The 72,089-nt window shown below is 39.0% G+C and overlaps 1 long non-coding RNA gene across 1 annotated transcript; it reads left to right on the forward strand.

Annotated features, from left to right (window-relative positions):
• The first annotated feature begins 26,171 nt into the window (after nucleotides 1–26,171).
• On the forward strand, nucleotides 26,172–41,839 carry LOC309614974. Its single transcript, XR_014236483.1, has 2 exons — nucleotides 26,172–32,585; nucleotides 32,905–41,839. It is a non-coding gene; the product is annotated as an uncharacterized lncRNA (long non-coding RNA).
• Nucleotides 41,840–72,089: the final 30,250 nt, after the last annotated feature.

Here is a 72,089-nt window from a genome sequence, read left to right on the forward strand (position 1 = left end):
CTTTAATTTTTAAAAAATGAGAGAAGTATGAATGAAAATTATAACATTAACAGACCAATTTGGGGATCCAGAGAAAAGAGAACTCTACCTTGGGGACCACTCACTAATAAATGGCTTGAACCAGAGTGTACGGGATAAATCCTGGCTGCCCCGTAAGTTAGTTCCCAAACACAGAGAAAAATTTACCCTCCCTATGCTTGTTTTTCCAACGTAAAATGGCTTTCTCCAGCAACTACAGACAGCGTCCTCATGTCGCTTCTGTAGAGTATGGAACGCTGCACGTAGCTCTCTTTAGCCCCTTTTGCATCTCTTTGTGGCAGCTGTGTGTCTGTCTCCCACAAGGAATTGCTCCGAAGGCTCAGTGCTGTGCTTTCAACCCAGTCTGATGGACTCTGGGAAGTTCCAAGGATGACAGTAATGTTTATTTTGTTTGCTTTGTCTTGTGGTTCTTTTCATTCAAAAAAGTTTTCTTGAGTTCTTCCTATGCACCGATGACTGGCTTATAAGAAGCACTTGATAAATATTAGCTGCTATATTATTGATAATGATATCTTGAAAGGATTGTAGCATCCCACTAATGACAGTCTTGACCATGTTCTGCGTGTATCCTATTGTGCTTGGCATTCTACCACCATCTAAGGATTATTTCTTGCAACTGTTCTAAAATAGACAGCATTCTGTTCAATAAAATACTCATGTTAAGATTATTTATATATGCATTATTATTTATATATACATTGTCCTACATTTATAAGTTTTTGATTAACAAGTGTCCTAAATTTTGGCCTGGTATATTCTCCTGGTATCTTTTTTTTTTTTTTCTCTCTGTAATGTGACTTCCTGATTATGCAAGTAGAGGGATTTCTGCACACAACTGCTAAAGGGATGCAAAATTTTTAATGCAGCAAAACCTCACCTAAACAAATAGTTGGTGAAATGTCCACCAGTGTTTAGGTGTGATCTGACAGAGTCCATGGAATCTTGGCCTCCTCCTGACAATAATTAAACCAGAAGAGAATACTGGTTATCACATGATTGAATAGATATGAGAATTTAGGAAGAGGAGTATTAACTATAGTACTGGCCAATGTTATTCTTGCTGCCCAGCATCTATTAACCTGCTCTCTGGTAACCTTAACTTAATTTACTTTACTACTTGGAAGTTAGAGGGTATTAAATGTGGGCTTCCTCTAATCCATGAATGTTGAATGTGAAGGAAAACACAAGAGATGTCCTTGTGACAAGTGAAAAAAAAAAAAAAAAAGCAAAGCCTAGATCCATAAATCTTCTTTCTAAGGCTTATGGGTAAATATTTTATGTTAGAATATAGCATAAGCCTCAAAAAGAATCTTAGTAATAGCATACACAATATTTTCTTGAAATGTACCTACTACTTTATCACAGGGTACTGGATCACTATAATGGGGATAGGCTGGGGAACGGCTGACCTGGGAATTTATTGTCATGTACTTGCATCAGAAGAAAGTAGTAATTTTATATTTTTATATTCCTTTATCAAATTCTTCCCCTGGTAACTAATTTTGTTCTAGTGAAGGAATCAAAAGGATGCTATTAATAAAAATGTTGTGAAACATTTGTGTCTATTGTCCTATTGATCTAATTACTGTTTTTATGACCTATAAAATTTTAAAAAGTCATAACAGAGAGAGAGAGGGAGAGAAGGAGGAAGAGAGACAGATAGACACACACACACAGACACAGAGAGAGAGATGGAGAGAGAGAGAGAGAGAGAGAGAGAGAGAGAGAGAGAGAGGAGAAAAGACTTTCCCGATCTCCTGTGTTGTTGAATAGCAGTGTGACACACTCAGATTAGTTTTGGATAAATCCATGAAGACAAAGATGTCTTTAAAACAATCAAGAGTGTGACCTTTGATGATGGGTTAAGTGGACTCAAATTCACAAAAGGCCCATCAAATAAATATATGAGAGGAGTATTTCAAGTACAGCCATGACAGCTTACTCAAGTTCTGATCAGGGTTTGTAGGGCTAAAGCCCTACCTGATAATGAATTGCCATCTGGGCTTTGACTTGCAGGTGTCCCAATGTGTTTGGCTCACCTGAAGAGCTTATTTAGGTATCCTTGGGTCTTCAGCTATTACAGCTTACAAAAGCACCACCCCATCATCATGACAGGCAACCATCAACTTCATAGCCCTCTCCTCGCATGGAAGTCATTAGACAAAAACCTGCAAAAGCTGCTCATACCAGCCAATGGTGGTAAGATTGGGGGAGGTGAATCAGGGGTCACTTAATGGACACTCTTACTTTCCTTCAAACTCCAAAAAAAGTCTTGTACCCAAAACTTGTCAGCGAACGAACAGCAAACAACCAACAAACAAAAAGCATGATGGTACTGAGGCCTCTGAGTGTCCCACCTGCCCTGATCCCAGTGGAGATCAGAGACCCAGCAGCTCATGTGGCTGTGCTCCACATCTGGTTCTAACCAAGCAGCGGGGAGGGGATTGGTAAGGTGTTCAGGCAACGAATGAAACCAGCAGCCGGCTGAACGGTTTGATTGCAGCTAGTAAGTGTCAGTGTCCTTCATGTAATAATATTCTGGTCTGTTAAATTTACTAAATCTCTTCCTGATATAGTGCCAGGCACTTGCAGTGGTGGGAGAGTCAATCCTCATGGCTTCAAAGGGAAGAGCTGATCTTTGAAAAGGGCTCTCAAATGGCCCCGAACACCAACACTCGTGACTCCCCCCTAAGAGCATATCCCATGTATGTACCACTTCAGTTCTTTTCTCCTCCTCTTCAAAGCATTCAAATCCTCTTCCTTCTAAGTACCACTCAAGGGTGCTGCTGCTGCATTTTGGAAAGAAAATAAGTGTGTTTCTGCACACAAAGTCTTTAGATATTTCTGTTTATTCATAATAGATTTATTGCACATCTATCATTTACCATGTACTCTGCAGGACTCTGGAGACTTAATATTTTAAGAGAAGGGAGAAGATTCTGTTCCCAAGGAATGCATCATCAAAGAGACAGCTCACGAAATTAGAAAGAAGAAAAGAATGGGATGATCTATTATCAAATTATACATTATAAAATTATCGTGTTATCAAATAATTTAAGACAGTAACTTTTCGAAGTTAACAACTTTCAATTTATTTAAGCATCCCTTCCATGGCAGCATTTTCTCAGTATTTTGTTTTGAGATATGATCTATTTATTTATCAATCTATATCTATATATAATAGATAAAAGAGCATTGTATATGTGCCAAGCAGCACAAAAGATATTGCTGACAGAGATAAAACACTAATTCCTGTTTTCAAGAAGATAATAGCTGTGATGGATATAGGAATGCTTTTTGGTGGGACCCCATAACAAGAGAACACAGTGTACGTTAAAGGTGGAAGGGAGGAGGAGAAAGGTAACTCAGTGCTAGGTACACAAATGCACTCACCATAGCAGTCAGGAAGTTAAGAAAGTATGTGAAGCAGAAGCAGTGCCTGTAATAGTGACTGTTTTACCCATAGGCAACTGCAGACAACATGCTAGTAACTCAAAACATTTATTTATTTATTTAAAAAAATTTTTATTGGAGTCTAGTTGATTTACAGTGTTGTGTTCATTTCAGGTGTACAGCAAAGTGAATCAGTTATACACATACATATAACCACTCTTTTCTAGATTCTTTTCCCATATAGGCCATTACAGATTATTGAGTAGGGCTCCATTTGCTATACAGCAGGTTCTTATTTGTTATCTATTTTATATACAGTAGTGTGTATATGTCAGTCCCAATCTCCCAATTTAAAAACATTTAAATTCAACTGAAAAGAAAGAAACAGAAATACTGCAGGTCAAATTAGGTCTACAAACCACCAATTTGTGACTTGATTTAGAGTTTGTCAGAAGAAAGCAGACACCTTACACCTTTCTGCCTCCTTTTAGAGACGGTGTGTGGCAGAAAGAATCAGCACCAAGGCAAGCTCCATATTTTTGTCAACTTTGTATTTTCTAAATGGCTACTCAGTGCTTTGTTAATAGCAGAGGATAAAAAACATTAATTGAATTGGAAAAAAACGAATCAGAGTCAGGCCTGAGGGGTGAGAAGGCGCTGGATGGGGCTCAGAACAGCTGAGTCTGGTAGAAAGTGATGTATTCATCTCTAAGAGTTTCACTTTAGCTTAAAATCTGGCCAAGTGGCTTCCTTGGTTTCCTTCCTGTTAGTCCTGATAGAGCCTTAATGTTGCTGGGTTTAAAGGGAGCATCAAAGACAGGTGTCAAGGTTCAGTTTATTCAACACACTCTTCCATCCCTGCTGTCTGTCTAGAATCCTCCATCTGTGAAGTTAAAGTGAGCAGGGACACATCTGATTTATAGTTGCCTATATCCCGAGATAAGGCAAAGGCTCCTCAGATGTGAGACGTGAGGAAGCGGTGCTTCTGTAGAGCATGGATTCTGGGACTCGTCTGCGGCACTTGCCTCCCCTCCACACCTTCTTTTTTTAATTTAATTTAATTAATTAATTTATTTTTTAACATCTTTATTGGAGTATAATTGCTTTACAATGGTGTGTTAGTTTCTACTTTATAACAAAGTGAATCAGTTATACATATACATATGTCCCCATATGTCTTCCCTCTTGCGTCTCCCTCCCTCCCACCCTCCCTATCCCACCCCTCTAGGTGGTCACAAAGCACCGAGCTGATCTCCCTGTGCTATGTGGCTGCTTCCCACTAGCTATCTATTTTACGTTTGGTAGTGTATATATGTCCATGCCACTCTCTCACTTTGTCTCAGCTTACCCTTCCCCCTCCCCATGTCCTCAAGTCCATTCTCTAGTAGGTCTGTGTCTTTATTCCCGTCTTGCCACTAGGTTCTTCATGACCTTTTTTTTTTTTTTCCTTAGATTCCATATATATGTGTTAGCATACTGTATTTGTTTTTCTCTTTCTGACTTACTTCACTCTGTATGACAGACTCTAACTCCATCCACCTCACTACAAATAACTCCATTTCTTTTTCATCAACATCTGAATGCTTCAAGACTTGGCTAAGCTTTGCTACTCTTAAAGCATCACAAAACCTACATTCTGCTACTCTCTCACCAGTAGTGATTTCCTCAGAAGTCATAAGCTTGTCCCTCAGTGCCAACTGAAATAAAAGAACACTACCATCCTCCTAGAGCAGTATATGCCATGCCATCCACCAAAGACTGCACATCAGAGAGCTCTCTGCTTGGAGATAGCACTTGTCTGGTTCTGGAAATGCCTCATTCTCCTCCACCGAACCCCGATCTTGCTTTCTCAGCCGTTCTAGTTCACGCCTACTTACAATGAAGTATTTTGTCTACAAAAAAAACAAATACCTTGCCATTTGAGTTTTCTTAGTGATTCCCTCTCCGAGCTCATCTTTTCCTTAATTTGCACATCTCTGCCAGCTTTTGGGTGTGTCTATGCCTGAAAGAGCAGAGATGATGGGCAGGCATGACCTCAGACTCCTTAACCAGTTTGGAGCTGCCATCAGAAGTTTCTAATTGTGTGTGAAAAAAACACACTCAGAGGAAATGAGTATCTTTTTTTCCTTCCTGGGTTAAACATTTGACACCCAAATCACTCTGAAGATTATATCCTGATGAACTAGGCTGACCACCAGTGAACCTCCAGGATTCATTTTGTTCACTGATTGAAAACTTAGAAAAATACTTCCCTACCGACTTCACTATATTTCATAGCAGATGAAATGCTGAGATTACGCCTCCCGTGTCCTTCAATTGGTGCACAGTGATTTTTAAAGGATGCGGCACAGAGAAGACAGAATGGTCACACTTCCTAGCATGCTGTTTGCAATGATCATGGAAAATCGCTGGCCTGATATAAGAGCTGGATTCCTTAGTTTACTTCATGTAGGCTCATAGACTGGTACTGAATACAGAAGCTTTACTATTTGGTGGGGGAATGAGCCATGGAAAACTGAACAAAAGAAAAAATAAGACTCTCTATAAGTCTGTTAAAAAAAATCATCTGTTCCATGGAGGTGAAATGAGGGAAACGCAAAGGTAGATGTGGTCACTGTTTGTGTACTTGAGCTGCCTCTCCAGGTCAGAGATTAATAATAACAAGTTGGGTTGGTTATGGACCAGAAAAGATGTGGGAGAGGTAAAGATGAGACCTACAGGAAGAACATCCCATGTTTGTCAGGAAAATGAGTCTGGACATCATTTTTAAGGCAACAGAGCCAAGGGAGCATATTATGCAAGAAGGTATACTCGAAGATTCTATTTCTCTCTCTCTCTCTCTTTTATTTTTTTTGGGGGGGCCACGCTGCACGGCTTGTAGGGTCTTAGTTCCCCAGCCAGGGATTGAACCCACGCCCTCAGCAGTGAAAGTGCAGAGTCCTAACCACTGGACCCCCAGGGGATTCCCAACTCTATTTCTCTCTTAATCTTTATTATGAAAGATATAACACAGTAGAGAAATGGTCTGAGCATTGAGGAGTAAAACAGGTTAAATATATCCCTTGTCCTGGATACAAACCCCCAAATATATTTGTCATTGATGTAATTGTATCATGGCATTAAGAAGGGACCATACATTCTTGCCTCTAGACTTAGGAATTTCTGCTGCCCTTGCCTCCCCCCAGCTGCCTCAGGTTACATTGGTTACCGGGGAGCATATTTATAGGAAGGTGACATGTGTGTTTCTGGCAGGAACTGGCCTCAGAATATCCTCAGGCTTATTCCTATTAGGATCTAAATAGGGAAAGGGAACGAGAGTCTTCTTAGCAGTCAGGAAGATTAAGACCAGTTACTGGTGATCGGCCACAAAACTTTCTATACTTAGAATTATTTAACCTTTTTAAATCTCCCATGAGAATATCATTTTTGTTGTGGTCTCCTTTGCAATTTGTGACATACCTGGAGAAGGGCTGGAAACCATTTTCTTGTACCTGGGCTGTCTTTGCATCTCTTCGAGAGATAATTGTACCTCGTGATAATTGTACCTGCCATTTATGGGGTAATATATTGCATATAGATTTCCTATCATTCTCACAAAAACCTTGCAAAGTATCACTATCATAGAAATGAGGAAACCTGCAGGTTAAATCCAATGATAACACATAAGTGGGTACAATGGCCATCAGTTATCAAATCTATGCCGTTAATAATATATTGTGCTAGGAACTTTACATGCATTCTTAGTTTCTTCTTCATAGTTAACCTACAATGTAAGGTTAATTAAATTAATTGTTCTCTTTTTACAGATGTCAAACTGAAATCCATAAAGGTGAAGTAATTAAGGGTTTATACCAAATTAGGTACAGGACACAAACACATGTTGATAGGCTGCAAAGTCCCTTTTCTTTCTTTTTCTTTTTTTCAAAGTCCATTTTCTGATCATCAGTGCAATGCAACATGCTGAATAACTCCTCTAACTGCTAAGTTAATCTGATATTTCAGGCTCCCAACACCTGACTGAGTCCTCATTAATACTATTAATACTCTAGAGAAAAAGAGTATATTTGATTAAATTCAAAATAATATGCAAATTAATATCCCTAATATTATTGGTAAAGTAATTTAATTGTAATAAAATGAGACTAGTCCATAATACTTCTGTAGGTAGGTTTGTTTGTTTTTAATACATACATTTGTATTATTTGAGGTCCCAGTAGGACACATGGAAAAGTGTGGACCAAAGAGTGATTCATGGAGGGACCTTTATACAAGTGTGAGCAAGGTTAAGGGAGAAGAACAGGGGCTGATAGAGCAGCCTATCATCCCTGGGCTTGAAAGTTCAAAGGCATTCAGTGGTCACTAAAACCTGGAGAGAACAGGAGTTGTAAAAAGAGGTGCCCTAGAGGGAGCTGGGACCTTCATCAGGGCGCTATGGCCACTCAGAACCTTGGCCTGGCAGGGAAAGAACCAGAAACATGAACCTGGGGACCTGTACCTCCTGCCATACTCAGGTTTCCTGTGGGCTTCCCACGGTTCTTACCCACCCAGAGGTCATATGGCAAGACAGGTCAGAGGATGCCCCTGGGGGCATAGACAAGGGTGGAGAACAGTAGAAAATGGATCTGGAGAGACCAACAAATAAAATCCAACACAGTGTCTACTTTCTTGGTTGGTCCTTATAGGACTGTAAGGTTAGATATTTTCCTGATTGGACAACTCTGGAATCAGAACAGATCTGCCTCACTCAGCCTCACTGGCTGTAAACAACAGAAACTGACTTCAGCTGTCTGTTTTAGAAGAGATTTTCCCAGAAGCACACTCTCAGTAAAGAATATGGAAGCAGGTCATTTTCCAAGGGAGGGTTTCCAGGGAGAGTTGCCAGATAAACTACAGGACATCTGGTTAAGTTTGAATTTGCAATAAGCAACAAATAAGTTACTAGTGTAACTGTGTCTCATCACATCAGGTATACTTATATTAAAAGCAAACCAAGATAAACAAATGAACGAACAAAAAACTGTTGTTTAATTGAAATTCATATTTAAGTGGGTGACTTATATTTTTGGGTTTCTAAATCTGACCAGAAGAAAATAGTAAGGGGGTGATCAAGGCATGTAAGGGAATGGGAAGAGCCAAGCCAGTCTGCAATTTCAGAATTCCCAGACTGAGCTAGATCCTGCAGGGAGCTCTGGAGTGTGCAGGAGGTCTCAGAGTTGGTCTTTCCTCAGGGCAAAGGCTCCTGTACTTTTGCATCAAACCAGTTAGCCATTAGGGTAGGCTCTGTCTGTAGGGGTTAAGGTAGTGGGAGGTGTAAAACTCAACTCTTAGGTACTTTCAGCGCTTTCTACCAGTTGGCAATATGGCTCCAGTGTCCAAGGCAGTCCTTAGAAAGTTCCAGGTGTGATCACTTAATATCAGTCATGCAGAGGCTGAGGGATGAATGCAAGGATCCGGTAAAATGGATAGGAAGTGAAATGATCATGGCAGTAACAGGCACTACAACAGATCATGGCACTACAACATCTTAAGCAACAGGGCTTTAATAGATTTAAATGGCTCCAGGAAACTCACGAGATACACTGGAAACTGGAGAGCCCGGCAAGCTGCTCCTTGGAGTCTAGGTTCTTGGAACGCCAGTGTAGGTCACCTCTTTGGGTCCGTCTGAGCTAGTTGCATCCAACAATGTAGCAACTGATTCAAAGAGCTAGGGAAGAGCTTCTAATCAGCCATCCTAAGTCACATGTCCACCCTCCCTCTGGATGGCTGCTCTCAAATGCAGGATCTCAAGCTAATATAAAGTGATGTTTAGGTGCAGGCAGGCAAACAATGACAAACATTGGATACTCAGCCATGTACTCCTATGGTAAATATACATCAGGTCCCTGTATTGTCTTCTTTCACACTGTAAGTGACAAATATCAGAGAAAGGAATAAGTCATTCATCTAATTATTTCTTTCATTAAATGTCCAGTGTGTACCCACCACCTGTCTAATGTTTTCCAGAATTGTCTAATTCTATCTTTGTGAACGTTGTCAATTCAGCATTTAGATTTGTCTTTTTAAAATGAAAATCATAGCGAGCTTCTGTTCTCAGAAGTGTTCTCATCACATTTGGAACACACCACCAAGTTCCCGACGTGATCTACCAGCGTCGCCAGGCACAGCAGCCTGTCACCTCTCCTACCTTTATTCTTATGGCTTCCTTGCTTCTCTGGCTGCAGATAATCTTGATTTTTTAGTCTTCTTTGAACACAGGAGTCCCACTCCCACCTCACGCCTTGATATTTTCTGTGCCTGAAGCATTCTCCCCCAGAATATCTGTACGATCGATTGTTGCTTTATTACTTCATTTGTGTGTCTGTTCATCTCTCATCTCCATAGAACATCCTTCCCTGAACTCACATTATTCACATTCTACAAGAGCAAATCCCATCTCCATCATCCTTATCCTCTTAGCCTGCTTTATTTTTTCCTCACAATTAATATCATTGAGAATATAATATATATTTATTTGCTGCCATATATATGTATATATATATTAAAAGATGGTTCATATATATATAAACATCTCCAAGAGGGCAAGTCCTTTGTTATGTTCATTGCTGAGTCTCAGCCTCTAAAACAGAATCTGGCACTTAGGATATGTTTAATGTATTAGTCAAGATAAAGAAGGAATGAAGAACGGAAGGAAAGAAGGAAGGAAGGAAGGAAGGAAGGAAGGAAGGAAGGAAAGAAGGAAGGAAGGAAGAGAGGAAGGAAGGAAGGAAAGAAGGAAGGGGGGGATCTTAGAGGAACAGATGCAGAAAGTGCTAAGTGTCAAGTACCTTGCCCACATCTTCCTGCTTTTTACAAAATGATCTTCTCACCCACTTGCTAAAATGAAAACTCTTCTGTCTTCAGAGGTGTGTTGATGTGATTGGATCATTGAATCTCTAATTCTGACTCAGAATCTTCCTCCCCTAGCACCCCCATCTTTATTCCATCAGTAGCACTTTCTTACCTCAGTAACGCAGTGTCAGCGGCTTCTCCAGCTTAAGAAGCCACGGACTGATGAAGCTTTAATAGAGCAAGGAATACAAAACTTAATTAAGGAGAGTACAGAGATCACATCTGATTTACTAAGTAGCCTGGGCTTTGTATATGCAATCCTGACTACCAATAAGATGTGTTATGAGATGTATAATATTGGTATCAAAGGGCAGAAATCTGAAAATTGGGGGAGCAGGTAAAAACATTATATACTTTTAAAGTATTATCATAATTCCTAGAATATTAAATGGACTATGAAAGCCATAGTTCATGATACTGGGCCCAATAACAAAGAAAGAACTCGAATGTTTATTGTATATACTGAAGTATGTTTCTCTAATTTTCCTTTCTCCTGTAAATTTCGGCGGCTGACAGAGTTTAACAAAAATACATTAAATATTGGGTCATGCATCACTCCCACTCCTTAAAATTGGTTTATAGCAGTGAATCATGCTTGTGGAAGGCAAGGCGATTATTGTGGAAATCAGGGCTACTCACAAGGCAGATGGTAGGATTACTCTTTCCCAAGCCGACTGAAGTTAAACACAATCATGTGACTTGATTTGATTTGATTTGATCAATAAAATGCCTAGAACTTATAAGAATCACTTCACTCACGAAAGTGGCACAGTTATGGTGGTGAAGAGGATGAGTCGGTTAAGGGAACAGATTCTCCAGTGGAACTACCTCAGCTAGAATCTTATGACAGTCACTTCCTACATGAATAACCTTGGGGCATGTGATTCAAATTCTCTGTGTTTCAGTTTCTTCGTTTTTGAAGTTAGGAGCATGCCCACTTAGAAGAGTTTATTCCCCAGTAAATGTTAACTATGTTTGGTAAAATAAACAGCTTTGAGGCCATGGGTGGTAACAGGAACAGGAAGGGCCCTGAGCCTGACCAACCTGTAGCTCCTGCTGAGGAGGTCATGTACGTGTGGACACACAAAAGTAGATAATCCCAACACTTGGCAGTTACTGTATTTCTAGATGGGATGTATCTGGCGCTAAGCCTACGGCGGCCCACAACTCAATATCCACACATCCCTGGAGGATCAGACCTTCAGGCTCCTCTGAGAGTGTCCCTGGTTATTTTGGAGAACCCCCAAAGGGTCATGAGTTCTACAAGCCAGGCTGCCACCTGCTATCACCCCCCAGCAGTCACCTCACTTCTCCTTTCCTGCCCTGATTCCCATTCCCTCTGTTTCCCACTCATAAGTTGTTTGGACAAGACTCAGAGCTTCTGGCCTGTGAGAACAGGGCTATGACTTAAGCCAATGAAGTTGGCCATGGGGTTCAGATTGCCTTTGCCACTCCCTGTTCTTTGTGACACAGTCATAATTAGTAATGATTGTTATTTTCTGTATTGTTCTCTGGTTCTAAAACAATTAAAAAGAAGACCCACATTCAAGTTTACAATGACTAAATTAGATAAAATACTTCACTCAAGTGTGCACTTGTCAAACAGGAATCCCACACCTGCCAACCCATACATTGCTTCCCTGTTTTAAACTTTAAACACAAACCACAAATGGGCACATAGCAGGACAGAACTGCACTCGAACTCAGGTATTCGTCTCTGTCTTTGCAATCTCTGGGCCATTGTTGCTCACCTTGAATCTTCTGTTTTAATGTGGAAACACAGGCCACTCAAAGCAAGCTCCATGATTTCGAACTTTCAGAGTTACTCTTGAAACAATCCTGTATAGCTGAGTCCATGTGTGTGTCAGGGTCTGATTCTATAACTGAGAAGTCTAAGAATTGACCTGCATATGGAATGCAATGTTTACTTAAAGATGAGTCGTAAGAATGTGTTAATTTGAAGCAAGTATATGTGTGTGTACACATGTTATACGTGTGCCTGTGTGTACATTGAACTCAACAGTAACTGAGGCAGTTTTTAAAACTTGGACCAGAAAAGTTGTGTTTTGTTTTGTTTGTTTGTTTTCAGTGAAGGGTATCTCATGGCTGAGGTCGTTTAGAATTTCTGGTCATGGTGAAACTAACAGGCAGACTCACGCTTGGTCAGCCGCGTTATGATTTTTTCTACATTTTCTGCAGACAAGGAGCTCATCGTGGCCCGCCCTCTGGACAGACCACTCCCACTGCCCTACCTGCAACTCCTGCCTGCTCCCAGCTTCCCTTTCTGAGGGATTCCGACCCTGTCTGCATTCCCTACTGACGATGGAGAACCACTTTCTCCTTTTCACAATGCCTCATTTGATTCCCTGGGCCCTGACACGATGTGGCAACTGCCCAGATATTCTGGAAATCTCTCTTGACTATTTGCAGTAACTTCTGACTGCCATTGTCTGGCCTGTGCTACTCAGGTCGCCAGGAAGTGGCAGAAAACAGGCCATGCTGTCCCATACTCCTTCCTTTCTGCTTCTGGATCCTCCGCGCTCTGAAATCTCTGCTGTCACACCATTACAGACACGAATGTCCATGCACAGGAGGGGAGACGGCTGCTGATTTACATGGTGCATGTATGTTGGGTGCAGGGGGAAGGGTTACAGCACAGAAGCAGCAGCCAGCAAACATGTGTTGTCTCTTGAGCCCCTATGACATCACCATTACGGCATGCCACCTAAGTCAATAAAGCTGAGAAAAATCTATAAAATGCATGCAGGTATACAAATCTGTATACAGACATGCATGCGTACATATAAACTTAGTGGTCTGCTCTCTCTCCAAACATCTGGGTATATAAAAAAGAATGATGAGAAAAAAAAATAACACAAAAAACAATGAGCTTCATCATGGCTTTATTGTCAAATCAGAGCAGCTGTCAGAACTGTCATAAGAATGTGACTTTGCAACCAACATAGAAGTGATGTCCTTCTCCTTCTCATTCTTCACCCTCTGCCTAACTTTCGCTGGTTGTTATTCAGCTTCAAAACCCCCAACTTCCAGGCATAATGGACTGCAGTTTTAGAGTTTTCAAAGAAAAGCCTTCTGGACAAAAATTTTTCATTAATTTATTTTTTAGCCAGAGAGAAATGGGTGATAACCTTTAAAAATAAGCAAATGGAACTGCTAGAAGAAAAAAAGAAATGCAGGAGAAATGAATTAGCTATTTCCCTCTTTTACCATTTCTCTGAAAATTTAACTTTTTTTTTTGGTCCTATTAAACATCATGAAAGGACACTGTATCATAAACGCAGGAAGGGAACAGAGTCTCTCATTAAACTTGCGCACCTGAGATAAACTCTCAGGGGTGCTCAGGAGACAAAAGGACCGTCTGCCCGAGACACGCTGTAAAAGACTAAGAGTTTGAACCACAGTTCAAAATATACCTTAGTGGAGACATTTTAATTATATTCCTTAATATAACAATTTTGAGAGCTAATATGTTCTGTGCCTCTTAAAAATTCAGACATACGCCTATCCGTAGGGATCTTTTTGCCCAGGAAAGTGGTAGGATGGGATGGGACTGATGGTGGTTGGGTGTCTTCACTGTGTGAGGATATTTACAAATGATTTCACTTAATGCTCTCTCCAGTCCCACAGTGTTGATGCTTACGTCCCTGTTTTGTAGTTGGGGACACCATTGTCAGCCATGTGAGGGAATAAACTTTAAACCACACAGCTTCTTGATGGTAACACTTGGGTTCCACAAGCCATAAAAAGACACAGATATATTGTGGTCGTCTTTCTGAGGAAGGACAGATCACGTTTTCCTCTTGTGGGAGTGGCAGGATTAAAAACAGCTTCGTGGAAAAGACGGTTATTTAGACAGAACTCAAATAACAATATAAAGGGGTTTGAAGAGAAAACTGGGTAGGGGGTTTTCTAGTGAAGAAAATCATGAGGAGAACAGAGAGGAAAGGAGCATGGCGCCTGTAGAAGGAATGACTTGATATCAGAGATGGGTTTGAGTAGAGTGTAAGGTGCATGAAAAGGAACAAAGAGTAAGACAAAGAGTGGTTGGTCAGGTAAGATCATAGAGGGCAAAGACTAGGGTCTGAAAACATTACAGTTATTCTAGGCGACAGCAAACCACGAGAGCACGTGAGTTTAACAGTGGTGTGATCAGTATTTGCTTGGAATGTCAATCTGTCATCAGTACATAAGATACCCTCAAGTAGGAAGTCCCTTAAACAGCTCCTTGGGAAATATGATGGAGGTGGAACATTAGGAACATTCTGGAAACAGAAAGCTTAGGTTGATTTTATCTCTAGGAACAGATAACTGGTGTTGAGTCTGTCTCACATGCCATGTCATTTCATGCTTTTTCAATCTTTCCAAACCCTTCAAAATCCTATGAGAAGGTAAGAAGTCTGGGAGATGCCACCCTCCTGTTTGTTGAGGACAAAAATAAAATAATTTGGTTGAACACACAACCTTGGCTCTGACAAAAGAAGAGTCAAAGGTGACATTGAAGTTTAGAGTTGGAGAGTTTGGGGGTGGCCGAGGCTGGCATTTATCAGTATCTGAGCTTGGCCTTCCTTCCTGAGCACAAGGGTGGCCTGCACTTACCAGTTCCTCAGTGCGATACAGGACTTTCCCTTGAAATGGGGTAAAATATTCAGTAAAACATGTAGGTCAGGGTAACTTGAGAGTCACTCCACATAACCGTTGAGCTCCTGGCTGTAGAGGAATCCACCACTGGCCTCCACAGGAATTTTAAAACAAGCCTTGTATTAAAACACTGAGATTTAATACACTGGTGAATATTTCCGTTACAGGAATCGGGATGGCCCTGTTGAAAATGGAGACCTCACGTGCATAAAGTAATATGGCATCCCGGTTAGAAGCCTGAATTCTGGAGTCAAATATAGCTTTTCCTCCCAGCTCTAGGTTTGAAGAATTGACGATTAAGCCAGTGCTTAGTAATTTAGGTGATTTAAATAGTTCAGGTGCTTTAAATGCTAAAAAATATTAGATATTAGATATTAAAAATATTATATATTTTTGTTTAAATGAGGCAAAGGATTAAATAAATTTCCTGAGGAAACAAAGATAAGAAAAGGTGAAGCCAAGTTTCACCATCAAATCGTAGGGATGTGTGAATATTCTGGTTTTGGCATCTGTAGGTGAACTAGTAAGGTAATTATTGAAGTCTAAATCAAATTTCAAAGGAAGGGGGATAACACATTTTTAAAGCAAGGACATAATTACCTTGTGTAACTATTGCCAAGGGCTAAAATAATAAACCTAGAAAATGCTCTTAAGATTAAAAAAAAAACAAAACCTCTGATTCTTTTTACTAACTTAACCTATTTCCAGATAAACTTCCCTTTCAGACATTTTGTTTGTAAATTATCAATAAATACTGTCATGGTTCTTTACTCTCCTGTAACATAGAACAATTATATATCCACACCCTGCCATGTCCTGGTGGTTGGTGGAAAATATTTTCCTTACCCTTTGGTTTTGGGCTTGGCCACTGGCTCACTTGGCCAGTGGTTATTGCAGACATCACTAAGGCAAACTGAGGCTTAAAATGTGCTTGTGTAGTGACAATGAGCTTTTTGTCCCTCCGTCCTTGCTTAAAACGATCATGCAACATCTTGCCTTTAGTTCCAGAAGAAGAAGACAAACAGGGCATACCTGGACCCAATTCACAGCCTAGAGACACATTCAACAAAAGGCAGCTTCAACGAAAGGCAAAAATAAATGCTTTTTTTGGTGGTGGTCAGTACTTAGCGTTATTGCCACACTAGTTTCCCAGACCACTAACGTGCACTGCCCTGTGGTCTTTCCACTGCGGAGAAGTTATCTGTCTACTTCTTCTACACCCCCAAATTGCTCCTACCTAAGAGAGGATATTTTGTGCCTTCCTATCTTCTCTCTTTTCTTTTTACTAATATTTATCCAGTGCCTAAAAGTGTTCACTGATTGTATCAGGTGCAACAGAGATGGGGATGAATGAGGAGTTTATTTGTTTCCCTGGAATCTCACAATGTGGAACCTTTACATGCGCAAATCTGTACCAAGCAAGGTTTTCCTTCTCTCTGCTTTCAACACCAACTCCATTCACCATGAAGGGCCAGCCATGGTATCTTTAAAACTTAGCCCTGAGAAAACTGCTTATCACAGCCTGAATCCTCTGACTGCCTTTACTGTAACTTAAGAGGGGATGAGGACACATCTGGGACCCACCCCAGAGCAGCAGCTGATACTGCTGACAGAGCAGTACTAATAATACCTGGTAAATTAGAACACGGGGCTCACGCATGGCTCAGCTCCGAATGTGAATGAGCGTAATTGCGATTTAGCAGTGCATGAACGCATAGGTTGGAATGCAGATGAACTGAAAAATTGGGTTGATGCTTACATCTTAACTTACCGCTGCATCAAGTTGAAGAAACACCAAAGTGTTTAATCAGCATCTCTGTGCTTCCACCTCTGAGTTGACATATTTTAGATGCTACTTGGTTCCTTCCACCCAGTCTGCTCTCACATAGCAGAGGGAACTTATATTCCACACCCCTGATGCTTTGCTTCATGCTCAGTAAAGAACCATCGAGTAACTAAGCATCCCTAATAAGACATTCACCTTATTGTGTTTTATTTCAACTATTTTAAACATCCATCTCTTCCCATATATACTTATATGCAAGTATGCCCTAACAACTAGCATTGTGCCTGCCATGTTAAAGCTTGAAACAGATGGTTTCAAATAAGTGTATGAGTGACAAAATGTCCTGTAAAGGGTCTTGAGAGATGAATAAAATTGGTGGGGAAACACATTCACTTTCTGAAAAAAAAAAAGTTTTCCTTTTAACTTCTATTGAAGTTGGTTTTCTTTCCAAAGCATTGTATGAGGAATAAGACTAATAGCAAATGAGTAAGTAAGAAAGTAAGTAAATACATACATGTTTTCAAACACAATTACAAAGTAAGACATTGATACCAAAATAAACTGGAACTAATGCAAGTGATGTCTGTTCTCTTTCCCTTTATGCCCTCAAACCACCAACTAAATTACACTGTACTCTTTAATCTCTGGCATTGTCCAAACTGAGGGAAGCAATTTGGAAAGGCTCATACATAATTTATTAAAGGTTCCCTCTGTAGTGTACTTGCCCTAATTCAATAACATCACACTCTTATAATTTGACTTTTAATATATTAAGGTTATTTATTAAAATTTTAATAAGTCCCAAAATTGCTTTCAGCAGGCTCTAAAATCTATTTTAATAACAGAACTGGACAAAATGAACTGTTTTAAGTCCCTTGTATCTTAGTGCCAGTTTTTAGAAATTGCACTCAAGTACAAGTATGAATGCACACACACACACACACACACACACACACACACTCCCATAGGTGCCGTGGCCAAGGATGGGATGAAGCCTAATGTCCAGAGGAGAGGCGGACTGCCATTAAATTTGTGGAAAGCACTCATGTTAAAATTCTGTCCCAGGACTAATTGTGTACATCATATGAAATACTCAGACCTTCTTTGAACACATTGATATTCTTGGGGAAATATTATTTTCTTTATTTTTTTTCCTTCACAGGTAAGTTTGAATTTCAAAGCAGGAAGTAAGATTAAGCCAGAGCTTGTTTTCAGAAACCTGTAATATCAACAAATGGGGTCATTCCAAAGCATATTATTATAATACACACTAGAAGCCCTGCTTTATGAATTCAACATTTTCCTTGCCTGCTTTATACATCAAGGGTGTCAGTATATCAACCACAGTGTGTTTATGAAGAGCCAACTTAGCACCTGGCACACCGTAGGAAGCTGGTACGCATTTCCTGAAGGACTCTCTGAAAAGTTTACTTTGCTGGGAAATTTTTAAAAATGCATTTCTAGGTTTTGTTTCCAAAGGTCTATTCCTTTAACTCTTCGAAAACATAGTATCACTCACCTTTGTCCATAAAAGAGATTTCAAACTCCTTTCAGACATAATCTGGCTTCTGTTTTCTCTCCAGCCACTTTCCACCCCACCTAGTTAATTTTGTAACCGCATGGATACACTCCTTCTCGTTCCACCCTGCAGGCTACTTTAACTTTTCTCAGAACTTTCTGCTTCATCGAACAACTCCCCTCTCTTGTTGCTAGAACTCAAGGGAACACATTCCCTCCTTCTGGAGCTTTTGCTGGGCCTCTTGGCAGAATTACGCAACTTGGCATCTGAGTGGCTGCAACGCCCTACATACATTTCATTTCCCATAGCAATTTCCATAAAGTCTCATGGCCATTCCAGGGCAGGGAGAAGTGGCTCATTAGACATGGAGTTTCTTGAGGTTTGCAGACATCCGCATTTGTATCAGCAACAGCTGACATGGTAATTTTCCATAATAATTATTGTATAAATGACTGTTGGGTTGAAATTGAATACGGATAAATGTATACAAAGATATATGGTTGCATTGATAAATGTAGAATTGCAACGTAAGCTCCAGAAGTAGTTCTTTGGACTAACAATAAAAAGAAACAACAAACAAAAAAAAGAGAAAGCATGTGAAGAACTCTGCAAAGTAAGCAAAAGCAAGTGGATTTTGAAGATGAGTCAAAACATGGAGAAGTGACCTCCCAGGGGTGAGAATCTTTAATTTTTTGTTTGTTTGTCCCAGAAGCCAGCCCCAGTTGAGGAAAGATGGCACAGTGATGTTGGCTAAAACTAAAAGTGAAACCATGTATTTCTCAACCAGAGGAGAGAGGAAAACTGGACCCTGGAGACTGGAGCATGTGTAGATAATTTCTAATTACAGTATTGATTATTTGGGAATGGATCCCTTAAATCTATGAATGAGCCTGCAAAACCCTCGGGTTCATCTCTGAGCTCTGCATGTGTGAGATAGACTCACACATGTATAACAAAGGTCTGTGGAGCTGAACTGACATTGGAACCACTGTTCAATCCCAAACTAAGCCCAGAACTACACGTGCATGTCGTGTGTAGTGAAGAGATACAGACCAATGTACCACAGGCTTAGAGAACCAAACTGATGTAAAAACGGAACTGAACTCAACAGCTCATTCCCCATTCTGCATGTGTATAAACAAGACTCACACCAGCAGCATAAAGTTTGGAGGCTTGAACTGAGATTTGAGCTACCACAGACAGAAGACGTGACAGCATTTGTTGTTTGAACGTATCAGGATTGATTGCCTGCTAAAACCAAAACGTCCACATTTTCCATAGGATTATGATAGTACCCAGGATGCACATGACACAGCATTTATAGAGCTCACATTAAATTCAAGTTCACTTAATAAACAAAGAAAGAAAAACAATTCTCAAGTGAAAACCAATCAATAGATGCCAACCCCAATAGGACTCAGATATTAGAATTATATTTTAAAAAAAGACTGTAAACCAGCTATTATAACCATGCTCCATGAAGTAAAGGGATTAACAGGTGCACACTACTATATATAAAATAGATAAACAACAAGGACCTACAGTATGGCACAGGGAACTGTATTCAATATCTTGTAATAACCTATAATGGAAAAGAATCTAAAAAATGATATATATATGTATATATGTGTGTCTATACATATATATATATAACTGAATCACTTTGCTGTACACATGAAACATTGTAAATCAACTATACTTCAGTTAAAAAAATAAATTAATGAGAAAACAAAATGGGCCCCAATCCATTTCTTGGAAATGGCATTAGGGGCACTAATAATACTGACAACAGACTTCTCAATAGTAACAACAGAAGAAAATAAAAAAGAAAGAAATGGGATTGCTTCCAAAATGACATTCATTTGGCCCTAAAGTAGAGGTCTGTGTGTCCATAACACAATAGAAACCACCTGGGAAAACATTAAATGACGGGCTAGATTTGCTTTGTAATTTGAATAAAGGAGTCATGAAGCTTTCATGGCCCAATAATAAAATGTGATGGCTACTCCCACCAGCAAAAAAAAAAAAAAAAAAGGAAAAGAGAGAGGGAGACATGTTCAAATTCAATGAAAAAGAAGTTCTCAGCTCAAGTGAAGTTCTCAGTTATCTAAAAAACAACCAAGTGAAAATATTGAACTGAAAAGTACAGAATCTGAAATAAGAATTCCCTAGATGGGCTCAATTACAGATAATAGAGGAAAAAGTCAGTGAACTTCAAGACAGACTAATAGGCATGATCCATTCTAAATAACAAAGAAAAATATTGGAGAAAAAAATAACAGGATCTAAGGGCCTGTGGAAATTTTTCAAACTGTCTAACATACATGCAATTGCAATCATAGAAGTAAAAGAAATATATATTAGCAGTGAAAAATATTTGAAACAATACATAACTGAAAATTTTCCAAATTTGCCAAAAGGTTTACATTTAAAGTTTAAAAAGCTCAGTAAACTTCAAAAACAATGAACTCAAAGTTAATCATGTTTAGACAATCATATTAAAATGCTAAAAATTAAAAATAAGAAAAAATCTTGAAAGCATCTAGAGCACATGACCTATAACACACAGGAGACTGTGAATTGAATAATTGTGGATTTCTCATCAGAAAACACAAAGACCAAAAGACAGTGAAAAAAAATTCAATTACTCAGAGAGAAAGCAATGTCACACCAGAATCCTACATCAATTCAAGGAAAAATATTCTTCCAGAATGAAAAAAAAAAAAAAAAAAAGAGAATCTCAGATAAAGGAACACTGAAGAATGTATCACCTATAGATCTTTTCAAAAAGAAATTCTGAAAGTTCTTCAAGCTAAAGGGAGATAACCAGAGGATAACATGCATCTGTGACAATGAAAGAAGAACAAGAGAAATGGTCAACATCTGGGTAAATATGAACAACTATATATTCCCATTTATGTTCTTTAAAATACATATGCACCTTAAAACAAATATTATAACATTTCTAGTGATGTTCTCAATGCATATATTATAGATATAACACGTATGACAAGTATAATACAAATATAAATGTTTGTGAGGGAGATAAAAAGACCCATTTCATTTCAAATTTCCAACACTTTATGTGAAATGGTACAATACTATTTCTAATTAGATTGTAAATGATTGAATAGACATGGCATAATCCCTAGAGCAACCAATAAAAAATACAGAAATAACCAAAATGCCCAGAGAAAAATTAAAATGGAATACAAAACATGATTCAAATTATCTAATAGAAGGAAGACAGTGGGGAAAAATGAATAAAAAACAGAGAGCAAAGTGAAAACAAATAATAAAATGACAGGCTAAAATCCAACCATATCGATAATTACATTGTTGTTTTTTAAAGTACAATTTAGCAATTTATTATGGTTTATACTTTTGTTTTCTTTTTTAATTTTTTTTTTTTAATCAGTCATCAATTTTATACACATCAGTGTATACATGTCAATCCCAATCGCCCAATTCAGCACACCACCATCCCCACCCCACCGCGGTTTTCCCCCCTTGGTGTCCATACGTTTGTTCTCTACATCTGTGTCTCAACTTCTGCCCTGCAAACTACATTGTATTTTAATTGTCTAAATATTCTAAATAAAAGCAGCGGTAGACAAAGCGGAAAAGAAACAAACAAACAAGACCCTAATGTCATTTACCTACAAGGGGTATTTTGGTTACAAGGACACAGGTAGTTTGAAAGAAAATGGATGACAAATGATAGAGCATGAAGAGTAAGCGTGGCTGGTTATGTTGATATCAGATAACATGGACGTTGAGGAAGTGTTCTGCAGAGATAAAGAGGGCTATAGCATGAGGATAAAAGGGATACATAAGCAGGAATTCATAACCATTATAACTGTCCATGCATCTAGCAAAAGAAATCTCAAGTTATACAAAGCAAAATTGACAACATAAAAGGGAGAAAGAGAAGAGTCCACAATTATTGGTAGTGGATTTTATTACCACTAATTGATGTAACAACAATTTAAAAACTCAGTAGTGACATGTAAAATGTCAGGAAACCCAACAAACGCCTTGATTTACTTGAACTTTATGGATCACCACACCCAACCGATGTAGAATACACACTCTTTCAATGTGAACAGAGACATTTGCCGAGATAGTTGCCATGATGGACAATAAGACAAATACCAACATTTTCTAAAATCATGCAAAAATATATTCTCTGATAAAAAGGGATTTAATTTAGAAATCAATAATAAGATCACTAGAAAATTCCCAAATATCTGGACACGAAGCAACACATTTCTAAATAATTTATTGAGTGAAAATACAATCTCCAGAGAAATTAGAAAATGCTTTGAACTGAAGAACAATACAGCTAAAATGAGGGAAACTTAGAGCTTTAAAATGCTTAGGTTAGAAAATAATAAGAATATAAGATCAATGTCCTAAGGATCCATTCTAGTAAAAGAAAAAAAAAAAAAAGAAACCTGAAGTAGAAGAAAATAAATAATAAATTTTATTTTAAATCAAGGAAATAGAAAACAAAGAGGAAATAAAGGTACATCATATCTTGAAAATATCAAGAAAATGGCCAAACTAAACTGATCACAAAAAGGAAGAAATCATCAATGTTAAAAGTGAGAAAAAGGGAATTACTGCAAGTTTTACGAACAGTAAAAGAATAAGACAATACATCAGCAACTGTATATCATCACATTTGACAACTGAGGTCATAGGCACAAATTTCTTGAAAAATATAGCTTACCAAATTTGACATAAGAAGAAAAAAAACTTGAAGTCTTATTGAAAAAGTTGAATCTGTTAGCAAAACCTTCCTAAAAAAGACAACTCCAGTCCAATTTGACTTTGTTGGTAAATACTATAAAATAATCAAGGATAGAGTGGTAACATAGAAACAAAATTTATATATATGTATAATTAGACTCTATATGTTTAAGATGTTTTCTAAATTTAAATATCTGTAATAACCCCAAATTAAAATATCCTTACAATATATCCATATATTTTTTGTTAAAAACATAGATGGCATACTTGTAAAAACTAAAATGTAAATATATACTATTTTCTTTCCTTTTTTGACCACGTCCACATCTCCTCTTCACAATTCCTATTACTAAGACTTTTATCTATATTCTCCCAATAACTTCTGTACACTTATACACACACGTGCTTCTAAGTGAAACCATCCTATAATCCTTCAAAGTGCCACATATCTTGTATTTCTCAGTGAGCACTTAGACTTGATTAGTTATTTCTAATAGTGATATATGTGCTAAAAAATGGCTCATTTAAACTAATAAATGAATACTCTTGATTATTTCCACCCGAATTCTATCTATCCTTCAATACTTAACTCAGATGAACATCAAGCTTATAAGTGAACATATGAATAAATCAGTGGCCTAAAATCATATTCCATCCAGACCCTAAATCATAATTTTGCCAGGGTTTCTGCCATGGGTCTCCCACCCCTCTACACAATGACCAGGTAGATCTGTCTTTGTTGAAAATACCAGACATCAGCAAATAGTTTATTTAAATAAAACCAGTGATCTTGCATTATGTATGTTTTCATCTTTGTGTCTGCATTGATGTTCTTCCCTTTAGCTGATGAGTCCTTTTCTTTCCTTAAAAAACAAACAAATAGACAAAAAAACCTTCATAACCCAGGTTTGTTTTCTTTTGTTTTAATTTTTGTTTCCTGGGATTTTTGTTGTCTCCTCAAGTAGCTTGCTGCTTTTCTGGCACATGGCAGACATAAAGAAAATGTGAAATGAATCTGAAATTTGAAACAAGGGCCCCTCTCAAAAACTATGAAGGGATGACTTAAGAGATGGTATTCTCTGGACATTTAAGTATGTTTCTTGAAAATTAAGCCCTCACTCTATCCTTTAATATACTCTTCTAAACCAGATTTTCATAATATATTTGCAAAGTACCTTTAATGTCAAATGAATCCCTCTACTCAACTTCATTATCATAAAAATACCAGTTCTTCTGTAGTAAGGAACTCCAATTACTTATGACTAAGGTGTTTGGATGAAAATGACAAAACCAACAACTCTTAGTGGAAATAAGGCCAGCGTTCTCTATAATCTCACCGGGGTTCCTCTAAGGCTCTATGAATACGGAAAGAGGGAACCAGAAAAGAAAAGGCTTTGCAAAGCGTAGACCACATTAGATCTTTCTCTAATTCAATTTTTTGGCTTTCAAGACCAACATCAGAGGGGGATTATTCCTAATGGTTTTTTCCTTTTGATCAATTTGTCAGACTTGAAGGGAATGAGAGAAATTAACAAGGACCAAGATGAAAGGTCAGTAACAGAAGAGAATGCTTTTGGGGAGGGTTTATTTGTCAGAAGGATTTTAGCGACCAGAGCACAGGGTTTTGATGTAAGAAGGATCGTTACTGAATCAGGGCTGGACCACGATGCATCCCCTTGGGCAGACTACTCAGATGCTACAGCCCTCATGTATCTCATCAGTAAAATGAGAAAAAAAAAGAATGACCACTTTAAGGTGGCTTTGTTAGTGAAATAGAATGAAATCCATTGTTGTATGCAAAGTTGCGGTATAGAGTGGATGGCATTGGGGAAATTCGAAAGGCAATTTCTGTCATTAACTATCACTTACTATGTTAGAAAGAGAAAGTGTGAGAGTTAGACAAATCTCCGTTAAGATCCTGGATCTGCATTTGCTAGCTTTTTGATCTCAGACAACTTACTCAATTATTCTGCACCTCCATTTTCTGGTCTGAGAAATTGACATGATAAATCTCAGTTCTGAGGTTGTCATGAATTAAATGAGACCGTGAATGAAACGTCTGGCACATGGTCAGCAGCAGAGCCTAGACTCGCTTTGTTCCTCTAATGCCCTTCCTCATTTCTTCATCAGAGGCAGAGAATGAGTTGAGAATAATCATCACAGGAAAAGGTCCAGGGCAGAGCCTAACACCCAGAAAGCTTTCTTTAAAGGTAGATCTTATTACTGTGAGTCTGAGTACCAACCCTCTTCTTTCTGAAAGGGCTCCTTATCTTTATCACTTCCTCTCCCAACTAAAACAAAATTATACCCACTGCACTGATCTTCTTACCTTCTCAAAACCCAAGGAACAAATTGTTCCCCTCATCTGACTTTCCCTTACTGAAATGATCCATAGAGAACCTTCAGCCTTCATTTCTCCATCTGCCAGAGAATGTTTCAGAGACCTGGTGCAGGAGAAACACAGACCTTCCTAAGAAAATAAATGAGTTGTTTACATGTGAAAGTCTCTGGGGGAAATAATTTGCTCAACTTTGTCCCTGCAGCTGGCTCTAGGAAAAGGGACTATCTGTTTTCCAGAGCTTTCCAACACTAGCTTTACAGTTAAATGATGTTAAGATACTGACATCCTATAATTCTGGGACTCTAGGGTTCTAACTCTGTGACCATAAAGATTGAAATTTTCAGTCTACTCATCTAAAAGTTAACATGCTGAAGGTCTATGATTTGAGCTCTTATTTCTACATCTGACAAAGCTTTGGATGTTCCCATTAAATATCTAGAATCTACATATGGCACCTGACTGGCCAGAGACCCCTCTGGGCTTCCTAGCAGGTCTCTTCCCCTTCCACCCTAGAACCTAAAAATAACAAATTCCTTATAGTTCCATGTGATGTCATGCTGAATGAGTTGAACATCTATCTACACATTATTTTTTAAATTTATACTAGTTATTTATGCCTTTAGCTAAGCCAATTTTATTTGTAATATAGCATAAGAAGATAAGTGCCTGATCCTGAGATAACTAGGGTTTTAACCTGACACAAAGGCAACACCTAGTCTATTGCTGTAGACTTCCATGCCCTCCATTTTTAAAATCACAAATCTAGGATTCCATCCTCCTGGAAGTCTGCTTGGATTAACCAGAGATACTTTTCCAAACACATGAATTCTCAATTAAAATTTTTCTTTTAACGAAGCTATGATATCATAACTGTAAATCTTTTGAGTAAACGTTCTACTCTTTAACCGGTTTGTTGAGACTGCATGTTCCTAGATGGCAACATCATCGCTGCAGTCTAAATAATCGGCAAAGACAGGGGTGCAAAGCTGTGTGCAACTCAGGGTGTAGAGTCTGACAGACAGCGTACAACTTAATAAAGAAACCACTAGGTGGCGGTGTTGCCTTGCATTCTAGGGCAAGGGCAGTTCCATGCTCTTCCCATCCACCATTGTTAGGGTAAAATCAATAAAGCCCTTCCAAACAAGTGCATTAGTTTCTGTCTAAGCAGGTGAACTGATCAGTAATTTCTACCCTGATAAAGACGACATATTTTCGCAAAGGCTATGAGAAATAAAAATACCTCTCTTTGCCAACAACGTATAGGGATTTTCCCAAGAGAAATACAAATTTTTTTTCCAAAAAAAAAGTATTTTGACATGGAATTTTAATCTATTTTGTAAAATGTGGTATATGACATCAATCTCTTGGCCTTTACATTGTCATTAACTTTCATTATCTTTTTTTTGGCCACGTGGCATGGCATGCGGGATCTTAGCATGCTGGGGTTCCTAGTTCCCCGACCAGGGATGGAACCAGTGGCCCCTGCAGTGGAAGCCCGAGTCCTAACCACTGGACCGCCAGGGAAGTCCCGCTAACATTTTAAACAGGGTATTTGCTATATCTGAGTTTCAGTCTCTTTATACGTAAGGATGAGGAGTTTGGTATGTATTATTGCTAAGGTGACATCGTAATTGGAGGTGATGCACCTCTCAGGAGTAGGTCTGTAGGAACTGCAGTCAGGTTTTAGGTTCTGCCACTGCACGTCTCTTTGCCTCTGGCACTGTGCCGCAGGGGCTATGAAATATGAGGTGTGGGGAATGGTACGATGGGTCTGTCTAGGCAAAATCTACCGTGAGGAAGGGGATGCATGACTTTTTGATTTCCAGCAGCACTGTCCAACACCAATACAATGCAAGCCACATATGTAATTACGTTTTTTTCTAGTAGTTATTTTTTTTTAAGTGAAAGAGTAAAGGTAAATTAATTTTAATAATACATTCATGTAACCCAATATATCTAAAATTTATCATGTCAGCATGTAATCAACATAACAAATTTATTAATGAAGTTGCTTACATTCTTTGTCTTTTTACTAAATCCTAGACATGAGTGTGTATTTCACACTTATAGCACATTTCAATCCGGATGCTATATTTTCCTAGGGAATATGTGATCTCTACTGAGGTTTCATAAAAATTGCAGTTGCAAAAGTAGATCCATATACCCAAGTTTTTGCAAACATAATGAAATGTTTTCCAATAACTGAATATCAGATTTTTAAATTTTTAAATTAAATTAATTACAATGAAATAAAACTAAAAATTCATTTTTTCAGATGTGTGTGCTGTGTAGCAAGTGCTCAGTAACCATGAGAGTCTACAGGCTGCTGTACTTAAAATTTAAAGCATTGCACCACACTGAAAATAATCTCCGTGGATCTTACTATAAATACCGGAGACACTCATTCTATAAACTCCTAAGGAATTTCCTGAACTGAGAACAGCTGTATCACTGGCGTAACTCATCTCCCCAGCTTGACTGGACATCTTTTGAAAGAAGGTACATTATATTTATTAATTTTTAAAATTCTAGCACAGTATTTGTCACACTTCAGAAATTTGATAAATATGTGTTGATTTAAATTGAATAATGAATCTCTTTACAGGTAGAATATGTTCTGTGAAAATTAATGAAATTCATTAATTTTTATTACGATGTTCCTGGCATTTGTCAAAGATGACTGCTTGTTGATTGGTATCCAGCTAACCTCTCCTTACGACCCCAAAAGTCTCAATTTAAATGAAGTTCACAGAAATGGCCACCATCAGATCATCTGACTGAGAGACATAAAAAAAGAAAAGAAATTTGCATTTTATTACATTTATATTCTTCCCCTGACGATTATCGAACTTTGCAAATCTCAACCTCATTACCTTTGGATAGGAGCCAACTGTCTTCAAGGAAAGAGTACTAAAAATTAATGATGGTGAATTGCAGGGAAAAAAAGTATTGGAAAGGAGACATATGGTTAATGATGACATATTACTGCAGAAAAATGCAGGAGTTTGAACAAGTGCTGTTGACAGGAATTGGACAGGGGATGCTGTTAGCTCAAGTGGGCAGAGTCGGGAACCTCACAGGTCTTCTCGAAGCTGCTTTGTGAAACTGATCATATTTGATATGCACCATTACTTCCTGCTTGGTGAGGTTCAGCATGTAATGGGACCGTGTCTCAAAGAAAGAACTGCAGGGGGAGGCGTCTTTCTCTATTTCCTTTAAATTGAATCTAGCTGCGTCTGAGTTTAGCACAAACATACGGAACATTTGAACACCCATACACCAGCTCACCATCTTGGGTGCTGAGATGGCTGCATTATTAAATGTCTTGCCCAGAATAACAAAATAGTTCTTACTGTAGTCAGGAAATAATGGAATCTGAATGAAAGGCATTTTCTCTTTTCCAGCATAGAAAGGGTGTCCATCTCAATGTTATCAAAGGAATGTTCCCTCAGCATGCTGTATTCAGATGCTTTGTTTTCTGGAGTGGATAAAGGGCATTTGGAGTTTATTTTGAGAGAAAACGATGGGAGATATAAAGTTTAGTACAAGCATCTGGAATTTGTAAATACACCCACACCCACTTTACATTGTCTATCTTGAATTCCCATAAATCTTAAGGGAGTGACTTCCTCGTGATCCTTTAATGTTAATGGGATTTCATTTATCCAAACCAAATAAGAGGTTTATCCAACTTCTTATTTGGTTTGGATAAATGAAATAATCTTTAATAATCTAAAAAGAGATTACTAAAATTAAAGCGGGATTAGGGAAATAGATTGCAGAAACAGCCTTGATCCTGCCCAAATCCACAGTCAATCGTACCTGCAAGCTCATTAAAGCAGGAGCATAAGGCAGGAAAAATAATCAATATATCAAAGAACATTTTATTGTTAGCCAGGCTTGGCAATCAAACACTGAAACAAAGATTTGAGCCTCAAAGCTGACCATTCTCTTTTTAGAATCTTTTTAGAACTAGGTCTTGTCAGCTCAAACTCAGGAAGTGGGAGTAGAAGAAGAAACACACACACACACACCTATAAGTGGAGCATTTAATACACAGTGACCCCTGCCTCTTGGAGATATGGCCCAATCCGTGTTGAGATATGACCAATCCAGACATCTTGGGGAAAAGTAGATAAGAGAGGAATTCCTTCCTGTGCATTTTCACACAGTTGATGAAAGAAACCATCTTTATTTAAAACACACTTGAAATTGCCAAGATTTAGAATGGAAAGGAGAATTTTCAAGGCCTCAGCAACCCTGCATGTGACCCCAGTCTCAGCTGTCTTCCTGCAATTGGGTTGAAGAGAGTGGTTTAACACTTTGATTCTTGCTGTCCCTGTTCTGGCCCCCAGGGGTCGCTCTTCCTTCCTCATTTTTCCAGCCCAATCATGCCCTCATACATTTTCTCTTTTATACTTAGCAGCGCTGAGATGGACTGCACACTCTACCATTCTTTAATAAGTAGCAAAGCCCAAAATAAGCAAAATAAACAAAGATAGTACACAAAATATGAAAAAAACATATGGCCCAGTTCTATCTGAAATAAACGTTCCTGCTCATCCAGGCTATGTCCATGGAATTCCTACCTGACCTGTCACAGCACAGATGAACTCTTTTGTTACCTTCTTTGTGAAGGATGAATTTCTTCCCGAGAGCACTTGTTTTAGCTAAATTACAGACCATTTTGTAGCCTCACTTGCTGTAGAATCACTTATGAGGCTGTCTTCCTTCCTTGCCTGATGTTGAACTCAATGCTAGGCTGTGTCTTGCCCTACAGCAGTGTTATGCAGAGAAACAAACAAACACATAACTTAAAAAATACACGTAAAACACACTCTTCAAATTGAAGTCTACAACTTATTAGATATGTGACTTTAGACTCATTTTATTCATCTTTATAATGGAAGTAACCATAATATCAACGTCATCATTCTTGAAAAGGGTTGAATGAATCTCAGTTTTCCTGGACCTAAAAAATAGTAAGTTATTACTCATGTTTGTTAATTGACTAAACTACTGAATGAATGAAAAATTCATGTGAATGTCCACAACTACCTATAAACATCATGCAGGTGTGTATTTATTTTATTTTTTACAAATTTTGAGATAATTTAGATTCACATGCAGTTGTAACAAACAATCTGGAGAGATCCGTTATATGTACCCTTTATCCAGTTTCCCCAACTGTAACATCTGTGTAGTGATTTTAAGAATCTAAGTATTCCCCTACTCTAGCCTGATAGCAGGGGCTCAAGCTCAGTGAAATTTGAATTGGAATGGCATGAGCTAGGATTCAGAGGGAAAAATCTTGGCTCTGGCATCTTTATAACTGCTCCTCACCAACTGAGCAATGAAACTTCTGAAGGAAAAAAGGACGAACATGTTCCTAAGACCGTCTTGCTTCTCTCCATCACCTGCAAGCTCTGGCTGCACCACCTAAGCCATCTCATGATTTGTATCTAGGACTTGGGTTGACCAGTTGCCCCAGTAGCACTGGGATGAGTATGATGTTTCTGCTCCGAGGAATTTGGCAAAGTGTCATTCAGGCTGCAGTGGCAAAAGGAATGTTATTCTCCATCCCTGAGGAGAGTTGGATGCCACAATCACAGCTGGAAAGCTGGGCACAGCTTGTGGGCAAGTAGTCGAAGCTCACAGTCTGCCCTGCTAGAGCCTTGCCAGAGATAAGGCAGCTTGAACTAAAGGAAAACAGAGCAGCACAGGAACACTGAGTGTTTATATTGATAAGTAATATATACACAGTGGTTCACATTTAGGTTTGTTTTATTCAAGCAAAGTGCCAGTTCTAGTGGATTGAGTGGCCCCAAAGAACTCAACTCCTCAAAGCACCACGCAGTCCTTCATTCATGGATTTTCTTCCCACTTCTCAATGCTACTGGAAAGGCTTTACTCTACTTTAAAAATACACTGAATCGTGAATAAGTGAATTCCACTTGGAAAGCCTTTCTTCATGGCATTTTCTCCACACCCTGACCCTCTCTCTGAGCTGCCAGATACCTTGCACTTAAACCTCATAATATTGTAGTTGTTTACATATACGTTTCCCTCTATTCTACCAGCAGCTCTTTAAGGACATGGACCATTTAGTATACAAATTTTTACTTGCAGAACTTGGTGATATCCAGCACTTAGTAGGTGATCAATTAATGTTTGTTGATATAAAGAAACGAAATTATGAAATTCTTATTCTACTGCTTTCTTATTATTTTATTCTTTAAATTGAAGTATAGTTGATTTACAATGTTATGTTAATTTCAGGTATACAGCACAGTGATTCAGTTATACATATATATGTATTTTTTTTCAGATTCTCTTCCCTTATAGGTTATTACAAAATACTGAGTATAGTTCCCTGTGCTATACAGTAGGTCCTTGTTGGGTATCTATTTTATATATAGTATTGTTGAACTAGATAATATGGTCTCTATTCTTAATGGAATATGTGGTGAATTTACAAGAAAAGGTAACATTTAAATTAATGCAATTAAATCCACAACTTACGACAGTCATGCCTCTTGCTAGTCTTATGAAAACAGAAAGTGTCATTTGCTAAAATTGGCATTCCTAACCTGAATGGTTTGTTTGATGAGACTGAGAGTCTGCAGTTTGCAGAAAGGGTTGTATACCAGTGCTGGACTTGCTTGATTTCACACGGCCTTTCCCCATTTGCAAACTCCTGACATTTGAGCTTGACATCCCACACCTGGTCAATGGACGTTGCCATGAAAGTTGAGAAAGCTGAAAAAGAGATGCTGGTTACTTCTATAAATATTTCCTCTATAATTATTTGAGTTGATGGACTTTATTAGCTCATCTCATTTGGACGCAAACTTTAATTTCTGCAAATTGACTTGCAGTTCAGGGCTTGTTTCGCTTATTTCATTACAACATGGGCAAGTGTTAACTCTTACTTTTCCAAGGGGTTATGTGTGTCTTATTACAGAACACTGCTGACTCAGGTGAGAGGTGTCTCCATTTTCTAGATAAAATTACTGAGGCTTATTGATTTGTTCAGATAAAGGATCTGAACTTAGATCTTCCAGCTCCAAATACACAGCTCAGCTCTATTTATCCAAAGCTTCTTCACACGTCTACAAATGCAAGTTAAGTGGGGAAGAGTGCCAGCATTTCAGCCTAATTCTGGGAGCTGGGGTGGGAGAGGGGAGGAAAAGAGGAAATAAAAGGCAGTGACGGGCTTCCCTGGTGGTGCAGTGGTTGAGAGTCTGCCTGCCAATGCAGGGGACACGGGTTCGAGCCCTGGTCTGGGAAGATCCCACATGCCGCGGAGCGACTAGGCCCGTGAGCCACAACTACTGAGCCTGCGCGTCTGGAGCCTGTGCTCCGCAACAAGAGAGGCCGCGATAGTGAGAGGCCTGCGCACCGCGATGAAGAGTGGCTCCCGCTTGCCACAACTAGAGAAAGCCCTCGCACAGAAACGAAGACCCAACACAGCCAAAAATAAATAAATAAATAATTCTTAAAAAAAAAAAAAAAAAAAAAAAGGCAATGACTTTTTGGAAGCAGAAACCCCTTCAGATTAATTTATGATAGAAGGTGCTTATCAAGCAAAGTCTCCAGAATGCTCAAGGCTCTCAGAGTGTCATGCCCCATTTAAGACATCATTGAAAGAAACAGTCAGTGACAAGTATAGCACTGGGGACTCTTTGGGAGCGATTTATATGCCTAAAAGATGGGGTCGGCTTTCTTCATCTGATGTTGCTTTTTGCTTCCTTTCCCATCAAGATAAGATGACAAACATGAAAGGCATCAGGATGTAGGGGACCTACGTTTTTTACCTGTTCTGGGCAGTATTAGTATCTACTGTCACTACTCATTGGTGACTGTTCACAATAGAATGTAAATTAATTAAAACTAACTAAAATGAAAAATTCTGTTCCTCAGCTGCACTAGCCACATTATAGGGGCTCAATAGAGAAATGTTTTACGTGAACGTTTTCATCATCACAAAAAGTTCTACTAAGCAGGGCTGTTCCAGACACAACACCATTAGTTACTATGTATAAAATCCTGGGCACAGTACTTACCAAGCATTCAATTCTACATTTGTAAAATCTCTTATTCCACCCCCCCGCACCAAAAAAATACATGAGCAATAAACTCTCATTAGATTTGGAGATTCTGGGGATATAAATCTAGTTTTATTTAGGTTGCTGTCTTCAGAGGCCCATACAGGCATGACATACACTAGCTACCCTATATGTGCTTGCTAAAAGAATAAGCAAATGTATGGCTATTTTTGTTTTCCTATTAGTGCTAGGATTTGTCATATTTCTCCAGCCACTTCTATTCATTTATGAGGAAATCTATCCAACTGCTAAGAAAAGGGACAAAAAAGATTTAACCGTGCATTAGGCTCATCCATTTATTATTTAATTTTATTTCCTTCAATAAGTCTACAGAAGAAAATAGTATCATATTAGGAGATTTGCCCAGAAATAACTAGTAAATGGAAGTATCAAGAGTCACAGTCAGGTTTATCAAAAAGGAAACTCATGTGTGTCCTATCACCCCAGTTTTCTTCTACAAGTTAACATACCATTCTAGGAGGACCAAGAATAATATGTTCTTATTTAGAATTACAACAGGTTACTTGCAGTGTTTAACATTTATATAGTGCTTCTATTTCTGGAAATAAAGTTGTCCCTTGACCTTAGGGATAACACACTATCCTCATGTTCTTCAAATCTTTCTAATTGTCTCCTTTCAAGTTTTCTTTCATGGGTTCATCTTCCACTGATCCAGACTCAAATGTAGGAACTCATCAGAGGTCTTTCCTTACCTTCCTTGTCATCTCCAACCATAGCTTCCAGGCTGATTACCAAAATCCATATGAATAATCCTTTATTAACAATATAGACGATGATTTCATGAGTTTGGTTTCTCATCTCCTCCACCTTTTCACCTTTCCTCAAACTTTTCCTCATTGTTTTCTAGGTTCATACTTAGAATTTACTACTAAAATATTCCCTCTTTATAATCAGATTATGACATTCTTCTGTCTAATACCCTTTAGTAAATTCTCATTGCACTCATGATAAAGTTCCAATGCTCCACCATCCTGAATGAGGACCCATTTAAATGATACCAGTCTTCTCGTCCACTTCATCCACATCTTGCCCTTGCTGGTGCTCGTCCCTGGAATGCTACTGTCACTCACAGCTCTTTGCATTTCAGGTGCCTTCATAGCCTTCCACTCTTGGCATTAAATATTTATATAAAGTCTGTCTCCTAATTATCATGCCTCAGGACACAGCTTATTTTATAGTTCTTTTCCCCAATTTGTATCTATTTAATTCATGTGTTTATTAGTTACTGGTGCTTTGTCCTTTGCCCTACTAGAATGTAAACTCCAGACTGGCATCTTTGTTGTTTAACTTGCTCTCCGTCATCACCTCAGCACCTTGCACAGAGTAGGCGTTGAATAAATACTGATGAAAGCATTATTTGGATATATTTTTAGAAGCTTTTTTTGTACTATGAGGAGTCATGTCTATTATTTATTGGATGACTTTACATCCAATCACAAGTGTTTTCCATTAGGTAATCAAAACATCTTTGATACAAATAAATCAGGAAGAGATCTTTGATGTCATTAAGATGGTTTTATTGCCAGGGAGCCCAAGGATGCCAAAATCTATCTCTGCCAATCACTTACTCTTCCCCAGAGGTTTTAAAAACAGATGCACATATAAACCACAATAGAAAAGAAAAGGTGTAATAATTAGCTGCTTCCTGGCTTTATTCATACAATCCCAGGGCAAAATTTGGTAATCTGGACCAGAACACCAAGTCTGGAAAAGTAGTCACTCCTCTAATCCTATTCTACTCATCTAAGCATTAAAAATGTGCCATATGGAGGGTCAGGTGACTGAAAAAAAGGAAGGGGAGCAGAGGACAGGGAGGGGGGTAGAGAGTCCTCCTCCTTTGCTATTGTAGACCCTGACACTTCAGCATGTAACTGGGAGAAGACAGAAACCATGTCCAAACTCAGGACCTTTAAATGACTCTGACCCCATCCACTCTACAACACAGATCAGGTGGCACGGAATTCTTTTTCCTGTGCTGACAAGAAGGAAAAGCAGAAGTGAGAAACATTAAGAACATCTGCTTCCCTGTAATCTGCTCTCTGAATGGTCTTTGCAGGCATGAAATTTTATATTTTCAGGTAAAGATGTCAGCGACTGTTAGGTTGGGGGATGGGACATTTTGGATGGGATGGATAAAGAGGTCCTCTCTGACAAGGTGATGTTTGAGCAGACACCTCACTGAAGTGATGGAGGAGACTATGTGAACTTTGGAGGAGAGAGAACTCCAGGCAGATCCTCCAGGACCAGGAGCAAGGGCCTTAAGTTGCAGGTTGCTAGATGTTGCAGGAGGAGTAGGAAGGGCAGTGTTGCCAGAGCAGAGAAAACGAGGCTGGAGCGGTAAAGGAGGAGGTCCAATAATAACCAAACAACAGAGTAAACAAGAATTTAGGGACTTCTTTTTTTTATAAATTTATTTGTTTATTTATATATTTATTATTTTTTGGCTGCGTTGGGTCTTCATTGTCGTGCGCAGGCTTCTCATTACGGTGGCTTCACTTGTTGCGGAGCACGGGCTCTAGGCGCGAGGGCTTCAGTAGTTGTGGCATGTGGGCTCAGTAGTTCTGGCTCGCAGGCTCTAGAGCACAGGCTCAGTAGTTGTGGAGCACGGGCTTAGTTGCTCCGCGGCATGTGGGATCTTCCCGGACCAGGGCTCAAACCCGTGTCCCCTGCATTGGCAGGCAGAGTCGTAACCACTGAGCCCCCAGGGAAGCCCATGAATTTAGGGACTTTGAGTTTCCTTTTGAGTGAGACAGGAAACCATAAGTCATACGGAGCAGAAGAATAATTGATTAAGCATCCATTTTTTAATCAAAAGTAAAAGAAATGAGACCATGAAGTTAAGCGAGTAGACCGAGTGAATTCGGTCAGTAAGGGTGGGACCAGCGTTTGAACTCAGGTCCTCTGGAAGTGCAAACAGTACCATTCCAATGGCTGCTTCTCATAGAACCAAGTAGCTTGAATCAAGGCAGCACGTTGGAAATGCAATAAGCAGGGAAAAGTCAAGCTCGGCAAAGCAGAGGAGCCACTGGATACAACAGAGCTTATGATGTCATGTTTGTGGTTTTAGAATTTGTTTTTAATTGTGTGGGTACCCTATCCCTTAGAAGATAAATAGATGTAAGAAGTGTCCTTTAGGGTCATTTTGGGGGGGGGATGGTAAAGAAACACTTAATGACTACATTTATCCTCTGACTCCCTTCGGGCCTGAAATGGCCCAATTTCACTCCCCCTGGCTGACTTCTGTCCTGACTGCACAGGAGAGAGGACAAATCAGGGCCACTTACTTTGTCAGTCAGGTTGCAGGACTGCTAGCCATGTCCAAAATATTTGTCTTTGCTGTGAGTAGCTATTTCATGGCTTCACTAGCTGAAGATCTGATTTAATTTTACAGTCTTGAGAATACAAAATAAATAAGACTAAAAGCCACCACGTCAGATACATCTTTCAAGGGTTCTGCCAAAATCTGTCAACCTGAACCTCTAAATAACCAGTGACAAATGTGGTGTTGACATATTTTTTCTTTTCCCAGTGCATAATTAACAGCAAATGTCAGGGAAGGCTGGTGAAATAATTTCAAACAAATAAAAACCTACTTCCCACTCATTTCAAGCATCCATAGCCCTCTCCACTATAGACACACTTATGAAACAAAGCAAAGTCTTTGCAAAATTATCAGAAGACAGGGTGCCTTCTAGGTTTGGTGGAATTCTTTCTCTCTTAACATTGTCATAGTGAAAATACATAGAGAGTAACAGTGTGGAGAGGTAGCTCAATGAAGGGCGTGTGTTAATTCTATGGCAGTGGGGGCAGTGTGGTGTGAAATGAGCAGGTCCTTTTTAGCCAAATACACGCAAGTTCAAATCTTCATAAAAACACCTTCTCCTACTGTGACCTTGAGCTCTTGAATTCATGTCTCAGTTTTCTAACTTCTTAAACAGGAGTAATAACCCCTCGTTTGCAAGGCTGTTGGAAGTTTGAGATAACGTGTGCTTACTTTGTGAGGGTCAGAACAAGTGACAGTGACAGATTCTCCAGGAGTAAGTGGATAGATTGATGAGCGAAGATGCATGGTACATCCCATCACACCTTGCACACAGTAGGTACCCACAAATTGTGCTTCCTCCCCTTCATTTTGCATTGAACACCTCTCCTTTGATAAATATTTTTGTATATATTTACTCCACGTTGTGGGGAGAACTGTGGAGTGAATGACAAGTTAATGAAATTTTCTGGGGTTATTCTTCATCTCTCAAATGGAAACTTTAGAAACTGCTACAGAGGATGCTTTGTATATTAAACACAATTTTAGTTAGACCATTATACTATCCAGCTAAGAGTAAGTACTCAGTAAATGTAAATTATATTTGAGTTATCCGAGATTCATGGTGTTTTTTATTTTTGATCACCAAATTTAAAGTTTGTTCCTCCTAATATTTAAAAAAAAAAAGCTTTTCTCTGAGTACCACTAAGTACCTTTAATAGCAGAAAAATTGTAAAAATACAGTTCACCTTGGTAGAGATTTATTAACTAATTTTACATCTACTCTTAAATCACATAGTTTGCACAAACTTCATATCAAAAGAGAATTAGCAATAAAGACTGACATGGAAATCATTATGCTTACTTCCTGATGGGAGATCTATAAAAACCTATGACTATTCCTTGCCCTAAAGATTTTTTTAAAAACATATTTTTTAATTAAAAAAGATGATTTTAAGGTTTATTTCCACAGCTGCCTTCCTGATGAAAATAGAGTAATTTTGCATCCAGATGAAATGTCATATTTTTAGAGTGGTACTTATCAGTATATTTGTCAATTAATGTTTTTAAATTGGTTCAGCTATAAACAAACTAGACCAGACATAACCATTTTTACTTGGTATCATGAAAAAATCATCTTAAAGTGTTTTTAATTTTCATTTGCAATTTTTAAAATTTTTTATTTTATATTGGCATATAGACGATTAACAATGTTGTGATCGTTTCAGCTGCACAGCAAAGTGACTCAGCCATACATATGCATGTATCCATTCTCCCCCAAACTCCCCTCCCATCCAGGCTGCCACATAACATTGAGCAGAGTTCCCTGTGCTATACAGTAGGTCCTTGTTGGTTATCCATCTTATTTTATTTTTTTTAAAGATTTTTTTTTTGATGTGGCCTATTTTTAAAGTCTTTATTGAATTTGTTACAATACTGCTTCTGTTTTATGTTTTGGTTTTTGGCCGTGAGACATGCGGGATCTTAGCTCCCCAACCAGGGATTGAACTTGCACCCCCTGCATTGGAAGGCGAAGTCTTAACCACTGAACAGCCAGGGAAGTCTCAGGTTATCCATTTTAAATATAGCAGTGTGTACATCTCTATCCCAAACTCCCTAACTATCCCTTCCCCCCACCCTTCTCCCCAGTAACCATAAATTCATTCTCTAAGTCTGTGAGTCTGTTTCTGTTTTGTAATTAAGTTCATTTGTATCATTTCTTTTTAGATTCTGTATATGAGGGATATGATACAATATTTCCCTTTCTCTGTCTGACTTATTTCACTCAGTATGACAATTTCTAGGTCCATCCATGTTGCTGCAAATGGCATTATTTCATTCTTTTTAATGGCTGAGTAATATACCATTGTATATGTGTGCCACATCTTTATCCATTCTTCTGGTGATGGACATTTAGGTTGCTTCCATGTCTTGGCTATTGTAAACAGTGCTTCAATGAACATTGGGGTGCATGTATCCTTTTGGACCATGTTTTTCTCTGGATATATGGCCAGGAGTAGGATTGTAGGGACATATGGTAGCTCTCTCTTTAGTCTTTTAAGGAACTGCCATACTTTTCTCCCTAGTGGCTGCACCAATTTACATTCCCACCAACAGTGTAGGAGGGTTCCCTCTCTCCACACCCTCTCCAGCATTTGTTGTTTGTGGATTTTTTGATGATAGTCATTTTGACTGGTGATATCTCATTGTAGTTTTGATTTGCATTTCTCTAATAATTAGTGATGTTGAACATCTTTTCATGTGCCACTTGGCCATTTGTATGTCTTCTTTGGAGAAATGTCTATTTAGGTCTTCTGCCCATTTTTTGATTGGGTTGTTTGTTTTGATGATATTAAGCCTCATGAGCTGTTCGTAAATTTTGGAGACTAATCCCTTGTCAGTCACATCGTTTGCAAATATTTTCTCCCTATCTGTGGGTTGTCTTTTCATTTGTTTATGGTTTCCTTTGCGGTGCAAAAGCTTTTGAGTTTAATTAGATCTCAGTTGTTTATTTTTGTTCTTATTTCCATTATTATGGGAGATGGATCGAAAAAGATATTGCTGCGATTTATGTCAGAGAATGTTCTGACTATGTTTTCCTCTAGGAATTTTATAGTGCCCGGTCTCACATTTTGGTCTTTAAGCCATTTTGAGTTTGTTTTGTGTATCGTGTTAAAGAATGCTCTAATTTCATTTTTTTACATGTAGCTGTCCAGTTTTCCCAGCACCATTTGTTGAAGAGACTGTCTTTCCACAATTGTGTAGTCTTGCCTCCTTTGTTGTAGATTAATTGACCGTAGGTGGGTGGGTTTATTTCTGGGCTTTCTATCCCTGTTCCACTGGTCTATATTTCTATTTTTGTGTGCAATTTTGTTATATTTTTTACATACTTCTAAGTTTAAGGTTCTTTTACAAATGTACCCCTTTACAGCAGAAGATAGCCAACTATGGACTGCTGTCTATTTCTGTGTGGCCCTCAAAGGTAAGAATGCTTCTTACACATTTAAATGATTTTTAAAAATCAAAAGAAGAGCAATTTTTTGTGATAGGTGAAAATTACACAAAATTCAAATTTCAGTGTCCATAAAGTCTTATTGAACACAGCCATGCTCATTTGTTTACAAAGTATCTATCACTACTTTCTTGCTACGTGGTGAAGCCAAGCAAGTAGTTGTGGTAGAAATTGTATGGCCTGCAAAATCTAAATTATTTTTTATCTGGCCTTAACAGAAAAAGTTTGCCAATCTCTGCTCTACAATTTATTAAAAGTTTTCCATATATTCAAACATAAAGATTGAACCAATTTGACAGCTGAGGCCCAGAGAGTTTGTGCCTTATCTAAAGGCACATCCCTACTCAGAGAGGTAGTTTGCACTGGAAAGTAGATTTTCTTGTCAAGGGATTTGGTAAATAGAGATGTGAAGAAGTGATTGTATCATTATATTAAAAATGCTTTATAAATTGCATGGGGAATTTATGAAAATTCAAACTTGTTAACTATGAATTTATCTGTGAATGTCTAGAGACTGCTATGCTTGGCAAAAGAATTCCTTCCCAATTCAAATCAAATTTGTTTTCTTCTTTGTGGGTTAAACATTTATGAGCTACATTTATTGGATCCTGAATAGTATTTTCATTTGCTGATACAAATAATTTGCTGGCCAAGGGCTCCATCTGACTGATGCATGGTCCTCTTTCCTTACAATCCAACCCTTCAGGCTTATTATGTCCACCCCTTTTTTCCTGGCATCCAGAAAGTTTGATTGTCTCAAAAAAGTGAGGGTGCTCAGGGCACAAGAACAGTTTCAGATTCAAAAAGCTAATGAAGTTTACAAAACTCTGACCTAAAATAGGACAGTCAGGTGGATTTTCATCAGGTCACTCAGATTATCTTTTTCATTAAAAATCTAATTTTTTTTTTCTGCTACAGTGAGACTGGACATTTGATGGAGCTATTTTTCTTAGTGATTCTCCAGAAAAAACAAGGAAAATAGGCATTCTGCTTTTTTTCTTTCTGATATAATGGCACACCAAAAAAAGCCTGTCACAGAATTTGGTTGGTTTTTCCATATCATTTTGCAAACAAGTAGGACCTTATGGGACCTTCCCAGGACAGACCTCTCCCCCATATTCTCTGCTCTAGCTCCTCTCAGAAGTACCTGGATAATAGCATCTGATGCACATTTCCTGGGTTGTTTTACAGATGTGAAACCCCCCCACCAGAAGGAAGATATTAACTACTTGACGACCATGAGCACACAGCCCCCAGGCCTCCTGGAGCCTAAGGATTGATAATGTTAATCTCTGTGACACCACCCTGTTACCTCACCATCAACCAATCAAAGAATTGTGCATGAGATGATCACATACCCTGGGATGCCCCTCTCTCAGCTTGCCTTTAAAAACGCTTGGCTGAAACCTATCAGGGACTTCAGGTGTTTTGAGCACTAGCTGCCCTGGACTCCTTGCTTGGTGCCTGCAATAAGCACTGCACATTCCTTCACCACAACCGGCTGTCAGTAGTTTGGCTTTACTGCACAGGGGAGTGGACCCAAGTTTTGTTTGGTAACAGTTTCAGGGCAAGATAAGATATATGAATATGGAAGGAGGCTAATTATGGGCACAGTGACAGAGTCTGACAACCTGATACCCTGGGTCTCCAGCCTGTGAGCCCATCTTGCAGATTTGGTTCACATATCTTCTTGGTTCTGTGTCTCTGAAGAACCCTGCCTAATATGGATTCTTAACTCTTTATGAATAAGGAACTTCTTTGTCCTGAACATTGTAACATTATCTGGTCTAAGGCTGTGCCTGGAGTGTAAATAAGTGCTTGGTGGGGATGAGTGTTTGTAGAACTTAAAGGAAGAATAGCAATGTTGTTAAGTGGAAAGAGTCCTGGCTTTCCATTCAGGGACCATTTCTTTGCTATTCAGTTGGCATTGAGAATTTCAGGCTGAATCATAGAAACAATGTAATAGGCATGCCTGAAGGAGGCAAAGTGGGAGAGTTCATTCTTTGGTTAGTGGTTTCTGGAGAACTTCCATATCCTTTAGTGGTTGGGACCATTATCTTATTTAGGATTTCCAAAATTATAGTGACACACCAAGAGAGACTTCTATGAGGTTACATTGTATTCTATCAAGGTAACACACTGGAAGAAGATAAAAGTAGATAAGGGATAAATACACTCCCATACTCAAACAATCCTGTGGTTGCAATGTCTATAGATTCAAGATTCATGACAAGTGGAACCAGGAAAAAGATCTTTGCAAGCAGGTGTGCAAAGGTCATCTGGACATAGGTGTTTGTTATCATTTCTAGCATATAATGGGTTGTTCCTGATACCAGTGCTCCAGCATGAGGCTGAGTCTCAAAGACAGAGCCAACTAAATGGACTGGAGTAACCAGTTGAATGTGACTGGTGAGGATGGTGTATCTCCAATGGGTATGACCTGCTGAGTGAGCACTCTGGCAACAGGAGTGGCTGGGTTGAGATATTAGCTACAGTGAGGCCCATAATATCCCCTTAGTTCTACATGAGGAGGTTAGTTTAAGTTAACATAGGACCCAATCAATGCACTAGGACTCTTGTCCTGGGATGACCAGCCCCCTAGGCAGGGATCTTGGGAGGCACTGCAGTATATTAGAACCCCAGTCACGTACATTGGGATGCAGGACAGAACTTGTGACTTAGTGGAGAATTAGACTTCAATTTGTGATTCAAAGCAGAGACTAAATCATGTAATCAAGGGCAAATCTAGGATTGATAGGAGGAGAATGCTGCTCTGGAGCATGTGGGCATCCAAGATTTTACCACGGGCAAATATAGTCTGAAATAGGTAGAATAATACCAGGTTTTATACTGATATATCACAAAGATTAGTTTGAAAGGCTTATAGACCAGGCGAGGTCGAGTCCTAATGGATGAAGACCTTCATTCCTGGCAGTTTTATTAGACTCTGGCTAACTGAGGCCAGTTGCAGAAGTGATGACCAAATAGCCTAGAGAACTCATGTATTGTGCACAATTGCATCCATGCATTCTCTCCTGGGAAATCTTCAACAGAGATTTGGGTCCCTCGTGGATAAAGGTGTAACATCACACAAATTTTACTATTATCGATTGATATGATTCACTGAGTTGGATATATATTTTTTTCTCTGTGTCTCTGTAAGGCAGAGGAACAAGAATACAGTCTAGAGAATCAGAATCCTGGCTGACCTCCCAATCAATACCTATCTACAGTGGCAGTTCAATCTTTTCCAGACAAGAAATAAAAATAAAACTTAAAATTTAGATTCCATTTGTTCAGTGCTATTTGTGTGTGTCTGTCCTTTTGTTTCTTTGGTTCAGGGATTTATCAAATCTTAATTTGGCAACATAACTTCTATCATCCTTCCTGCATACTGTTTTTCTGGGGAGACTATAAATTCTTTCAAATTAAATCATCATTGAAACTAACACAACATTGTAAATCAACTATACTCTAATATAAAGTAAAAATTAAATCATCTTGCTTCTATAGAATCACAGAGCTAGACAGTGGTCTTAAAATCCACAATATCTAACGCCTCTCTTTTGAAGATGTGAAAACCCAGGGAACCCTAAGGGAAAAGATGTACATCAGATGCAAATTTCAAAGTGCTCTGAAAGGAAGTCAAAGGAGAGAGAGACGGGGTGGCCTGGGTTTAGGACAATCAGCCACATGCCAGCCTCCGAGTGATCTCAAAGCTCCCACATGATTTCCTTCACCAGTGAGAGAGAGAAACACAAGGCCAAGCTTCTGGGGTGATGGGGCTTCTGACATGCCTAGAAAAAAGTTTAAAACCTTTTGCCCCTTATGGCATATTGTGTAGAATCCTGGTGTCAAGGCCTCTTTCCCAAAAGGCTGATGTAGTAGGAGGGCTGAAGCCTTCTTCCATTTGGGAGATGTAGCTTCTTCACCGTTGTAAGTCAAAGCAGGAACTGATGGATTTGGGGAAAAGGGAAATGGAAGTAAAGATTTTGGTCTATTTCTAGTGCAGGCCAAATAAATGCCCATGGTTCATACATGGTTCAGATGATCCCACTTGATTCAGGCTTGATGGTGAAACATGAGTTGAAAACTCATAGTTTTCAACTGACTACGTCTGTTCCAGCCTTTGCAAAGTCTACATCTAACTCTGTAAGCCAGGCTAGTGGCTGTGACTATGTTGAGTGGATGGCAGGTCATCACCAACAAATCCCTTCCTTCTGAGATTCTCCCTGACCTTCGCTGACCTGCTTACACACTCATAGACACTCTCATCCCTGCCCCTCCCTCCTGCTGGGATTCTAGATCCCTAAGTCCCTTAGCGAATATTTGCATCCTCTCATCCTAGCTCGTCATTTAGAGGGTAACACATTGTACTATTGTGATTTACAGTAAGAAATAGGTATGTGGTCTATGTCTTTGTTTCTAGAACAGAGCTCCCTTGGAATTTCCTAAGTTATGAGAGCAGTAAAGGTGTCTTCTGTTATGTTAACGAGGTGACTTTTGGACTCACCTAAGGATGGGGGCTGGTTGCCAGTGGAGTCAACCCTGTAATTAGAGGTTTGGAAATTTCAGTCTCACCCCCTGACCTACCAAAAGGGGAAAGGGGCTGGAGATTGAGTAGAGTGACCAATGGCCAATGATGTTTTAGCCAATCATGCCTCTGTAATGAAGCCTCCATAAAAACTCCAAAGGACTGGGTTATGAGAGATTCCAGTTGGTGAACCAGAAGGTTTCCACATGCCACCATGCTGGGCCCCAAGCTCCACAAGGACAGGAGCTCCTTGCTTCAGGACCTCACCCTATGTATCTCTTTATCTGGCTGGTGACGCATATCCTTTAATATCCTTTGTAATAAACTGATAATCTTGGGTTCCATTAATTTGCTAGAGACACTAACAGAATTCAGAAAACTCTAAGGCCCAGCTCCCCTGATCTCAGCTCTGTGCTCTGCTGACCGCTTTCTTTGAAGTTGACATTGATGGCTTAATTCTAATATAAAGGAGTCTTTTTACAAAGGAAAAAAGCAAACAGACAAACTTCTAGTCTTTTGACATGTGATTGCAATGTTGCTGCACTGCGCCCACCCCTCCCCCACCTTTTTCTTCCTTGTATTTTCCTTGTTTTTGAAAATGCCTTGCAAAGGGTACAGGAACATACATCTTAAGTTCAACAAAACCAAAGCAATATTTTGGGAACTTTCTGTACTCTATCTGACACTATGAAAGAAGCAAAGAAGCAGGAGAGATGCAACATGTACTCAACTGGCCAGAAGATAGGTTTGGGGACTACAGCCTACCTTCTGGCCAGTTGAGTATTTTGTAAAGCTTGGGTGAGGGAAAGGAAATAGTATTGGAAGAGAAAGAAGAAAAAGACACACATATATGCATCACCTTTCCAATTACTTTAAATGTGGCCAAATCAGTACCTTTAATCTGAAAGAACACACTTGTATTTATTTTTCTTGGGAAAGACCGTAAGAAGGAATTAGATGAAAGGGAGAAGTCTGTAGTTTCTACTTGAACACAAACCCAGGGGTTATGTTGTAAGAGGCACAAACACTTCCCTTTTGGATATCCTGCAAAAAAATAAAGAAAAGAAAATTTTCGGCTCATGATCTTTGTAAATATAATCACTTAAATTTATCTGTGTTTAGAATTCTTGGATGATATTTTTTCTTCACTTTTAAAGACATCATTCTATTCTTTTCTGGCTTCCATCTTTGTTGTTATTATTGTTGCAAGGTAAACCATCAGCATTATTGTTGTCCTAATAAAGATAATGTGTTTTTTCTTCCAGCTGATTGAATGATTTTTTTCTCATTATCTTTAATTTGTGCAGTTTGATTGGGATGTGCTTTGATGAGGTTTTTCTGTGTATTTCTTGAGCATGGAGTTTATTAAGCTTCTTGAATTTGTGGGTTGATATTGTTCATCACTTTTTGAACATCTCTGACATTATTTCTTCAAATTCAGTTTCTAACCCGTGTTCTACATAAACATTAGAGCATTCAACTGTGTTCCATACATCTCTTACATTCTGCTTTGTTCTTCCTATTTTTTTTTTTTTTCTGTGATTTGGTTTGGATCTTTTCAATTGATCTTCATCTTGTCCTCCAATGAGCAATGAATTTTAGGTATTTTAATTTGGAGATCTAGAATATCTATTTTAATTTTCTTTTAAAATATTATTTTTTCTGTTGTCTCTTTTTTTTAACTGCTGTAAATATTTCTTTAATATTAAATCATTATGTTGTACACCTCAAACTAATGGAATGTGTATGTCAATTATACTTCAATAAAAAAATAAAATTTCTAAAAAATTATCTCATTTAATTTTACTTGAATTTAGCAGAAAAAAGGGAAGTGGAACTAGAGAAGTGGCTGAATTTTGTACATATATACATTTCTTCAAAACAAGTTACTAAGGAACTCCTCAAAGAGATTACAAAAATATGTCTTTGTGTTGTCTCATTTTCAATAGTTGTTTTAAACTCCTTTTTCTGCTACTGAGTGGATAATAAGTAAATCTGTCTTACTATCTTTTTCTTTTTTCCTTGATTATCAGTTACATTTTTCTGCTTCCACACATTTGTGTGTGTGTGTGTGTGTGTCTATATATATATATATATATATATATATATATATATATATATATATATACGTATTTCTGTATATTAAACCCCTATTTCTTATGCTGTGAGTGATGGCCTGCCATCACTGTTCCATCCTACTCAGAAATGGTGGTGTAAAGACCTGGATTTGAATTCCCACTCCTGCATTTACCAGCAATGAGTGAAATTCCGGGCAAGACATTTATCTCTGAGCGTCAGTCTTTTCATTTACAAAACGGGGCTGAAATTGCATTAAATGTGTGACCTCCATCCAAAAGCTACAAAATAATAATACAACATAATGTTATTTCCAAACCTAATGTTATTTCATCTTTTCCCCCCAAGATTTTTGACCTTTGGTTATTAATTCACAGTGACCTATTTTTAGGTTTGTTTTCTTTTGTAACAAATTCTATTTGTGTCACCTGCTACATTGCAGTTGAAAGATTGTGAGCTTCTGGGCATGATACTCATAGTGCATGAAATATGAAATGACACTGAGAAGCAATGTTCTGGAGCACAGGCATCACACCAACAGAGACTTGATGTCTGCAAATAGAACAGCAGCTTGTAGATCATCCAAGGGGAAGTCAAGGTCAAAACAAGCCAAAGATGGATAAATAACAAAGTCCTACTGTAGAGCACAGGAAGCTATACTCAGTATCCTGAGATAAACCACGGTGGAAAAGAATATAAAAAGAGAATGTCTATATATATGTATAACTATATCACTTTGCTGTACAGCAGAAATTAACACAACATTGTAAATCAACTATACTTCAATTAAAAAAACCAGCCAAAGAAAGCATCATAGGTCATTGCCCAAAAAGCACACCCCCCATTTCACTGAATAGATTGAGAATACGGGCATAGTTTAAAGGGAGGGGTTGAGTTTGAAGGGAAGAGAATTGAGGAAGACAGTGAAAAATAGGAGAGAGGCAAACCATGCAAAGCAGTAACAGCCAAAGTAACAGGAGAGAACAGGATGGAGAGAATAAAGGTCAGACATGAAGGGACAAAAGGATGTCCAAGGAAAGAGGCAAAGACAAGCAAAGATAGAGAGGGACACACAGAGTCAGAAGACTAAGGGTGAGAAAGAGAAATTTACAAATGGAGATGGAAGGACACAGTGAGGGCAAAGGGAGATGTAAAGGAAGGCAGTTAGAAATAAGGAAAGAGAAAAGGAGCACTGAGGAAGGCAGGAGGGACAGGGCCGGAGCCAGGGGCCACCACAGGGAAAGAGTTTTCACATGAGAAAGAGGACAGGATACAGAGAGGAAAAATTCTTTGTGAGGTAGGGCCGTCAGGAAGAGACAGATGTAAACCAAATGGAGATGCTGAGAGAATGGAGATACCACAGGAGAAAAAGAGGATAAGGGGAAGCAGGAAAGAAAAAGGAAAATATCCTTAAACATAATATTTAGTTCAATTAAACAATTGCAATGCACTAGACACCCTGCAAACGTGGGCTCCCGTATTCACCAAAACAGCATGCAATGCAGCTGCTATTTTCTACATGTTATAAAGGTTGAAAATATTATTCAAGGTCATGTAGCTGGTGGTTAAGCTGGAAATCCATTCCAGGTCTGTATGTCTCTAAAGATCATGTGTTCCGTTGTTGTTTTCTTCTACTCTGCCAAGCACAAAGATAGCTGTGTGCAGAGAAAAAAAGTGACAGTTGTTTAAAGAGAATGAAAGATGGAGACAGAGGGGGCTCCGACAGAGGGCTGAGGACACAAGGCTCACTTTGTCAAGACTGCAAGTTGTCTTTCTCTAAAACACATTAAATTGCCAAGGTGATTTACCCAGTGTGGGGTTGTCTCCAGAGCAAGTCATAATCTCCTGGTGTTAAATCACCTTGACTTAGGGAGGTGGTTACCTAACTTACAGAAGCCCGTTTGAGAGAGTGTCTGTTTTCTCGCTGTCGCTTGGTGTCAGATTGAATCAGCATCCTTTTCTGCCCGCGGCCCGGGCTCCCTGGGCTGTCTCCTGGGCACGGTCAAGCTGGTTGCCCCAGGGACATGTGTGAATCCAGAAAAAAAAACAAGGGACACATTACAAACCAGCGTCGGAGCAAGGGAGGGTTAAGCGCATGTCACAAACATGTACGGAGGAAATCAGAGCCAATATGTGATCCAAGTGGTTCTGAAGAAGTGCTGAATGCAGAACGGCCGTGTTGGAAAGGGATCCCAGTTGAGGCGGGGGGGATAGGAACAGTCAGGGAGTTGCAACCAATCCCATCCTTTGTGTACCATTGCTGTTACCCTAGTTCTGGTCTTCCCTGTGATTCTGCAGTTATCACCTAGCGAGCGTCTTGTCCTCCATCCGATCTGTCTCTGTTCCATCGCTCATTCCTCTCCTGGATCCATCCTCTTAAAGGCAGCCTGCCTATCCTGTTCTATGACTCATAAGACATTTGCTTCCCACTTGCTACCTTGGCTGTGAAGACATTTCACAATTTGCCTTTAAGAAAAAAAAATCGTATTCTCATCTCATATATCTTCCTTTCATACACTTTAAGGTCTACCTGTGTTTTCATTTTAATCAATCCATGAACAAGTCTTATGATAGCTCACTTCAGGGATGAGAGGGATTTGCTGCAGCATAAAATTGTCTGGCATGGAGCTTTAAAAATGAACTTGAGTGAGTGTTAATTGCAGGCTAGACACAGGTGAAGGCTCAGGATAGTATGCTGTTATTTGCCGATATTAAGTCACTAATCCTCTAGGAGCAAGAAAGCCCAAGCATATCCAGGGCTTCCTCTGTGGGTGCACGGGTACATCCGGTCAAAGACTTTACCTGCATGCAAACATGGCATATGGCTCCTGCTCTCAGAGCCTGAGCTACAGTGTGAAAAGAACTTAAAGTACAGTCCAAGACCTATTGATAATTAGATGTCATATACCTGCATGTATAATATATACAGTTAGAAAGAAGGAAGAATACCAGGCCACCTTCTAGACTTACCTCTGCTTCTTATTGTCTGTGCCCCTTTGAGAAAGACACTTGAATTGTGCTGGACTCAGTTATTAAATTTGGAAAATAAAAAAAAAGTTGAGCTAGAATAATTCAACAAAATTTTTTGAACACTTGAGTAATACTGCAATAATTTTACTATCATAGAACATTGTCCTACACTGAGAGTTAAGAGATACCCACCCCCCCAAATCAAATTAACTTTGCCACTAACTTGTTGGAATGTTACGGAATGAGTCATAGTTATCGCCTTTCTTTAGGACTCAGTTCCTCTCAACTGGACTAAATCAGTTGCAAACTGGTAGCCCAGGGGCCAAAATACTCTTTACTATATCTGTGTTGTATTTAGTTCTGTCAGCACAATGTGTGTCAAAGTGTGTGTGTGTGTGTGTGTGTGTGTGTGTGTGTGTGTGTGTTGGCATTCAAATATCAAATATTATCAAAGTAAAATATTTATTAAGGTTATTTTTTTAAAAAGGTATCTTGACAAGTTAGGGGATCTGGTAATACTGGGCTTAGGTTCCTTCATGGAAAATCTCATCATGGGTGTGAGTAACAGTTTTCTTTTGACTTGGCTTGTATTTTCCAGGTTACCACATCCCCTGTCCAACATTTCCACTCATTTATATTATCTGCTTAGCCTCCGAGGCTTCTGAATTTCTAGCAGCTGAGATAATTTGTAAGATCCTTCTGAACTTTTAAGACAATGTGGTGTGGAGAAGAAGGAACCCTATTGCACTGTTGGTGGGAATGTAAATTGATAGAGCCACTATGGAGAACAGTATGGAGGTTCCTTGAAAAACTAAAAATAGAACTACCATATGACCCAGCAATCCCACTACTGGGCATATACCCTGAGAAAACCATAATTCAAAAAGACACATACACTTCAATGTTCATTGCAGCACTATTTACAATAGCTAGGAAATGGAAACAGCCTAAATGTCCATCAACAGAGGAGTGGATAAAGACGATGTGGTACATATATACAATGGAATATTACTCAGCCATAAAAAGGAACGAAATTGGGTCATTTGTAGAGACGTGGATGGACCTAGAGACTGTCATACAGAGTGAAGTAAATCAGAAAGAGAAAAACAAATATCGTATATTAACGCATATGTGTGGAATCAAAAAATTGGTATAGACGATCTTATTTACAAAGCAGAAATAGAGACACAGACGTAGAGAACAAACGTATGGATATCAAGGGGGGAGGAGGGATGGGATGAATTGGGAGATTGGGACTGACATATATACGCTATTGATACTATGTATAAAATAGATGACTAATGAGAACCTACTGTATAGCACAGGGAACTCTACTCAATGCTCTGTGGTGACCTAAATGAGAGGAAATCCTAAAAAGAGGGGATATTTGTATGTATATCCCCCCTTGTATGCATATAGCTGATTCACTTGGCTGTGCAGTAGAAATTAACACAACATTGTAAAGCAACTATACTTCAATACAAATTAAAAAAAATAAAGCATAAGACATGACCTCCAATCTCCAGAATCAATCAAGAAAATTATTGGGAAAATAAAGAAGCCAAGGACCCCAGGTGCTGTTTTCAGGATTATCTGCCAAATTATTTTTTTCCTCTCCTGTGTATTTTGTAATACAGAATGCCTGCATCAACTCCCCTTGACATTAATTCTATTATTCATGTTAATATGACAGGTATGTAAAACTGCCACTACAGAATCCTTACAAGGGATTTCTTTATCACAGCGAAAGCTAAGAGGTCTGCTAATTGTTAATGCTAATAAAAGTAGCTGCTATCACTTGGCTTTTAAAATATAATTACATGACAGGAATTCTCTGCTTCATTTTTCTCACGCAGCCTGCGTAATCACCATATAACAAAATTAGAAATGGATGAGGCTCAAAGGAAAGTAAAGTTAGCCACTTAGGAGATGGGAAATGCCCCAGATTAAAAAAAAAAAAAAAAAGAAGAAATCATGGCAACTTTTTTTAGCTGGTCCAGGAAGAAATTAAAGCACAACCAGAGGGATCTTTTTAAAGTGTAAGTCAGATCATGTAACTTCATCGCTCAAGCCCCACAAGGGGTTCCCACCCAGGTTAATGTCACCAAGGCCCCATAATGACCTTTGTAATCTCCCGTTATGGTCCATGTCTCAGGTTCTCAAGGCTCTCATCTCACTTTGCTCCAGCTACACTGGTCTCTTTATTTTTTCTTGAAGCTTCCAGGCACACTTTCACTGCAGGAATTTTTTTTCACTTTCTCTTCCCTCTGCCTGACACCCTCTTCCTCCAGGTATGTACACTGGCCACTTCCTCACCTCCATCAGTTTTGATCTCACGGGGCATCGTCTCAGTGGGTCTTTCCCAGACCAGCCCAAGAGAATCGAGACGCTGCCTTGCAACAGCTCCTACACCCTTGTCTGCTCTTTCCTCCCCAGTGCTTACCACTAGCTGACGCATTGGGTACCATACATCACCATTTGTTTAGACTCTGTCTTCACATGCTTACATGCACACCCTTGACAACAGGTGTTTTTGTCAGATATGTTTAATGATGTAACCCCAAGAAATAAGAACAGTGCCTGGCATGTAGTAAGTATTCAATAAATATTGGTGGAAGAAGAGTGAATAGTGAATAATCATACATTTATCTAATTCCAAAAAGATATTTTAAATGGTGTTAAAAATTAATTCATGCATATAACTTGTCAATGGTCAAGGATAAAAAACTTGAAAAGAGAGAGGAATGCAGTAAACAACTGAGATCATTTGGTTATTGGATGTGATCTGTAATTTGAGTGCAAAACAATCTCATAGCAACTTTTTTAAAATTCAAATTATTTTAAGCCTAATGCCTCATGTAAACAAGCTACAGGCCACTTATAGTAACTTTGAGGCCCACGGTGACCTGATGGCCAAACCCAGATGTAAAAGCAACTTCTGTTTCTCCACAGACCCCTTTCCTAATATCTTGAAAGGACACTTGTAGGCTGGTTGCTCCCCATTTATCCCTCCCTCCCCAGTGTGTGCTTTGCCCGTATTTGCCTGGGGAGTCCTGTGGACTACACCACCTGGGCCTCCGCTCCCAGCTGGCATCCAGGAGGGTTCTTCAAGTGGGCGTGTCTAAGGGGGGATTAGCCGGTGGGAGGAGAGAGCCTGTGGGACTTAGCCTTCTCGCCCGCCACCTCCCTGCTCTTTTTGCTTCCATGAATTTGAGTTGTCATTATGTCACTTGTTACCACATAGTTCTGAATAATCCAGCAACGTAAGATTTTTCTCTCACAGTTTGGGGCAATAACAATACCTAACTATAATTATTGTTAAGGTGAAAATTAAAAGCAAAGTTCATGCAAGTGTTTGTGAAATATAAAATCCTAGATAGCCACTACATATAATCGTCATTGTTGTTAATTATGACTTGGAAGTGGCTGACGTATCAGGTATGCAGATTTCGTGTTGATTTAAATGAATAGGACATCTGGTTAATGTTTTTCTGTGCTACTTACCAGATGAAAGGATTGTGGAAAGGGAGGAAAGCTGACCAATCATCTTCCTTGTCCTTTCCTCTAGAATCCTGATGTTCATGAATCAAGTTGTACACCATTTGGCTTCTAAAATCAGAAAAAAAATTTGGTCTGTTCAGGGTGGCATGTCCCTAAAATCATGGTTCTTGGCACTGGTTGAATATTATATATCTATGGGACTAACAAAAAATAAATACATTACCAAGGATATTCTCCTTTTGGTAGGACTTGGGTGGGCACCTTGCATCTGTATTTTTAAGACTCTCTCTATAAAATTCTGATTTATTTAGCAAGTATTTATGAGTTATTTACTACATGTCTGACACTGTCTAGTAATGAGGATAATGATGAATAAGACAGAAAAAGTTCTGCCCTTACAGAGCATAGAGTGCCCTGGGTAACTGGGTAGAGCAGAGAACTATTGCTCTAAACACTTCCACTCACAAATCCAGCTCCATGATTCACTGGTTAATTGGAACTGTGTCACTTTAAATTCCATCCATGGCTCAGATCCCTGGGTTACATTCAGTTTAGCTAGCTAAAGTGATGTCTTTAGCCCTATTATATTTGTTATGCATGAGGTCTTTTAGAAAACTGAAAATTTTTGTCATTGAGAATTTGAGGTAATAGACATTTTAGATTATTGTACCAATGGTCAGTAAAATATAGCCCAGATTAAACAAAGGGCTTTATCTCTCTCCTAAGGATTATTTAGGGTGGGATGGAAGTCTTGGATGTTTTAACAGTTTATGCTTTCCAACAGAGACTTTTTTAAATGTCTTATTTAATTGTAGTATAGTCAATTTACAATGTTAGATTAGTTTTAGGTGTACAAAATAGTGATTCAATATTTTTTAATTTTTATTTTATATTGGAGTATAGCTGATAAACAATGTTGTTTTAGTTTCAGCTGTACAGCAAAGTGATTCAGTTATACAAATATATGTATCTATTCTTTTTCAAATTACTTGTCCATTGAGGTTATTACAGAGTATTGAGCAGAGTTCCCTGTGCTACACAGTAGGTCCTTGTTGGTTATCTATTTTAGAGACTTGATAGTGTGTTTCCACATTTTAACAGGAGAGCCCAGAGTATCAATATCTGTGATTGGAGCACAGATATCTTTTATTTGAGTGGCAACGTAGGGTTGAAATTTCACTCTTGAGGTTGACTCACTAAAAGTAGTGAGTTGGCAGGGAACACAGGACAAGTCAACCAGAAGAAACATATCAACCCTGGGGTCTATGCAGTGTAAGAGGCAAAGGTCATAATCTTCCTACAGGAAAAAAAAATTAATATACCATTCTCATTGTGTTTCTTTCTGCAAGGAAGACAAAGCCTTTGCCTGGCCCATTCTGTTTGTTTAGTTGACTTCCCAATGAACACGCATCTTTGTGCCCATGAGAGGTGGTGGAAACATGTGGCAGTGATCTGAGTCAGGGACATCTAAGCGTTAGTCCTGACTCACAGCCTACACAATGTGTCCCTGAAATATTCACGTGTTCAGTTTTCTCTCTGTGGAGGAAGAGGGTTTACGAGACACTCTCCAGCTCTAACGTTCTGAATCCATCTGCTTCGTTGACAAATTAATCATTTTCCCATCCATCAATTATTTACATAAAATCTTTTCAAATCAATACTTTTATAAATAAAAACCACCCAATTCTCTTATCTAAGCCACAGGCAAAATTGGGCAATATTTCTACCTACCCTCCTCAGGAGAGATTCCTATTAAGCTGTGGCTGACAAGGCATGAATTATTAATATTCCAGCAATGTCTACCTTTAAGAGGTTCAGTCTTCTCCTCTTGTTAGCTGTATAACTTTAATGTCTGGAGTTCGGGTTTCAGGTATAGTCAATGAGGATGTTGCATTCATTTTTTTTTTGTGGGTTTAGCGGGCATTAAATAATTAATACATACAAAACCAATCATCTCTACTAACTTCTGTTTTTTTTCTTTCCCAATTTTCCACTTTAAGTTTCTGAAAACAGAACTTTTAAGTGTTAGAAGTTATGTCTCAAAGGAAGAATGATGGAAGAACCCTTTGGGAAGATATACTTGGCCAATGTTGCTTTATTGTAATGATCAGTTATTTCATGTTAGTTGCCTGAGTATGCCTTGGGATTCTGGAATACTGGTTATTTTTTATACCATGTTTGCTGCATGATTACAGAATCAAATATTCTCTAAATGGAAAGGATTTTACTGGTTTGAAAATGATTCAGGCTTTTCTCTCCTCTTTAAAATGTGGCTCCTTTTAACTGCCATCAGCAGAGAAGCAATAAACAGATCATTAGTACTGATGATGTCATAATGGATAATGGATAAGCATTAATTTTCATAATATCACCATTAATTATAGCTAACATTGAAATGCAATGGAGCTGATTTTGTCTTATTAAATGAAGCAAATGCTTTGAAATATTAATTAATAAAATCGATCTCAATTAATTGGTGATAGTAAAATTTATTGCTTAAGAAACTTTAAGCATGCAAAGTAAAGAAAGTTTTGTAGTTCAAGAAGATGCCGTTAATATTATTTAGTACTTCCATTTTATGTCACACTAACCCTTGGAAAATCACGAGAAAATCCAAGGAAATCCTTTTCATTTTCTTTGGTCTCAATTTTCATCATCAATATGAGAATGATATGGCCTCTCTACTATGTTAGTGTGTGGATTAAATGAGATCATTAATGGAAAAGCATCTATAAATAATCAAATATCTTACACCCATGAAGGATTACTTGTCACTCTATAGACAAGGTAGATTTGGCTGAGGGGAAGGGTACAGCCTTTACTTTGCACTTCTGAAATAGTAATCATAGTTACACAAAAGATGGCAAAGAGTCAACCGTCATTAAATAATCCTGTGTGCCAGGTACTTTGTTAAACACTTTACATAGATTATCTTGTGTAATTCTCGTAATAAACATTTGAAGGAAGATAAAATGCTCATTTCACCAATGGGTAAGCAAAGAGGATTCAAGAGGCTAAATTCCTTGCTCAAGGTCACAGGTAATGAGTGATGGCACCAGACCTAGTGTACTCCAGAGACCATGCCCTTAATCAAAGGGTATCTCAGAGACTCTAGGCAACTTCATCATGGCCTCTGGTTGACCAGTAGGCTTTCTGTAATTATTTTATTTAGGTCAGCATGTGAGAAATAAATTAATGAAGGAACTAAAATTGAAGAAAGAATCCTAAAGGGAGGTACTAGAACCTGGCCTGGCTCATGTAAAAGGGAATTTTGTACGTGTAAAGTAATGATGAGAAGACTTTATATGTGTATAGTCTCTGACTGAATGCGAGTTTTGATATCATCACTATGTTAGTACCTAAAATCCAAAGTCCAACGGGATGTATGTTTGTCCTTAAAGAGCATATGACATTTTATCTGGCCAAGTAATTGATTTTAATCCTTAATCTTTAAAGGAGATAGATTTGAAAAACAAATAGAAATAAATTTTAACAGCGTGTTCTCCCGTGCTCCCATAATACTATGTGTATATGTCAGTTGGGACTCTTCCTAACTTGTATGTTAATTCATTTCTTTTCTTTTTTTTTTTTTTAACATCTTTATTGGAGTATAATTGCTTTACAATGGTGTGTTAGTTTCTGCTTTATAACAAAGTGAATCAGTTATACATATACATATGTCCCCATATTTCCTCCCTCTTGCATCTCCCTCCCTCCCTTCCTCCCTATCCCACCCCTCTAGGTGGTCACAAAGCACTGAGCTGATCTCCCTGTGCTATGCGGCTGCTTCCCACTAGCTATCTATTTTATGTTTGGTAGTGTATATATGTCCATGCCACTCTCACTTTGTCCCAGCTTACCCTTCCTCTCCCCATGTCCTCAAGTCCATTCTCTAGTAGGTCTGCATCTTTATTACTGTTTTGCCTCTAGGTTCTTCATGACCTTTTTTTTTTTTTTTTTTTTTTAGATTCCATGTATGTGTGTTAGCATATGGTATTTCTTTTTCTCTTTCTGACTTACTTCACTCTGTAGAACAGTCTCTAGGTCCATCCACCTCACTACAATTAACTCAGTTTCGTTACTTTTTATGGCTGAGTAATATTCCATTGTATATATGTGCCACATCATCTTTATCCATTCATCTGTTGATGGACACTTAGGTTGCTTCCATGTCCTGGCTATTGTAAATAGAGCTGCAATGAACATTTTGGTACATGACTCTTTTTGAATTATGCTTTTCTCAGGGTATATACCCAGTAGTGGGATTGCTGGATCGTATGGTAGTTCTATTTTTAGTTTTTTAAGGAACGTCCATACTGTTCTCCATAGTGGCTGTATCAATTTACATTCCCACCAACAGTGCAGGAGGGTTTCCTTTTCTCCACAGCCTCTCCAGCATTTATTGTTTGGAGATATTTTGATGATGGCCATTCTGACTGGTGTGAGATGATATCTCATTGTAGTTTTTTTTTTTTTATTTTTTTTTATTTTTGGCTGTGTTGGGTCTTCGTTTCTGTGTGAGGGCTTTCTCTAGTTGCAGCAAGTGGGGGCCACTCTTCATCGCAGTGTGCGGGCCTCTCACTATCGTGGCCTCTCTTGTTGCGGAGCACAGGCTCCAGACGCACAGGCTCAGTAGTTGCGGCACACGGGCCTAGTTGCTCCGCGGCATGTGGGATCTTCCCAGACCAGGGCTCAAACCCGCGTCCCCTGCATTAGCAGGCAGATTCTCAACCACTGTGCCACCAGGGAAGCCCCTCATTGTAGTTTTGATTTGCATTTCTCTAATGATTAATGATGTTGAGCATTCTTTCATGTGTCTGTTGGCAATCTGTATATCTTCTTTGGAGAAATGTCTATTTAGGTCTTCTGCCCATTTTTGGATTGGGTTGTTTGTTTTTTTAATATTGAGCTGCATGAGCTGCTTGTAAATTTTGGAGATTAGTCCTTTGTCCTTTGATTCGTTTGCAAATATTTTCTCCCATTCTGAGGGTTGTCTTTTCGTCTTGTTTATGGTTTCCTTTGCTGTGCAAAAGCTTTTAAGTTTCATTAGGTCCCATTTGTTTATTTTTGTTTTCATTTCCATTTCTCTAGGAGGTGGGTCAAAAAGGATCTTGCTGTGATTTATGTCATACAGTGTTCTGCCTATGTTTTCCTCTAAGAGTTTGATGGTTTCTGGCCTTACATTTAGGTCTTTAATCCATTTTGAGTTTATTTTTGTGTATGGTGTTAGGGAGTGTTCTAATTTCATTCTTTCACATGTAGCTGTCCAGTTTTCCCAGCACCACTTATTGAAGAGGCTGTCTTTTCTCCACTGTATATTCTTGCCTCCTTTATCAAAGATAAGGTGACCATATGTGCATGGGTTTATCTCTGGACTTTCTATCCTGTTCCATTGATCTATATTTCTGTTTCTGTACCAGTACCATTCTGTCTTGATTACTGTAGCTTTGTAGTAGAGTCTGAAGTCAGGGAGCCTGATTCCTCCAGCTCCGTTTTTCTTTCTCAAGATTGCTTTGGCTATTCGGGGTCTTTTGTGTTTCCATACAAATTGTGAAATTTTTTATTCTAGTTCTCTGAAAAATGCCAGTGGTAGTTTGATAGGGATTGCATTGAATCTGTAGATTGCTTTGGGTACTAGAGTCATTTTCACAATGTTGATTCTTCCAATCCAAGAACATGGTATATCTCTCCATCTGTTTGTATCAACTTTAATTTCTTTCATCAGTGTCTTATAATTTTCTGCATACAGGTCTTTTGTCTCCTTAGGTGGATATTTTATTCTTTTTATTGCAATGGTAAATGGGAGTGTTTTCTTAATATCACTTTCAGATTTTTCATCATTAGTGTATAGGAATGAAAGAGAATTCTGTGCATTAATTTTGTATCCTGCTACTTTATCAAATTCATTGATTAGTTCTAGTAGTTTTCTGGTAGCATCTTTAGGATTCTCTATGTATAGTATCATGTCATCTGCAAAGAGTGACAGTTTTACTTCTTCTTTTCCAATTTGGATTCCTTTTATTTCTTTTTCTTCTCTGATTGCTGTGGCTAAAACTTCCAAAACTATGTTGAATAACAGTGGTGAGAGTGGGCAACCTTGTCTTGTTCCTGATCTTAGTGGAAATAGTTTCAGTTTTTCACCATTGAGGATGATGTTGGCTGTGGGTTTTTCATATATGGTCTTTATTATGTTGAGGAAAATTCCCTCTATGCCTACTTTCTGGAGGGTTTTTATCATAAATGGGTGTTGAATTTTGTCAAAAGCTTTCTCTGCATCTATTCATATGATCATATGGTTTTTCTCCTTCAATTTGTTAATATGGTGTATCACATTGATTGATTTGCGTATGTTGAAGAATCCTTGTATTCCTGGGATAAACCCCACTTGATCACAGTGTATGATCCTTTTAATGTGCTGTTGGATTCTGTTTGCTAGTATTTTGTTGAGGATTTTTGCATCTATGTTCATCAGTGATATTGGCCTGTAGTTTTCTTTCTTTGTGACATCTTTGTCTGGTTTTGGTATCAGAGTGATGGTGGCCTTGTAGAATGAGTTTGGGAGTGTTCCTCCCTCTGCTATATTTTGGAAGAGTTTGAGAAGGATAGGTGTTAGCTCTTCTCTAAATGTTTGATAGAATTCACCAGTGAAGCCATCTGGTCCTGGGCTGTTGTTTGTTAGAAGATTTTTTAATCACAGTTTCAATTTCAGTGCTTGTGATTGGTCTGTTCATATTTTCTATTTCTTCTTGGTTCAGTCTCGGAAGGTTGTGCATTTCTAAGAATTTGTCCATTTCTTCCAGGTTGTCCATTTTATTGGCATATAGTTGCTTGTAGTAATCTCTCATGATCCTTTGTATTTCTGCAGTGTCAGTTGTTAATTCTCCTTTTTCATTTCTAATTCTATTGATTTGAGTCTTCCTTTTTTCTTGATAAGTCTGGCTAATGGTTTACCAATTTTGTTTATCTTCTCAAAGAACCAGCTTTTAGTTTTATTGATCTTTGCTATCATTTCCTTCATTTCGTTTTCATTTATTTCTCATCTGATCTTCATGATTTCTTTCCTTCTGTTAACTTTGGGGTTTTCTGGTTCTTCTTTCTTTAATTGCTTTAGGTATAAGGTTAGGTTGTTTATTTGAGATATTTCTTGTTTCTTAAGGTAGGATTGTATTGCTATAAACTTCCCTCTTAGAACTGGTTTTGCTGTATCCCATAGGTTTTGGGTCGTTGTGTTTTCATTGTTATTTTTTTCTAGGTATTTTTTGATTTCCTCTTTGATTTCTTCAGTGATATCTTGGTTATTAAGTAGTGTGTTGCTTAGCCTCCATGTGTTTGTATTTCTTACAGATTTTTCCCTGTAATTGATATCTAGTCTCATAGCGTTGTGGCCGGAAAAGATACTTGATACAATTTCAATTTTCTTAAATTTACCAAGACTTGATTTGTGATACAAGATATGATCTATCTTGGAGAATGTTCCATGAGCACTCGAGAAGAAAGTGTATTCTGTTGTTTTTGGATGGACTGTTCTATAAATATCAATTAAGTCCATCTTATTTAATATATCATTTAAAGCTTGTGTTTCCTTATTGATTTTCATCTTGGATGATCTGTCCATTGGTGAAAGTGGGGTGTTAAAGTCCCCTACTATGATTGTGTTACTGTCGATTTCCCCTTTTATGGTTGTTAGTATTTGCCTTATGTACTGAGGTGCTCCTGTGTTGGGTGCATAAATATTTACAATTGTTATAACTTCTTCTTGGATTGATCCCTTGATCATTATGTAGTGTCCTTCTTTGTCTCTTGTAATAGTCTTTGTTTTAAAGTCTATTTTGTCTGATATGAGAATTGCTACTCCAATTTTCTTTTGATTTCCATTTGCATGGAATATCTTTTTCCATCCCCTCACTTTCAGTCTGTATGTGTCCCTAGGTCTGAAGTGGGTCTCTTGTAGACAGCATATATATGGGTCTTGTTTTTGTATCCATTCAGCCAGTCTACGTCTTTTGGTTGGAGCATTTAATCCGTTTACATTTAAGGTAATTATCAATATTTATGTTCCTATTACCATTTTCTTAATTGTTTGGGGTTTGTTATTGTAGGTCTTTTCCTTCTCTTGTGTTTCCTGCCTAGAGAAGTTCCTTTAGCTTTTGTTGTAAAGCTGGTTAGGTGGTGCTGAATTCTCCTAGCTTTTGCTTGTCTGCAAAGGTTTTAATTTCTCCATCAAATCTGAATGAGATCCTTGCTGGGTAGAATAATCTTGGTTGTAGATTTTTCTCCTTCATCACTTTAAATATGTCCTGCCAGTCCCTTCTGGCTTGCAGAGTTTCTGCTGAAAGTTCAGCTGTTAACCTTATGGGGATTCTGTTATGTGTTATTTGTTGTTCTTCCCTTGCTGCTTTTAATATTTGTTCTTTGTATTTAATTTTTGATAGTTTGATTAGTAAGTGTCTTGGCGTGTTTCTCCTTGGATTTATCCTGTATGGGACTCTCTGTTCTTCCTGGACTTGATTAACTATTTCCTTTCCCATATTAGGGAAGTTTTCAACTATAATCTCTTCATTTTCTCAGTCCCTTTCTTTTTCTCTTCTTCTTCTGGGACCCCTATAATTTGAATGTTGGTGCATTTAATGTTGTCCCAGAGGTCTCTGAGACTGTCCTCAATACTTTTCATTCTTTTTTTCTTTATTCTGCTCTGCAGTAGTTATTTCCACTATTTTATCTTCCAGGTCACTTATCCATTCTTCTGCCTCAGTTATTCTGCCATTGATCCCTTCTAGAGAATTTTAAATTTCATTTATTGTTTTGTTCACCACTGTTTGTTTGCTCTTTAGTTCTTCTAGTTCTTCTTCCTTGTTAAACGTTTCTTGCATTTTGTCTATTCTATTTCCAAGATTTTGGATCATCTTTACTATCATTATTCTGAATTCTTTTTCAGGTAGACTGCCTATTTCCTCTTCATTTCTTAGGTCTGGTGGGGTTTTGCCTTGCTCCTTCATCTGCTGTGTGTTTCTCTGTCTTCTCATTTTGCTTAACTTACTGTTTTTGGGATCTCCTTTTCGCAGGCTGCAGGTTTGTAGTTCCTGTTGTTGTTAGTGTCTGCCCCCAGTGGCTAAGGTTGGTTCAGTGGGCTGTGGAGGCTTCCTGGTGGAGGGGACTGTTGCCTGTGTTCTGGTGGATGACGCTGGATCTTGTCTTTCTGGTGGGCAGGTCCATGTCTGGTGGTGTGTTTTTGGGTGTCTGTGACCTTATTATGATTTTAGGCAGCCTCTCTGCTAATGGGTGTGTTTGTGTTCCTGTCTTGCTAGTTGTTTGGCGTAGGGTGTCCAGAACTGTAGCTTACTGGTCGTTGAGTGGAGCTGGGTCTTGCCGTTGAGATGGAGATCTCTGGGAGATTTTCGCCGTTTGATATTACATGGAGCTGGGAGGTCTCTTGTGGACCAGTTTCCTGAACTTGGCTCTCCCACCTCAGTGGCACAGCCCTGACGCCTGGCTGGAGCACCAAGAGCCTGTCCTCCACATGGCTCAGAATAAAAGGGAGGAAAAAAAAAGAATGAAAGAAAGAAGAAGATAAAATGAAATGAAATAAAATAAAATAAAATAAAGTTATTAAAATAAAAAATAATTATTAAGAAAAAAAATTTTTTAAGTAATAAAAACAAGCAAACAAAACAAACCCCGGACAGACAGAACCCTAGGACAAACGGTAAAAGCAAAGCTATACAGACAAAATCACACACAGAAGCATACACATACACACTCAAAAAAAGAGTAAAAGGGGAAAAAGTAATATATCTTGCTCCCAAAGTCCACCTCCTAAATTTGGGATGATTCGTTGTCTATTCAGGTATTCAACAGATGCAGGCACATCAAGTTGTTTGTGGAGTTTTAATCCACTGCTTCTGAGGCTGCTGGGAGAGATTTCCCTTCTCTTCTTTGTTCACACAGCTCCCGGGGTTCAGCGTTGGATTTGGACCCGCCTCTGCGTGTAGGTTGCCTGAGGGCGTCTGTTCTTCGCTCACACAGGCCGGGTTTAAAGGAGCAGCTGCTTCGGGGGCTCTGGCTCACTCAGGCCGGCGGGAGGGAGGGATACGGATGCAGGGCGAGCCTGTGGCAGCAGAGGCCGGTGTGACATTGCAGCAGCCTGCGTTCTCCCGGGGAAGTTGTCCCCGGATCACAGGAGCCTGGCAGTGGCGGTTGCACCGGCTCCCGGGTGGGGAGGTGTGGAGAGTGACCTGTGCTCGCACACAGGCTTTTTGGAGGTGGCAGCAGCAGCCCCAGCGTCTCACGCCCGTCTCTGGGGCCCGCGCTGATAGCCGCGGCTCACGCCCATCTCTGGAACTCGTTTAGGCGGCGCTCTGAATCCCCTCTCCTCGCGCACCAGGAAACAAAGAGGCAAGAAAAAGTCTCTTGCCTCTTCGGCAGCTGCAGACCTTTTCCCGGACTCCCTCCCGGCTAGCTGTGGTGCACTAGCCCCCTTCAGGCTGTGTTCACGCCGCCAACCCCAGTCCTCTCCCTGCGATCTGACCGAAGCCCGAGCCTCAGCTCCCAGCCCCGCCCGCCCCGGCGGGGGAGCAGACAAGCCTCTTGGGCTGGTGAGTGCTGGTGGGCACCGATCCTCCGTGCGGGAATCTCTCCGCTTTGCCCTCCGCACCCCTGTGGCTGTGCTCTCCTCCGTGGCTCCGAAGCTTCCCCCCTCCGCCACCTGCAGTCTCCGCCCGCGAAGGGGCTTCCTAGTGTGTGGAAACCTTTCCTCCTTCACGGCTCCCTCCCACTGGTGCAGGTCCCGTCCCTATTCTTTTGCCTCTGTTATTTCTTTTTTCTTTTGTCCTACCCAAGTACAAGGGGAATTTCTTGCCTTTTGGGAGGTCTGACGTCTTCTGCCAGCGTTCAGTGGGTGTTCTGTAGGAGCAGTTCCACGTGTAGATGTATTTCTGATGTATCTGTGGGGAGGAAGGTGATCTCTGCATCTTACTCTTCCGCCATCTTGAAGCTCCACCTAATTCATTTATTTTCAGGTCTTCCTCTTGACTCTAGAATTTTCAAGAACTGGGATCATTATGCATTTGAGGCATTAGCAGAAGATGGCACTTAAGACACTGTCCTCACCCCTGAAGCCAGGTATCTGTATGACTATAGGCAAATTATCTTTTTAAACATCAGTTTTCTCATATTAAGATGGGACTAACAATAAAGTTGAATTACAGGTTTGTTGGGAAGATTAAAAGAGACGGCATACAGGGCCTGACTTATAGAAGGAACTTAGAATATACAGACTATTATTATCTGTATGTTTGTAACCAACACCTAGCCTGATATGCAAAACCATTCATTTTAATTAGTTAATTGATTAAGTAATAGATTGATGTTGCCCAGAGCTGCCCATAGATAAAGCCACTTCCTGTGAAATAACAAATATCCTATCAGTAATAGGGGGGAGACTAGACACCCACCAGGTAGGTATGTAACAAAGTATTCATACATCAAATGATAGTTTGTGAAAGTATAGATTCAATCCTGCCCAAACCTTTGTGTCTATCATTCTATGAGCTGCAAATTAAATTCAGCATCATTTGAGATTCTTTTAGAAAGGTGATTCCATTTGTCTCTGAAGTAATAAAATAGTATAATATTGATATAATTTTCACATTAGCAAGAGGTTTATTCATAAAGTATGGCATATGCATGTAGAAATGTATGTTTTCATGTCCACTGCTTAAAGGATTATGTTAGGAGCTATTTCTCAATCTCTTACTTTGCTAAGAAGATGGTTGAGAAACTAATATCCTCTGCTTAATTATTGATGCTGCATTGATTTGTTTTCTCATAGTCCAAGTGACAAAAATCCACTCAGAAATATAAGCAGCAAAGTTGCAGATAAAACTCACGGTTTAACTCAAGAGGAAAAATAAATGTAGCTAGATCTCGTTAATCTTTCAAATTTAATTTCTCTTCCTTTAAATGGGAGGATATAAGGAATGGATTACCATTTTAGCCAAACAATATAAACACTGAGTGTGTTAATACCATCTTTTATTTAAAACTTGCCACGTGCTAAGCAAAGGACTAAACATTTTTATATACTCTATCATAATCCATCCAATATATCCCTCAAGGAAGGTTTGATTGTGCTTGTATTACAGGTGAGGGCAATGATAGATAATGAACTTCTTTAAGTTTTCTAATTTTTTTTTTCTAGAAAGTGACAAAGTGGTGCTTAATCAGATTCCAGCGCCTTATCTCTTTCCATTGTTCCTTGTGGTTGAAATCATGATTTTTTTCCATATATTATTTCCTTAACATTACCCCTGCTCTTTCTTCTAAGTGTCTGCTATGATAAGACTGATGTGTTCCATGATCCTGGGTCCAAGAACACCATACGATATAAGTGGGCTTTACATAAGCAAGAGTAGAAAGAATGCACATTTGTTAGACTGGACACACAAGTAATGGGGGAAACTAGTTCAGAAGTCAGAGAGGGGGTGAGGATGCTCCAAATGGACCCATCGTGTTCAAGCTCGCCAGTCTGTGATGGAGATGCCTAGCCTTATACCAAAATCTATCCCTTCATTTTCCATCATTGGGTCATGGCAAAGCCTGGCTAGACTTCATTCCACATCTTTCCATGCACTTTTGTGTAGTCATGTACCTAATTCACTGAAGTTACGTGTTACAGAAGTTACGTGTGTTCTGTAACACGTGAAGTTACAGAAATTACATGTGCTGCTTAGGGACCAAAGCTTTTAACAGTGAAGGTGTCTCCTCCGTGGCCTCTCTCTCTCTTTCCTCTGGCTGATGCAGTGAATAAGACTGAGTGTCTAGGATAGGTAACTGGATTCTATGTTTTTCTTCTTTCTTTTTCAACATCGATGTTCTAATCCTTTTGCGACCATTGTGAGCCTTCTTCTTTTCCCTCTGTGTTGTACTTTGTGACTTTTCCTTTACATAAATGGCACAAATCACACAATATTGAATATCATTCTAGAATTTCTAGTGATATGTACTAGTTGTTTCATAGTTTAGGTGATCTCACTGTGGTAAGGCAGAAGATATCCATGTCCTAATCCCAGGAATTTAAGAATATGTCAGATTATGTGGGAAGGGGAAATTGAGATCATAGATGGAGTTAATGTTGCTAATCAGCTGACTTTGAGATGGGGAGATTATGTTGGATTATCTATGTGGACTCAATGTCATCACAAGGGTCTTTATGAGAGGGCTGCAGGACAGTCAGAGTCAGAGAGAGATTTGAAGATGCTCCACCCCTGGCTCTGAAGATGGCGGAAGGGGCCAAGATCCAAGGAGTAGAGGCAGCTTCCAAGAGCTGGGAAAGATAAAGATTCTCCCCTAGAGGCTGAAGAGGGAACACAACCCTGTTGATTCCTTGATATTAGCCCAGTGAAACCCATTTCAGATTCTGATCACCAGAACTGTAAGATAATAAATTTGTGTTGCCTTAAGGCACTTATTTTGTAGTAATTTGTTACAACTATCACTCCACTAAACTAGAAGTTATTTGGTGAGAATCCAAGATCTTTCTTCCTATATCCTTGATAGGACCTAGACTACTGCATGGTCCAATTTAGACTATCACTGTGAGGTAGACTGAAGGATATAATGCCCAAGTGTCCCTCAGAACCAGTCATAGAAGATCAAGGCAGATATGCTTTTCTTTAGTCAAACTTTACGCAGCTGTACAAGCACAGCTTGTGCCAAATGATGTAGAAAAACTGAGTTGTCACAGTTTTTCGGGGTAGCAGCTTCGCCATGTATGTGCAACCCAAGTTAAACAAGAGCCCTTGAAGTAAACCTTGTCATATGCAATCAGAATTTATCCAAGGATTCTGGCCACATGTACTGATAAATACCACTGGACAGGTCTGGGACAGTTTGGGAAATATGTGTCCGTTGGACAACAGAGAAAATCAGCTCTAGGGCTTGTCATGGTCATTTTTATTAATACATCTACAGAGGTCACAAATGATGCCAAACGAGAAAGGGATGAAAACATGAATTATGGTAAATGCAAAATAGAGGGTGTTGGAGAGAAACACTGATGTATTAGAACATCCATTGCCTTTTTACAGATATCATTAAAAGAGACAAGTTCCTGCTCACTCAACTTTCTAGCTCTTGTGTTCTTTTCTCCCTGAAAATAATGTCGAAGTGGCTTACATTTTATTATTCTTATTAATATTACATGGAACAGTTATTGCAGTGAGTGCTAATAAAAAGGAATATTTTGTGCTTATAATCTCTCTCTCTTTTTAGGAGAAGAATAAGCCTCTCTTGAAAGTCCAGAGTAAAGCATCTGCATCTTCATTTTATGAGTATAATTAGCACATTTGTTGGTGCTGTCATAAATGATAATCAACATAATAATAACCCCTTCTGTTTATATAGCCATATACAATTTACCAAGCATATTCCCATCCTCTATAATGTTATATCTGCCATCTCTCTGGATTTTGTTAATGATTCTTAGGGGAAGGCAGGGAAGAGAGGTATGCCTCCACTTTTTTTTTTTTTAAGATAGGGAAATAAAGATTCAGAGAGAGGCATAACTATATCTTGGATTAGGTCCCTAGTTTCCTAGTCTACTAGGTTGTGAGTTAGACAAAGCCACGTGAAGGTCATTTCCCTCAAAAAATTTTCATTCCTGATGCCGTTCTACTTGTCATTGAGTGCAATTTTTAATATCAACATCACTTTTCTTTCTTACTGAGAAGTTCATGACTAGGTAAGTCTTAGGTATAATTTGAAAGACAGTTCAAATGTCAGCCAAACTCTCCTAATGTATTTAAACAAAAAAAGGGGTATAATTCCTTTACGTAACTCTACACACGAAGGGGGACTCTTTAGAGACACACTTAATTAATATTACAGTGTGATTTAAATAACTTGAGATTTGAAATCCCTGCCAGGTCCTTGGAGTCATTATCTTATACTGTATAGACAATTTTGTAAGAAGAAATTAGTCAGAAGAGTCCACAACCGGATGGACATATTAGGGAATCTTGGCTTTACCTTTTCTATCAAATTGAATGTATATAATTTCTTTGAACAGTATTGATAAAAAAGGAGTTAACGATACCACTTTAATGTCTGGTTGTGAAGAGTTAAATCCAGTAACTCCATTTAAGCACCTAGCAAAGTTTAATTAAATATGTCCAATATAGGATTAGTATCTTGATTTTGTTGTCCCTCAAATAACAATCCAATGATCTCAGACGGTATTGTGTGGCCAAGTGTGCAGAAACAAATGGTCATTGGTCTCTACGCTCTTCGTGTCCTCATCCTCTGTCTCTGTCTTATATAGTTTTGGAAAAGTTTGCTGCTGCTTTGTCACGTTGGTAGCACTGCCACCACAGTTAGGCAGGCAGTGTTGTCTGAACTGCTCTCTCCTGGGGCATCTTTCACTACCACTTTGCCTCGCCACTGTGTGTTCACATCCCGGGACAGAGTACAGTGAGTGTCCCACACCAAAGAGGTGCTGTCAGGTCAACCAATGAGCCAGGCGGGGCAGCACAGGTTTGGAAACAGTCATGACGGATATTAAAACAAACAAAAAACAAACAAAAAAACCCCTTGTAAATCTAGTATAAAGACATAGATAGCTTGGAAGCCAGAATCCTGACAACAGGTATGAGCCAGCACCACGCCTACCCTCACCCCCCGAACAAAACAACAAGTGAACTGAGCACTGACTTACCCAGGTGGCAGGATCCATCCTTCCTCTCTGCCATCGCTCAAACCTGTCCCTAGTTCTATGACAGATTGCACTGACTTATATTTCCCATACCTGGCCTTATCCTTTTTCTAGACAGGGAGTTGTAATTTTTGTCTTTGTTTTCATTTCCTCTCTGTTCAGTGTCTGACACCTTATAAGTATTCATTATGTACTTGGACCTGTTGAATTTGAATAGAACTGAGAACCAGGACGAGAGAGAGGCAGAAAAACAGGGAGGCTGAGAGACAGAGAGAGAGATATTAAGCAACAGGAAGTCGTGGTTGACACCCTGAAGCATTACAACCATATCATGTTACTGTTCAAAGACTGGCCAAGCTTCCATTTGCCATATTCCTTTATTAGTAAATCTAATTATATATGTTTATTAATGATAGCTATCATTTATTAAACTCCCATGCCAGATGCTTTACCAAAATCACTTCATATAATCTCTGTAATAATATACCAGGGGGCTTCCCTGGTGGCGCAGTGGTTGAGAATCTGCCTGCCAATGCAGGGGACACGGGTTCGAGCCCTGGTCTGGGAAGATCCCACATGCCGCGGAGCGACTAGGCCCGTGAGCCACAATTACTGAGCCTGCGCGTCTGGAGCCTGTGCTCCGCAACAAGAGAGGCCGCGATAGTGAGAGGCCCGCGCACCGCGATGAAGAGTGGCCCCCACTTGCCGCAACTAGAGAAAGCCCTCGCACAGAAACGAAGACCCAACACAGCCATAAATAAATAAATAAATAAAATTAAAAAAAAATATATATATACCAGGGAAGGGGTTATTATCTCTGTGTTTTCAGATCAGGAAATTGAGGGTGATAGAGGTGAGTAACTAACCCAATGTCACATCGCTCATGTTAGTAGTTTGATTCCAATGACCCTAGACTCTTCCTGGTAATGCAAATGGGTTGTGATCCAAATGTAATGGGTTTTCTGGCACGTGTGTTCTGAATCTCACCAGTAGAAGGAGCGTGGGGACCGTAGGAGACATCAGATGTCCAGAGACGACCCTTCATCTTCCAGCTCCAGTGCCCACTTGATTTTTCTAACAATTAAGACTATATAAGGGCTTCCCTGGTGGCGCAGTGGTTGAGAATCCGCCTGCCAATGCAGGGGACACAGGTTCCAGCCCTGGTCTGGGAAGATCCCACATGCCGCGGAGCAGCTAGGCCCGTGCGCCACAACTACTGAGCCTGCGCGTCTGGAGCCCGTGCTCCGCAACAAGAGAGGCCACAATAGTGAGAGGCCCGCGCACCGCGATGAAGAGTGGCCCCCGCTCGCCGCAACTAGAGAAAGCCCTTGCACAGAAACGAAGACCCAACACAGCCAATAAATAAATAAATTAAAAAAAAAAAAAAGACTATATAAGAGGGGAAAAAAAAGAAAGAAGAATAAAAAGAGGAATCAGCAGTTTGAATGCAGCCAGGAGTTCACTTCACTGCTTATAAACCTTAATTAAACCCAATTTGTAAATCTTAATTGAACCACATGTACGGGCATTAATGAAACAGTATAATAACATCGTTCTCCCAGTAAGACAACACACTAACACTAAATACTTATATTCCTGGAAAATGCACTCGTGTGGGCCTCATCAAAGCACAATGGAGAAGCAGGTAAACAATTAATCTCACTAATCACAATCAAAGACAAAAAGTACAAATGAGTTGCCTAGAGGAATCAACTTTGCCAGATTTCCTCACAAACAGATATGATGCTAATGAAGTGACAGTGTGAATAAGCGAGCATCTGAGGAATTTTAAAACTCAGTTGGGATGTCAAGAGAAGGACATCCAAACTGGGGAAAACCAAGGCCTTCTCACGCGAAAGTCAATCCCTGCAAGATAACGCTCAGATTCATTCATTCATTTAACAACTGTACACTTAACGTTCACTCTAGTAATCATTAGCAAGATATATGTGTATCAGATCATCACGTTTTATACCTTAAACTTACACAGTATTATATTTCAGCTATGTCTCAATAAAGCTAGAGAAAAATAATTTAAAAAAAAACCCACTCGATCAGCTGTTTACTGTTCTTGAAAATGAGGACTTGAACATAAATGAGACATGTTCCTTGATAAGAAAGTGTGGAACAAGAAAAATTCAAGGACCATTTGGGGTCAGACACTTTCATAGGTATCTCATTCATTTTTTTTTTGTTTTTTATTTCCACAACAACTTGAGAGTCAGGTGTTACTAATCACATTTTACACATAAAATTATTTGGAAGTTCAGTAATTTGTTCCATGTCACGTATTTGAATCCCTTACATTTATTTTCCCAAGAGTTCCTAAAAGGATCTCAAAAAAAAAAAAAAAAAACTCAAATAAGCAAAAATATTTGATTTTATTACTTCCGCTGTTAAAGTGATTTAATGTCTCCTAGAATAAAAATCTAAATCATTTAATCATCTCTTAAAGATGTTCGTGATCCAGCTGCTGTTCACCTCCAAGCCCCCATCTCTTTATCCTGTCACTGTGGCACATTCTAATTATACATTATTACTTTGTATTCTCTAAACAGCGTCATCTCTAATTTTAACCTTTTTAGAAAAATTAATACTATTTTTTAGAGTAGTTTTAGGTTTACGGAAAAATTAGCAGAAAGTACAGAGAGTTTCCTTACACCCTTCTCCCCAAACCCCCAGTCTCCACAGTCTCCCGTATTATTAACATTTTGCACTAGTGGGGGGCATTACAATTGAACCAATATTGATGCACTATTATTAACTAAAGTCCATAGTTTACATTACCCTTCATTCTTGAGCTGTACAATTCTATGACTTTTAGACTTTTTATGTGTTGCTCCCTCTGGGTGGAAGGCACTGCAACCTGTTCTTTATCTGTCTCAGTCATCCCTCTGGTTTCAACTTAGAGGCCCCCTCCGCCAGGAAGTCCTCCCTGCACTTAATACTACTCCAGGTCACATTATTGGAGACTAGGTGGATAAGTAAAGGTTTAAACTTATTTTAAACAGGCACACTTT

This window comes from Balaenoptera borealis, assembly GCF_965194805.1.
Source record: "Balaenoptera borealis genome assembly, chromosome: 17".
Taxonomy (NCBI): domain Eukaryota; kingdom Metazoa; phylum Chordata; class Mammalia; order Artiodactyla; family Balaenopteridae; genus Balaenoptera; species Balaenoptera borealis.